The sequence below is a fragment of the Mytilus californianus genome, unplaced genomic scaffold (genome assembly GCF_021869535.1).
Source record: "Mytilus californianus isolate M0D057914Y unplaced genomic scaffold, xbMytCali1.0.p SCAF_9, whole genome shotgun sequence".
Taxonomy (NCBI): Eukaryota; Metazoa; Mollusca; class Bivalvia; order Mytilida; family Mytilidae; genus Mytilus; species Mytilus californianus.
This window is the reverse complement of record NW_026262745.1, coordinates 6755159-6816106: the sequence shown is the minus strand read 5'-3', so window position 1 is coordinate 6816106 and position 60948 is coordinate 6755159. Positions and strand designations below refer to the sequence as shown.

The 60948-nt window shown below is 31.9% G+C and overlaps 2 protein-coding genes across 2 annotated transcripts in view; both read right to left on the bottom strand.

The window, feature by feature from the left end:
- Nucleotides 1-1410: 1410 nt before the first annotated feature.
- Nucleotides 1411-53567, bottom strand: LOC127714954 (transcription initiation factor TFIID subunit 1-like). Its single transcript, XM_052220975.1, has 42 exons — nucleotides 53435-53567; nucleotides 50403-50509; nucleotides 49311-49422; nucleotides 47839-47934; nucleotides 43583-43797; nucleotides 42203-42362; nucleotides 41643-41842; nucleotides 37850-38029; nucleotides 37458-37671; nucleotides 35843-35956; nucleotides 34360-34460; nucleotides 33412-33534; nucleotides 31692-31760; nucleotides 31274-31393; nucleotides 30648-30821; nucleotides 30169-30342; nucleotides 29491-29681; nucleotides 28651-28765; nucleotides 27484-27625; nucleotides 22893-23023; nucleotides 22356-22436; nucleotides 20760-21029; nucleotides 19969-20053; nucleotides 18707-18806; nucleotides 17700-17823; nucleotides 17254-17373; nucleotides 16275-16411; nucleotides 15553-15718; nucleotides 14690-14892; nucleotides 12997-13105; nucleotides 12299-12397; nucleotides 11797-11889; nucleotides 11175-11259; nucleotides 10690-10757; nucleotides 9942-10061; nucleotides 9412-9504; nucleotides 8078-8230; nucleotides 7299-7422; nucleotides 6653-6771; nucleotides 4948-5031; nucleotides 3401-3491; nucleotides 1411-2343 (listed from the first exon to the last, which is right to left on the bottom strand). Exons 2-42 carry the CDS (start codon nucleotides 50499-50501, stop codon nucleotides 2045-2047), a joined length of 5553 nt encoding a protein of 1850 aa, XP_052076935.1. The 5' UTR covers nucleotides 50502-50509; nucleotides 53435-53567; the 3' UTR covers nucleotides 1411-2044.
- A 7057-nt stretch (nucleotides 53568-60624) lies between these two features.
- Nucleotides 60625-60948, bottom strand: part of LOC127716564 (girdin-like) — a 17612-nt gene continuing 17288 nt past the window's right edge. Inside the window, exon 7 of the mRNA XM_052222785.1 lies at nucleotides 60625-60948. This exon is cut by the window's right edge and continues 526 nt beyond it. The gene's annotated coding sequence lies outside the window, so the exon portion shown is untranslated.

The window sequence follows — 60948 nt, the reverse complement described above, 5'->3', positions numbered from 1 at the left end:
ACAGTTTATTACATTTAATCCTTGGCAGAGTCCCTGTTTAATTTTACTTTCCTGACAGCATTATCGGATGTTAAATGATACTCTCAGATAAAGTTCATATATACATTTTCTGTCATTTTAACTTACACAAATGTGTCCTATTCTTTCTAGGTGGTTCTTTCGGGACACCCCAGCTTCATCCATCAATAGAAACTGGCCTCCACAATATAGCCAATAGCTTTTGAACTGTAGTATTCAGGTTGAAACATGTCAAGTGGCTTTGAAATAATTGTTGGTTTTGAATTTGCCATTTTGGAAAAAGTTCAACATCAAAGTTCATTTATTAAAGTTGTCAATTCATCTTAATAAAATTACACTGAGTGAGTAATAGGACTTTGACTTTTTTTTTAGTATTCTATCATTAACACCTTGAGAATGCAACTCCTCTGAGACTATTCGAAAGACATCTCTCATACTTTTGGTACTATTGTTTGCCATCTTGTCAAGTTGACAATTTATTACCACCAATTTTACAGGAGTTATGGTAGTTTGACAATCTGTTGCAGTATTGTAACAACACCACCTTTTGAACTTCTATGAGACCATTTTAAAGAAACCTCTTATATTTGGTAGGATTGGTTGCCATCATGTGTAGTTGATCATATTATATCATCACTTTGATCCAACCATATTTCTTTCCATATTTTGACTATCCTACCACCAAAACACATAGTGACACACACTAATTCCTCATATATACAGCACATGGAGTATTTTTCTACAGCATAGCAATCTTGTTGAATTTATGTTGAAAATATTAAGATAAAGGTTTTTACTACAGGTATCACACTAACTAAGCATTATCTGTGAAAATGAGGTCAAGGTCAGATGAAACATGCCAAATGGACATGCAGAACATGTTTAACCCCGCCACATTCTTTATGTGCCTGTCCGAAGTCAGGAGCCTGTTGTTCAGTGGTTGTCGTTGGTTCATGTTGGTCATATTTGTTTTTAGTAAATTGTTTTGTTATAAATTAGGCCGTTAGTTTTCTCAATTGAATTATTTCATATTTTTCATGTCGGGGCCTTTTATAGCAGACTATACAGTATGGGTTTTTCTCATTATTGAAGGCCGTACAGTTGCCTATAATTGCTTACATCCACTTCATTTGAACTTTGGTGGATAGTTGTCTCATTGGCAATCATACCACATCTCCTTCTTTTTATATGTACACCTAACAATTATTCCATACACAAAATATAGAAACATAGTTGACCTACTGCTTATAGTATGAGTATCTGAGAATCCGACCTAACCATGAAAACCCTCCCAACATGTATAAAATAAATCCTAAATTCCTACACTGAGAATAGCCTACATCCTTCAGTGATTGGTTTTAACCATGTTCATAAATAACCAGTAAAAGAAGCCAAGACTTTTGTAATTTTCATCATGATAATGAATATTTTACAATGGTTTATGTTTTTAAATTAAGCAATTTATCATAATTTACATATAAGAACTGGAGACAGTTTGCTACAAAAATACACATTGTCTTACACTGGTCAAACATAATATAGCACTCTGTATTGTTTTTCTATACATACATGTAATTGATAAGATATTTACAATCTTTCCATGAAAAATGATAATGATCAGAACCTGAAAAATTACAGCATCCTTCTTTACTGATAATTTCCAGCTTAAAACTTCATTCATTTACACAAATTCACTTGAATCTTGATCTTTATATCCAGTTCATTTACAAATTCACACAAATCTTGATTTTAATGTCCTGAATAATATACAAATTCACTGACATCTTGATCTTTATATCCAGTTCATTTACAAATTCACACAAATCTTGATTTTAATGTCCTGGATTATATACAGATTCACTGACATCTTGATCTTTATACTTGCAAGCAGCTCAATTTTTGCAAAAAATACACTAAACATCTTATACAACCTCACTAGTCACTAAACATATCCTTCAATATAATATTTTTATCAATGTTCTATCATTCATAGTACCATTTTCTTACAATGAATACTTTACTAAAATCATTTCAAAAACTCATCAATGTCAAATCCTTCATTATCATCACCATCTGCTTGATTGTCATCCTCATCAGAATCTGACACCTGTAGATCCTCATTTATATCCCCTTGTTGTAACTGATGTTGTGCCTCAGTAGCCAAGGCACTGTGCATGAAAAAGTCTGAGGGATCAAAACTGTTCTCATCTTCATCCTGAATACCTGGCATATGGAAATCTCCTCCTTGCTCAAAATATTGCTGTTCTGAATAGAATTGTTGATTTTCACCACTTATATCCATTTTCTCTTCACCATCACTCTCACCTAAACAGAAATAAGAATAAAAATGAAAGCAACTTCAATGCTCTCTTTTTAAGTATTGAAAAGGAATATATATACATGCAAAATGGTTAAAAAGTTTCTAACTTTTGTAGATCTTTTTCTAGCAGAATTTTGTTATTCAAATGAAGCATAATCCTTTAAGGTAACTGAGATTGAATTGTCTCCCTTTGTATACATATTTGAAAAAGTAAGAAAATTCAGCCTTGATATCAATACACAGGTTGTATGTTCATTTTCATTTCATTGTACTGAATGGTATTCAATTACTTCAACAAGCACATGGTACTGATAAAATACTAACATTATTTCTTATCATCTGCTGAAAAATTATCTCTTATTCCTTTACTTCAAATCATTGAGTGTAATATTTTACAATTGTTTATTTACAGACAAACTATATGCAAGTATATTTAATTAAAATTGAATTTGTCTGTTTCACTTCAAAATTTCACTAAGTTATTTTTTTTCATTTAAGGGCAAATTACTTCTGAATAGTTCATGGTAATATTAATTAAAATACTGTGGATTCACAATTATTCGTTGAATACCGATTTTCGTGGATTTTGTAGGTAATTCAAAATTATAAGTTCAACAAAGAACAAATTTTCTATAGGCTTGTATGCAGACTTTGGCAATACCAAGAAATCAAATATCCAAGAAAATACACAATTTTTCCTCAATCCATGAAAATTGGTACCCACTAAAAAAAAAAGATTCCACAGTAGTCATTTACACATCAATCAATGATTTGATTATATGACTTTAATTCAGAAGTCTGTCCCTTCAAAAATCTGGACTGGTGACATATTTGATAATAAAATCAGATCAAAATCATAAACATCAGGAGAGAACACGGGATCAAATAATTGACTTAGACAACAAGCTTACAGACTATAGTAACAATAGTCCTGATGGCATTCATAGTTTTAAACATGGAAATTAAATGCCATAAATTTTAGTTTTTGATGTTGGTGGGTTTGAACCCCAAATATCCCTTTAAATTCTGATGAAAAAAAAAATAAATGTTAATATACTCTACCTGAGAGATTTTCATCTTCAGAATGATCAGGAGTGATCTGTAAGTCTTTGGCTAAAGACTCATTTTCTGCACTAGAACTTTGTCTATGGTCCTGCAATATAATGTTTTATTATTGTACATTCTGGAATGTTTGTGTGCATTTATTATTGAGGATCAAATTGTGAGAATTATTATTACAATTTCAGGAAATGCTGCATACAATTAATGCTATCAAAATTCATAAAATAATTTTTTTATTTTTGCCATACTTATCCCATCACATAATAAAAACCTTGAAAAATTTCTGCATTAACAGCAATCTAATCTGTGTCAACTAAATGTCATACAAACATAATTTTAATTCTTGGATTCTATAAAATTATTGAATCCAATATAAATAGTTGTGTGTTCAAAACTTTTTTTTATATGAATGAACATTTTTTCCATGCATACAACAGAAAGACAATAGTCAGGAGATGAATGACAGCATTAATAAGAAGATTTTGTCATTATTTTAAGTATATTGTAGAGGTAAACTTATACATGTATTAACTGTAGACAGAACAGCAGAAGTCTGCTCCTTTAATATGAAAATAAGATGTGATAGAGCTTACTATCCACTAAACAACAAAGGATGAGAAATTGAAAACTTTAACAATTACAGGTCACGGATGAGTTTAAATAATGATTAAATCATCAAAACCTTAAAGTAAGCTAATAAACTGCTTTGCTGAGCGCAGCTGGATACGTCTGCAGAGGTCCAACCCTGAACAGTTGGGGCAAAAATGGACACAATATTCAAGCTTGATACAGGTCTGAATTTGGATTGTAATTAAATATTTGACATATTATAGGTTTCTGAATAAATGTAGTCAAAGAACTTGAAATTGGTTATATGAATTGAATTTTTATTCAATTAAAGATTTCTTGCTGTTGTGCAATACTTAGTAAATCTGTTGTCAGACTATAAACAAATAAAGTTCAATTTCTTCTCAATGTCATATTTGAAATTTATGTTAGTTATTGTCCAAAAACTGGAAAATCCCCCTTTTTTTATGAATAAAAACCTGTAACTCGGAAACGTATAATCTAAAATTTATATAAATCAAAAGGGAGCTCATGTCAATAGATATAAACAATTCATCAAAATTTCTTGCATGTTGGTGAAAGCATTCTTGAGTTATTGTCGGAAAACTGGAAAATCCCCCCTTTTTTAATGAATAAAACCCCAAAACTCGGAAACGTTAAATCTGAAATTTATGAAAAACGAAATGGAGCTCACTTCAATAGATATAAACAATTCACCAAAGTTTCATGCATATTGGATAAAGCTTTTTTCAGTTAATGTCCGACATGTTGACAACGGACAGACGGACAGACGGTCAACGGTATACCATAATACGTCCCGTAAACAGGCGTATAAAAAATGATGTCTAATTTTTATTTTTTGGGTCAAATTGATGACTTGTTTTCTATCATCCCCTATCCAAGTTTTAATGTGTAAAACATTGATATTCATGATACTATTACTATAATTCAGATACCATTACTATAGCCATGGCACTCACTTCTGACATGTAACTTCTACTTCTATGACTTGATTCCATTTCATCTCCTTCTACATCAACAAACTCAGAATCATATTCTTCATGCTGAAATACAACACAAATATTTGGAAAACCATTATTTACAAATAGGAAAGAATAAATGATCTAACATATAACAGGCATTACACCAATATGAATGCAGATTTGAATTGCAACCTATAATGTGAAAGTTCCTTTATGTTGGGATTATAATTTGTATTGTTTGTTGGGAAAAAAATGTGGATTTGACTCAAGGGTCCAGAAACGGTCATATTTGCCAGTCATGTCCTAAACTGAAAGCGTTTGTCCTAAATGGTTGATTGGGATTTAGGACAATTTTTTTTTTAACAGAAATAATTTCGGTCATTTCATTGAGATCGGTTTTCTTTATCGCCATTTTGCACTTATTTTTGTTTCTGGTAATAAAACTGCCACTCCAGTATAGTATGATAATCTTGAGGGCCCTCCTAATAACAATATTAATGACTCCGGGAAATTTTGGCTGATTATCACTAATCACTTTTTACCTGTGTTTTTAATTCACACCCGACAGTGATCACAAGCTCATGCAGAACTAATATTATAAAGAAATTAAAATTTAATGACAACTTTCTTAATTATTTAATTACTTTCAGCAGACACTCATCAATTTTGATTCAAAAATTAAAACTTAATAATTGAATTTACATAGAAAAACTAATCTTTCATGAGTTAAATATGTGCTTTATTTACTATGTAATACGCATGCGTGAAATTGTCTTCACCAGATAAGACACTTAATCGTAAAAAGCAAAATGATTTCATGCCAAATTAAACGAGTGCAACAATTATCTGTTATATTCAAACCACTTTAAAGGTAATAAATTAAAAAATCCGGTGATTTCCTGTCAATTTGATAAACAGAACGAATCTTGGAAATGAATCCGGAATTATTCGTACTTTAATATTGTCGCAAAACTTCCGTTTTTAATTTCGTCTTCAAAATCGAAAGAAACGTTAGCGATGTCTGACAAATTTACCATTTTGAGTCATTAAAATCATTTCAATTTTAAACAGTTGCATTCCATAAACTGTTCTTGAACTTTTTAAAGAAAAACGGTAAGAGAATTCATGAAGTAAATGCGATGAAACAGTCAATACAAGTTTGTTGATGCTATGAATCCAGTGTTATTTCGACAATTTGAAAAGGGCCCCAACTTTTTTAAAGTCATCCCAAAATGACCGAAATTGTGTGAAAAAATTTCCGGATCCTTGATTTGACTGATTGATTGATTGATTGTTTTCTGTTTATTAAACATCCAGTGGCAAAAATTTCATGCAAAATGGATGTAATGAGTTGAAGGGTTGAAATTTCGACTGCCACTGGACGAGTAGGTTTAGATGGATTAGACAGTAATTTTGCCTTGCAATAAGCCACCTACAGACCCCTTAAAGGGTTGTTACAAGGGTCCTTTTACATGCAAAGAGCTTAGCACACTCCCTCTCTCTATGAAGCATCACATTTAATGTCCCCATTTTGACTGGATGTATCGGTGTATTTATATATCCTACACAGCCAAATAAATGCCTTCTTTGTCATGGCTTTTACTGCTAGTTGGGTGAAGTGATGGCAATAGCTCATGTTGTCTCACAGCCAGGTGAGCTAAAACTGTGGTATTGCCCTCACTATAAAGTGACAATTTCTTACATGTGGACCTGTGGTATTGCCCTCACTGAGTGACCATCTCTTCATATATTCTGCTTCTGACATGTCCTCTGCTATTGTTATATTCTCTCTAATACTGTTATCATCTATACTTTCATTATCTGAAAAAAGTTTAGATTTCAAAAAAGGTTCATCACAGAAATATAGGATTGTATTTGTCAACCTGTTCCAATGAGAAATCCTGTCATGACATAACATAGCATGCTAAAAGTGTTTGCCATGCTTTATGCTCTGAAAATCATTCAATTCATGTATAATTTTCTACTGTTTACTGTAATAATTTTCCCAGTTGCCTGTTTGACTTATTTAAGAACATCATAGCTTGATGTATATTCATGACAATTTTATTATTGGTCAACTTTCATTATAGCTATTGCTAACGTAAAATTATGTTCTGCAAAAGTTTGGAAATGGAGGTTTTTATTTGCACCTGACAAGAAGGATATATTTTACTGATTGTGAAAAGCTAATTTCATCACACTTCTGGCAAGGGATTGAACTAAATGTAAATATGTGTATTACAAAACACATTATTGATATTTCCAGATCAAAATAAAACTAAGTTTGCAGATATAGCTTTTGAAAACTTAAAAGTTACTTATCCTCTACATTTCCTATAAATACCTACCCATCAAGCTATCCTCCTGGTTTACTGAGGTACCAGTCATGATACTATCAATGTCTGCAGCATCATAGGCAGCCTCTTGGGCAGCCTGTATGTCTCCCTCCATCTGAGACAAACTTTCATCATTCTAAAATTATACAAATTAACCATTTCAAAACCTTGTTTTCTGAAAAAAATATATGTTATTCTTGCAACAAAAATTTTTTTAAAACTGTGTAGTTAACAACCACAAATTGTCATTTTTGTTTAAACTAACAATATTGATTGATTGATTGATTGGTGTTTAACGCCACTTTAAACACTATTGTGCTATTTCGTGGCGGTCAGTTTTTATTGGTGGAGGAAGCCGGAGTGCCCTAAGAGGATCACCGACCTTCGGTAGGATAACTGACAATCCTATTCAGATTAAGATTTAGAGTCGAGCGCACCTGCCACGTGCAGGATTTGAACTCACCACCTCAGTGTTGACTGGCTAGTGATACAGTAGTTCGACTACTTAGACCACTCGGCCACCGAGGCCCCTTAACTAACAATACAGGCATATATAAAGATCTTGCAAACACATTGGCGTTGTTTGTTGTTATCAATGTACATGATTCAATACCCTTAATATTCATAAATCAGATGAATCTGTTATTTTACTTTTAAATCCTAGCTTATCTACTTCTCCTTTAAATATGATTACATTCTTAATATTTTTGTTATTAATAGACATCTAACATAGCAATAGCTGTTGCAGTTATAGCACTGTCTGTTTACTATTCTATACAAATCTTACTTACATCTGAGAGTGCCCTTTTACAGACATCTAGCATAGTATGAGCTGTTTTGGTTATTGCACTGTCTACCCCATTGTACTGTTTACTGTTCTGTACAATTAATTCCACATCGTCTATAAAGGTGTCTCGAGAATGGTACTTATTACCCTGCACTTTCTATAATGATCAAATAAAAACATATCAAAGTCGTGAAAGTGTTCACACAGCATAACATGCATTCCTTTTTTTGACTTTTTGGAAGTTACTTTATACTATTATAAATGTTACTTGCTTGGCACAGTACATCTATTAAATAAAGAAATAAATGCAACCTTTTTAATTAATAACAAAGAAACTCTCATTTAAATGTAAATGATTTTAATATCTGAAGTAAAATTATATACAATGTAGACAAAAATTGCAGTAATAAATTTTATATTATATATTAAGTTTGAAGGAAATAAGTTCATTTGGTCTCTGATTGACAGTTGTCTTATTGGCAATCGTACCAAATCTTCTGATTTTTATATTTATTTAAAGTCTTCAAGATAAATACGCTGGATGTTGAAGATATACATGTACAATAATAAATAAAGGCAATTAATTCTGAGTTTTCATCAACTCAGCACAATAGCAGTTATCAAAATGTCATTCAATATGAGGTTCTTCTTTCGCTTTGGAGACAAAGCCATGTTCTAATTGTAATAGAACATGGGCTGCACATGATTGACGTCACAACTGCAATTGCAACATCATTTGTATTTTGAAGAATGCCAGATATCAAAATGGACATTTGTGTTGGTGTTGCTTGCTAGGAAAATAAAATTGTTCTAAAAATAAGTTCACATCTATCTGTTCATTTTTTTTTATCATGAAATGGTTGATTTTCTATAATGTTTCAGCTCTTCAAATCAAAATGGCTGCCTTTCGAACGTGTATTTATAGGTCTGCTTCCAAGTACAAAAGTTCTTAATTTTCATATTAGAATCAAAATAATTCTATTACGCCATGGTCTATACTCATTTTAACATGGGTAGGCATTATAATTTGTTAACATTTTAAAGCTCACTAACGCTTGGTATAAAGATATTGACAAATATAATGCCTACTCAAGTTAAAATGAGCAAAGAGCATGGCATGAAAGAATTAATGTGCTATAAAATTTTCCAATAAAAGTACATTTATGTAGTCCAATCTTACACACTTTAACAGACTTGTTGGACCTGACTTACTAAATAAATTCCGATAAGGACTGGTGAAAATCTAGGGTATTTTAAAATGTACTTAATTGAGAAAAATTTGCCACAAGGTCCAGTAAACCCTACATATATTTGAACAACTCTGTTTAACATACTCACTTTCATCAGTGTCTGTAGATCCATTGGCTGTTTAATCACCTCATAGTAATCCTTGATGAACTTCTTATTCACAGGATTATGGAATGGCCAAGACTGTATAAAAAAATATCATTAGCATTTTAAATTTGATATGACAATGCAATAGATTGGCCGAAACTGTGAGAAAGGAAATAACATATTGTGGATTCATTTATTTTCGTGGGTACCAATTTTCGTGGATTAAGGAAAACTTGCATGTTCGTGGATATTTAATTTCGTGGTTTTGTCGAAGTCTGCATACACGCCTAAAGGAAATTTGTCATTCGTTTAACTTTTAATTTCGTGGTTCCCCTATACCAACGAAACCCACAAAAATTGGTATCCAACAAATAATAATGAATCCACAGTATTAGATTTATTTGCTCTTAAATGGTCTCAATACTATGGTACAACTATTTTTGAAGTGGAAAACTTTTATTTCCATACATTTAAAACAAAATCATTTATTTGAGCTATTACATTAAAGACAAGGACAACAACATGTAACTTACATTTTCCACAGCTTTCATCTGGGCTACAATACTCTCTAAGATAAAGGAGAATGCCACTTGATCATTATCATCTAACAAAGGATTAATGGCTTTCTCCAGTCTCATCAACTTATCTTCTTTCTGTAAATGAATCATTTGTAAAGACAGTTAAAGTTAATAACAATGGGGGGTCAAAGGCATTGCCTGTTTTATAGCTTTCCAATTCCATTTTTTTTTTTTTTTTGTATTGTTGCAGTAAGGATAGTTTTATAATTCGAGTCTTTTCCTGACACTTTTTAGATATAAAATATGGTCACATATCCAGTCAGGAGCTCTTTTCACAAAAAATCTTACAACAAAAACTGATCGTAAGTTATACTCAAATGTTCATGACTTACAAGTGTTTTTACTCGTAAGATTTTTTGTGAAAAGAGTCGCACATGTTTCAAGGTCACCAGGTCTTTTTGTATGTGGAGCAAAATTTTAATGCAGCACCCTTGAATTGCTTTTATTCATGACTACCACTTACAATTAACTTGCAATTTAGGAAAACTGAAAATCAACTGCAGAGTTCTCAATCCTGGAAAGGATACTCGTTTAAAACAAATACTTACTCATATAAGGCTGACTTTCATAGAATATGCTGAAACCAATGTTCCCACAAATACTCAAATTTACATTAATAGCTTTAAATACATAGATAAAATATCTCTATGGATAAAAATATTATCTGTACATTAGATATTTACATCATTATAAAAATACATACCTCAGCAAATCTTTTCAGACATAAATCAAGTATACACTGGGCAGTTAGTGTCAAGGCACTCTTTGGACCTAAAAATTAAAATTAAAATATACCATTACAGCAAAATTGCCTCAACTTCTTTCAATACTTTTTTTCGAACTGCATATTTCAATTTACTAACTGACATAATCAATGAACCATGAAAATGAGGTCAAGGACAATGGTCATATGACAGACAGAAACTGTGTAACATCTGGTATCTGCATACAAGGTATGAAGCATCAAGGTCTTCTACCTTCTGCAACATAAAATTTTATACTATTAAAAAGTGCCACTGCTAGATAGTAATCCTTGTGTCTCGAAATTCTGCAACTTTCAATGCAGGCGAGACATTAATCTTCTATCTACCATCAGTATAATTCCATTTAGTCTTTTTGTACTTTGAAAAGATAATTCATAGAATTAAATTCTGAAAACCCAGAATAAATTTAAAAAAAGTAGCATACCATTATATAGTCTACAGTTCTCCACAATTTGATTGACGTCCACCAAAAACTGCTCTCTGGAGTGGTATTTCCTATTTCTAAGGTTCTGAAAATAAGAATACATTAAATATAAGAAAACATTTCTTTTTTGTTATATACATTTGAGGGCATTAAAAGCAATAAAGAACATTATGATATGAATTGATTGATTTAGTATAATCACAAAATGTAGTGCATTTAAACCAGTTTTCCTTACAACCTCAACCCTCTTTCTATCTAGACTATATGTAATAAAAGTATAACAAAAAAGTCTGCTTAGTGAATCCACAGGAACCAACAACATTACAAGATTTTTAGAGCAGAGTCAAATTAGATAGTTAACCAGCCATGGAGAAAATCATAATGAAACACAGTAGAATTTTACTATTCTTCACTAGAGATTTGAATATCTATGTCACTGTAAAAATCTGCATAATTTGACATATTCATATGAATTACACAGAATATAGGGCAACATTTAAAATAGTCTGTCAAATATTAAAATGCTAGGAATTCATTTAATTCAATAATGCTACATATTCCTTTCTTATTTTGTTCATCATTTCTTAGTAAATCTCTGACACACTATGAATGATAAACTTACGTCTCTAATAGTCTGCATGTCCATAGGAATTTTCACAAATTTGTAATAATCAGGAACCTCCTTAGTACTGACTGGAAACAGGAAAGGTTGGGTCTGAAATAATCATATAATGGTCAGACTCATCAAAGTGTAACAATTTCTCTTCAGGAAATCTTAAATCTTAAAACTAGCATTAGAATATAAAATCTTTTAATAGAATAGCTTTGTTGATGGTCCCTAACATTTACTTTTTTCTATTAACAGAAATTAATATGTAAGAAACGATTGACTGAATCACATTTCTTCTTTTTTTTTTAGTAAGAGTAAACTATGATTAATATGAAAGTTTCAGATCTACACCAACTACACACATACAATGTTTAAATAGGTAAAAAAGAAGAAGCCACAAGCTATACTATATTTCATAATAAAATAGATTGAAGATAACACAATTATACAGTGTCTCATTGGCACTCATACCACATCTTCTTATTTATAAGTAAGCCATCTACTCTGTCCTTACATTAGGCATTTCTCTCATCTCATTGAGAATATGTTCATAGATTGTTGACATGGTGATGACAGGGTCAGTTCTCCTTCTGTTGGATGTCTGTTTAGGTCTCTGGTAAAAGAATGAATATACATTTAGTTTGTAAGTCTCACATCACTTACTCTAGTTAAATTGATAAAAAAACAAGAATGTGTCCATAGTACATGGATGCCCCACTCCCAGTATCATTTTCTATGTTCAGTGGACCATGAAATTGGGGTCAAAACTCTAATTTGGCATTTAAATTAGAAAGATCATATCATAGGGAACATGTGTACTAAGTTTCAAGTTGATTGGACTTCAACTTCATCAAAAACTACCTTGACCAAAAACTTTAACCTGAAGCTGGACAGACTGACAGACGGACGAACGGACGCAGAGACCGAAAAACATAATACCCCTAAGTAAAAATAATTCCAGTATATATTTCAGAGACATTGGCTACTTTGAGCCATCTTGTTGCTATTAACATTCTACTACTACACAGTAGAAACTACATTTATATTCTTTTTCACATAATTGTCAGTTGTCATAAATGAACATATCATTTCTTTTAATTTACACTCAAGACATTGAAGAATCTAATTTCTTTGAAATCAAATTTCAATTTATCTATTTGTTTTTCTCATAAAATCTGCAAATTTTCAGTACATATATTAAGGATGAAATACCTTGAGATAATCATTCTGTATAATTGTACTAAGTCTTTTCTTCTTGTCAGACTTGACAGCTTGTTTGGGGAATTTCAACACTAAAGCTTTTCTCTTCACTTCCTCAGCACTATAGACAACAGAGAAGCATTTAGTTATTAATCAACTTTGTAAATTTTAATTGTTTAGAAGACTTATACTTTTTATTAAATAAAAATAAATGTGGATAGTGTCCACATGTGGACACAGATGATGCCCCCCTTGCATAGCATAATAGTTATAAAGGGACATAACTGAAGAACGGTAAAAGTGACGCTACCCAAATTTGAACTTGATCTGAGTTTTGTGGTAATAAGCATTGTGTGTATGTCTCATAACATTTGGTTGAGGCTAACTTAAGTAGAGAACAGAAACTATTTGTAAACACGCATAACTTTAGAACAGTTGTGTATAAGTTTTATAACAATTGGTTGAGACAAACTAAAGTTAGAGAACGGAAATGAAAAATTCAGCAATTTTTATGTTTATAAAGGGACATAACTCAAGAATGGCAAAAGTGTTCTCACCAAATTTCGTACTTAATCTGTATTATGTAGTAATAAGCATTGTGTATAAGTTTCATAACATTTGGTTGAGGCAAACTAAAGTTAGAAAACTGAAACAAAAAATTTGTACTTGATCTTAGTTTTGTGGTCATGAATATTGTGTATAGGTTTCATAATGTTTGGTTGGGGCAAACTTAAGTTACAGAATGGAAACTAAAAATTTTGCAATCTTTCGATTTATAAAGGGGCATAACTCAATAATGGTTAAAGTGACACTACCCAAATTTAACTTGATCTGTGTTTTATCAGTGGAAGTCAAAATTAAACATTGCATTGTATAAAGCATTGATTGATTCAACTATAATCATGGACAAAGGAAGATAACTCCAATTTTAAAAATTACTTGATATTTAGAAGGAAATAAAAATTTTGCAATTTTTCCATTTATAAAGGGGCATAACTCTAGAACGGTTAAAGTGACGCCACCAAAATTCAAACTTGATCTGTGTTTTGTGGTAATAAGCATTGTGTATAAGTTTCATAACATTTGGTTGAGGCAAACTTAAGTTAGAGAATGGCAACTAAACATTTTGCAATTTTTCCATTTATAAAGGGGCATAACTCTAGAATGGTTGAAGTGACACCACCAAAATTCAAACTTGATCTGTGTTTTGTGGTAATAAGCATTGTGTATAAGTTTCATAACATTTGGTTGAGGGAAACTGAAGTTAGAGAACGGAAACCAATTTTGGGACGTACGTACGTACGTACAGACGAACAAGGGTAAAACTTAATGCCTCCACCGCTACAGCGCGGGCATAAAAATAAAACCAGCATACAACATTAAATTACAGTTCATAAAAAGTGGTGATGCATTCTTTTCTACTTGCATCGTCTTACAACTTCACATTTGGCAATCATACCACATCTTCTCATTTTCATATAGCTTATCTTTCCACTTAATTTGTGTTCCTGAACTTCTGAATGGAAATATAATTCACATTCCCCTAAATTTTGTTCACATCAAAATAAAAGAATTTCATTATCTAGCATTGTGTAAATGTGGAGAATTTTGCTGTCTGAGTTTATGATACTTAGATAACTTGAAAGATTATATGGAATAATTTTTCTGCAAGGAGACATGAAACAATTTTTTGGCCTTTACTTACTGTTGTATGAGATTCTTGGACAACTTGAGCTTGGTACCCTCCACTTTAATGAGATCATCCTCAGGTAAGATCTGTTGTTCCTCCTCAATCTGCTCATCTGTCATGGCTACCTGTACAGGAGGTAGATTACCACTCTTGCTGTACAAAGGACATTCCTTATTAGTCCTCATGTGTCCAACTTGACCACATGCTCCACATTTTAACTGAGAAAAAGATCATTCAGTCAATAAATGCACATTTACTTAACAATTATGATCATCTTCACACTAACTACAGTCAGCAAACTATAGTACCATTAATTCTATTTTTAAATTTTTCAAGGTTGTTATTGTCAAAGACTAGTTTGTTTGATATTTGTCAAAAAATACCAAATATTGAACTTGTTGGAGATAAGGCAACTTTTCCATGAACACTTTCTTTAGGAATGGGATCACCATATGCATTGTGAACTACTAATTGAATTTGTCAACCCGATTGTAATCATTGATCGCGTTCATTATAGAAAAAGTGTTCATCAGTGATTCTGCTTAGTTTGGGAAAATTTTGACATGTCCAATTCCACAAGTGCATTGCAAGTTCTAATATCGGAATGTGACTATTCCTTGCCATGGGCAATTGGACAAACTTTCATGTGGTCAGGGAAATTAGCAAGGACCACATATACAGACTACTAAGTTTTGGGCTTGGCACCTAAATTTTAGCTGAAAATGTCAATAATGCCATATTGTGGCAGGTTTAGGTTTAGATGAAAAATATTAGTCTTTTTCCTTGTTGTATTTTATCCATAAAACTCACATTCACATTATTTTCTTGTGAGATTGGAAAATAGAACATAAAAAGTCTTTATAACAGATATTATTTACCTTTGTGTTCATAGGAGTCTCTATTTTTTTCTTCTTTTTAGCTGATGGTGGATTAAACTTATCTCTTTCTTCATTTCTCTTTATTCTCCTCAATCTTTCTTGCAACCGTCTCTTTTCTCTTCTCATTTCTTCCTTCAGCTGGTCATCCATTGCAGCAACTTGTTTACTGAAATCAATTATATTTCAAGATGATAATTTATTTCTAAAGTAATGGTCTACATAAAATCTTTAAAATCCACTGAAAGATACAAGGCAATTCATTCCTACCCAAATTCAAATATTGTGTCATCTTTTGTCACTAGCTTGATATATATTACATATTCTGTCAAATCATGTTTCAAGTAAAAATGAACAAATCAAGACAACTTTTTATTGAAAAAAAATAGAAAATTCAACCAAGTAAAATGCATCTTATAAAATCAATTTTTAGTATTTGTTTGTTAAATTGCTGTCTCATTGACCTTTACTCCATATCTGCTTTACTCATATTGACAAAGATTTATTGTAGATTTTCCAATTAAAAACATTCTTCTGGGAAAGTTTTGTCATATAAAGTTGGGTGTTAGCAATACTCAGAAAATATTTCATACAGGCATTGTTCATTCACAGACTGACTAACTGAATGATTTATTCTTGATTAGTGTCTAGTGGCAAACAATTTATGCATATTCAGGACTTAGGATGACACAATCATAACAATGATATATTTACTAATTACTTACATAAAATTAGGATCTTTTTTCTCTCTGATTTTGCAGTAGGTATCAATGATAACAGGCTTAGTGACCCATTCTGTCCTGATGAACACTTTACCATCGTCTGTTTTAAATGTTCTTGTAATCTTCAATTTCTTACCACCCTAATTTACAATAAATATATATTTACAATATAAAAAAAACAGTATTTTTGAGTTTGAAAAGTGCAAAAATAGAAGTAAAAATTGAAAATTTCTTGGACAGTGAAAAACTTGTATAACTGAGTTATCGAATACCACTGCATATATTTTTATAGTAACAGTGAAGTATACTGTAAATACAGTAGTTATTGTGTGAATTTAGACGAGATTTATTGTTGAAAATTCAGGAAATGATGCATACAAATAAGGCTATCAAAATTTTAAATGCCAGCTTTTATTTTTGTGACACAAACATATATGTCGTCGTAATTTTCACAATAAAAAATACATCACAAAAATTTCTGAATTTACAGTACTTAATGTAAAATGTAAAACCACACTTCATAATTTTTATCACAAAATGACTAGAAGTTCCCAATAAATCTTATCTGATCATAATAATACTTTTATCTTGTGAAGAGAAGTAAATCTCATCAATTTCTAAATTATATAGAACAAGAACATCATCCACCACTCACACTATTTCAGTGAACCCTGAAATCAGGGTCAAAACCCTAATTTGCATTATAATTTAAAATGTTTATATGACAATGAACATGTGTACTAAATTTCATGTTGATATTACCACAGCTTCATGGTCATCTACCTAAACCAAAAACCTACCTGATAGGGTTTCAATGGACAAAAAGACAAATGGGTGCCCAGAACAGAGAACATAATCCCCACCACAACTACCTTATGCAGGGCATAAAAACAGAATGCATGAGCTAATGAACAATCACAGAAGGAGACAGATAAAAATGAACAAGTTAATCCTAATCTCCATTCAAATAAGAAAAACTTACAATAGATGGGGCTGAATCACTATCATCTTTCCTTTTTTTCCCTTTGTCTTTAGGATCATCCCCTCCACATAACATCTTGTGTAATTCTTTTCTCTCTTGTTCTTCTCTTTCATGACTTAACTATAAAATAACAAGTATAAATCAGTTTTAATTCAAGTATATTAATCTTTGTTTCTTTAATAGAGAATAACAACCATCCAGAATTCTTCTGTTGAATGGCTGTAAAGCATTCATTGAATACATTTTAGAAAACATACTCAGTTGTAGAATAAATATAAGAATGGATAGACAAACATAGATTGCCTTTTGTTTTAAATCATGGTCTGAGATACAAAGAATCAACATATTAGCCTTTTGTTTTAAATCATGGTCTGAGATACAAAGAATGAACCAACATTGGTACCAACAGTGATAACTTCAAAGTAAACAATAAGAATGGAACCTACCTGAGAGCTAGTTTTCTTGTTTGACAGCATACTCTCTAGATTTTTACCCATTTCTTCAAAATCTGATTCATCAGCAGAACTTGAATCTTCATCGGTCGAGAGAACCTCAGTGGAGGCAAGTACCCTGTAACATAGAAAAATATAATGATCAGTCTTATCAGTCTTTTTCTCAACAAGCAAATGTGAAATTTTTACATAAAAATACAGCCTCTTTGTGACTCATTGATTTAGTTACTGCTTATTATATATTTTGGATAAAAATCTGTAAGAAGGTTATACCATAGCGTAAACCATAAAAATATAATTCACAGCTAATATTAAGTGGATATATATGAGATTAAAATATGATTGCTGTTTATTGTAAACCAACTAGTTTTCGTGAAGGATTTAAATGTATTTTTGTGAGTAGAAAAATAATGTGTAAATTGTCGGGAATATGTAAAATTAAGACCTTTCCTTATCTTATTTCATCCCAAAAATTAGAAATATATTGCCTCCACAACAGCTAGAAAGACCTAACACGAACTAATGTATTTATGAAAATAAGTAGGTTCGCAGTACACTAATCAAAGGTTGAACCTCTGACAGAATACATATTTCATTAGATCATTGTAATGAAATGCTGTTGTATTTATCAATTTCATTCTTACTTGTAATCAAAGCCATGTGGACCAATTTTCTACACCAAAGTACAATTCAGGTTACTCTCTGGATATCCCTAAACTTACTATCTGAATACTACACAAAAGAACAGTTTAACCTCTGATACCCAAGTTCTTATTTTCTGTAGAACAAAAACAAGTATAACATTCCTTCTAAATATCCTTATCTTTATTTTCTGTATACTATACAAAATTTCTAAGATACCACTGAAAATCTTTGAACTTCTTTTTTGTGTACAACATAAACAGAGCCAGTGTTCCTTCTAGATACCTATGATACTTATTTTCTGTAAATGGGACCTGATTTCCACTGCAATAAACCAAAGCAAAAAATATCATACAAACCTGTTTTGTACATCAAATATCCTCTGACATTCCTCTTTATATCTCTCTTGGTGTTCTGCTACAGAGAACCTGTTACCTCTTGCAAACTTTCCCATACCACCTGTTATGACAATAGTTTTCTTAGTATTGAATATGTATTGAGTATATTACATGTTTATCATTTGTATAAGTAGAACTTCACATGAATTTCTTTATCTTGTGTGTAAATTGCTGAATATGATTTAGTAAGAACTTTGAGGAAAACCAAAACTTTTGGTACACATGCTATTCAAAATATTTCAGAGCAAAGAAGTTACTTCTTTTGCATTCTGTTCATTTCCTTTTTTCAGGACAGCACTTATTTTTAAATTTATGAATTTCATGACAATTAATGTTCCAGCTTTTTTAGACAATGCAGACATGAGACAGGTTTGGCTTGTGTTTACAACTCTTTAAGTGTAATTGTCCTGTTTGTTTTCTTAGGCTTTCAAAACTTTTGGCAATACATCATAATATTATTCCTGAACAGATCTTCCAAACACTTCAATAAATGAGCATGCTTTTTTCTTTATAAAGAGTCAATTATTTAATTAATCAATTAACACATATCTGATTAAATTTAATACATTAAGGAAGCACAAAAAGTAAGATGTTAACATGCTTATTTCAAAATACAACTCAGTGGCAGTAGGTGCAAAACAGGAGTAAAAATACAATAAAATTGAGAATGGAAATGGGGAATGTGTCAAAGAGACAACAACCCAACCAAAGAGCAGAAAATAGCCAAAGGCCACCAATGGGTCTTCAACACAGTGATAAAATCCCGCACCCGGAGGTGGGCTTCAGCTGGCCCCTAAACAAAATGTGTACTAGTTCAATGAAAATGGACGTCACACCAAACTCCAAAACATATAAATTAGCTAAAATTAAAAAACATACAAGACTAACAAAGGCCCGAGGCTCCTGACTTATAAACATGTTTATACATAGCAAAAGAATCAAGTAGAACATGATTATCGTATAAAACATTTGCATATATTCCTTCTATGTAACATAATACTTTGACAGTGAACAGAGTATAACCAATGTAGATCTTTAAAAATCAATTTCATGAGGTCAACACTATCAGCAATATAATGAATATATAACACACAGAGTATCAGAAAAAATACGATTACATCAACAAACCTTCTACTTTATGTGTGAAAATAGACAAGATTTTACCTTTAATTTCCTTACCAGTCAGTTCCGTGTACATAGTTTTCATTACCTAAATATTTTACCTTTTATATCCTGACCAGCTTTAGCTTGTTCTGTTGACATAGTTCTCACGACATCTATAACTTCCCATCGAGATAACTTCTTCATCTAAAATATAGAAATACAACTCTCATTGTCTCAAACACGGTTGACTTGAAATTTCAGATTATTCAAAATTTTCTTGGCTCCCTAAGATTTTCTATATAAATATATGTATTTCCACTACCATATCCATCTGGATTTATTTTAGCCTTACCAAGCTAAGCAAGAGTTGTGTTCCTTGTTCATTCAAACCTCCATTTTCATTTGAGTTGAACTACGGGTATCTCGAAATATTTCTCAGGTCTGACTGACTTCGAGATAACAAGAGTCGCCTGCATACTTGAAAAGCTAAGAATAATATGAATAAAAACAAAATATTTTCAAATTATGTATGACACATGAAAAAGGTTTTAGGACGGGTAAATTTCAGAATTTAGAGTTATAACTCTTTGGTGTGGTCAAGCTTCTGTAAACTGGGTTTAGGACAGGATGAAATCAAATCTTGTATAAAAGGTGAATGTATAAACAAGTTCAAAAACTATAAATAATGCTTTCGCAACTTCTAACACAGAAATATGCATTTTGCCTCCATCCAGGAAAAGAAAAAGCACTGCATTATTACGGAACATATATTGGTATGGATATCAGTAATAAGGTATTCTTAAAACTGAACTGATCAGAAAACTTACAGGAGAACATAACCTTCCTTATTTTCTTAATTTTTTTGCATTAATGTGTACAGTATGAAATAAATTTTTGTTTGTTTAAATACCTCAGATTCAGGAACACCAAACTTCCTCAGCAGTTGTTTAGCATCTTTTAGGGGTAGTTTTCTGAGATCAGCATCTGTTCCTGTAACAGTCCTTTTTACAGGAGTATTATCCTTCCCCTCATCTCTGGGCTGAGGCTTGTTGGGCACCTTAACATATGAAAATCCTTCCCCACACCCTGTTGGGTCTGCTGGTCCAGAAAGGTCCAGGAGACATTTCCCCTTCATTGCACCTATATAAGCTCTAGTTGTATTCCATGGAGCTGTTTTCACCTTAATACAAATTTAATGCAAATCATGTAGATCCAAATAATAACAATAATGAAATCATAGTTATGTTTACTGTTAATTGTGAGATATTTAGTCAAAGCCATAAAAAATGCAAAACTATTATTTTTTTTTGATGAGCAGGCTTTTATAGCTTACTATACAGTATGGATTTTGCTCATTGTTGAAGGCAGTATGGTGATCTATAATTGCTTACATTCCCATCATTTGATCTCTTGTTGATGGTTGACTCATTGATAATCATACCACATCTCCTTATCTTTATATTGAAGAGATGAAACTCTGTTTCTTTTAAAAATATGTGATGTTACAAGTTTATGCAACAAGAATACAGCTTCAAATATGAATTAATAATTAGATTTTTTATGGTTCTTCAAACGAGAGGGTATTTCTCAGCTACAATATCTCATTAAAGGGTGATAGGCCTAAGATGAAATGTAGCCGAGAAACATCTTTTGAGTTTGAAAGACTATTGATAATCTGTTTATCACTATTTTCCTAGGCAACGTCAATGACATATGCTCATGATGTCATATATTCTCTTTCTACACGACTGAGAAAACCCATATCACACAAATAGCATGATATGAAAAATTATCACAAAAAAAGACCAAAGCAAAATTTTAGAAAATAGGGATAAACTGTATTATTATACAAAAGATGTGAAAATGGGGAACTGTGAGTGATTAAGGTACTAGGGTGTATTCTAACTGAAATAAGCAAGTCTCAGGTAGCCATTTATGATGAAAATGGTGGTGAATGAATGGATGCTTAATGTCAATCGACAAATACTACATGCAAATATTCAGGATATCATGTAATTGTCATTAACATACACTGCTTCGTTCTAGACCTACACACCGAGTTGGATTTTTCACATATTAGCTTACAAAGCAAAAACATGCAAGAAGACATGATACCATACCAAGTAAAATTATTTTTACTCCAGCTTGAGCAGTCTTTGCTCATCATCTGTAACTCAGTCTGATTTTGGAGAAACAGCATATATCGTTTTTGAGCATTTTCCTTCAACTGGCCAGGGACTAAAGACACAGCCTCCCTCTTTAAATGTGAACATTCTACCATTAAACCACCAATATGGTACAATAAAGGACTAACCAGTTGCATTTAAAATGATTAATACACATGAGGATTGGGCCTTTATTTTTGCAGAAATTCTGAACTCTGGAATTGATGAATATTTTTTCGGGATCCTTGAAAGAATGCATTATTTTTTCATGAATTCAGGATGACACCCCATGATCTGTTTTATGCTATAAGCTGAATAAAGAAGACTTATGAGTAACATACCTCATCATCTAACTTCATCTGTGTATCTTCATCATCATTCTCATCAACAGCAAACAATGATTTCTCACCATAACCAGCATCCTGTTGTAACATGCAGACATTTATATTGATAATTCACAGTGACAAAAATGCAAAATAAGATAAATTCAACTTTTATGGGCATTATATAAAATACTACAAACTAAATACTGATAAAAAGTATTGGTTTTACTTCCTAGTGATAGCAGAAAGAAGTGCTTTCTACAATGTGGTTTGCACCAATAATGCTTTAATCTGTGGTTTCATTCTAATGTTTGAATCAATTAAATGTCTAGATCTGGGGAAATTTTATGATTGTTTTTTTTCCTCCACTTTTGTGGTTTTGTTTGTCAGAAGTCTTCTGGAATGTCTCTATCTTTGAGTTTCTGAATAGAAAAGTCAACTGTGAAAGATGTAGGTGCAAAATGTAATTTGTTAGACAGAATTTATAATTTTGAATTTGTCCTCATCTTTTTTTAATCAATCAAACTTATTAACATACAAAACTCTGTGACTGACCTTTAACCTCTGTTCAGCAGACAACATACTATAGTAAGCACAGCATTGTTCGGGAGATACCATGGCTCTCATTTCATCCTCTGTAGGTAATCGGAAATCTGGCTTCAAAACCCACCAATTAGAGTCCATACCTTAAATAAGCAACAAAACTTAAAATATGACAATAACCTAGTATATCAAAGTCAGGTATCTTGTATGAATACATCATGTAAGATAACTATCTTAACATGGGCAGGAAATATGACCATATCTGGTTAAATGGTACGGTTATATTGATACATGTAATCAACAATGCTTTTTTAAACTGACAATTTCTTTTTTATAGGTACCTACACAAAGTTCTAGCAACTTGTAAAGATGTTGGCTATATGCTATTGAAATATGTTTCAAGGAAATAAATGAAGAAGTTTGAAATGTTTCATAAAATATTTCAAATTACTTTAGTAACTATAGACTATCTGTGTATAGAGGAGGTCTATCAAAAACATAACAGCAAAGTAATATGTTTTTTATTGGATCTGAATGCCAAAAAACTAAACATGATAGAATCTGTATATAGACAACTCCTTTATACCTTAAATTCATGTGATGATATCTTATAAATGACAATTCATATATGAATTATACAACAATACATTATTTCAAACTCTTAAGGTTATTAAGACATCTACCAAATATTTCTATGCAAGCTGTAACATTATTCATCTTATCTTATTATATATTTAGTAGAAAATACAAGTAAATTGTATGTGTAATACAATCACTGGCAATTGCTCTGTATCAGCAATTCCTGATATCAGTCATGATTGCAAAGGATTTCATCAAACCCCTACTCTGTATGACGTCATGTCATGTAAGACATCTCCTGTACATATATAGGAACAAGTATATAAAATGAATTTTTCAATATCACACACCATATCAACCCTCAACCAATATAATCCATTGAGGAGAGCTCCTTGGCTTATATTGGTGTCTCAGAATGATATAGGTAATATTTAAAAATCCATATAACATTTCCAATTTATTGTAATGTCATCTTTGATAGCAGACACCATGCCTAATACTGACTTGTGTTAGGTAATAACCACAAGAAATATTTATTTATAGTCTGTGAGTTCACATATCAAATGAAAGTCAAGATTTTATCCCGATAAATGTAGGATGCCTCCCTCCCACAATTGTTTCTTGGAGGAATGAACTCTACAGAGCAGTAAATATAATTGTAAGAATTAATGGTTAAAAGTCTAGTATTATGATATATGGAATTTGGTGTCGATGGCAGGTTTTATATGTTTATAAATTTATTAACAAGTTTTCAAGACTAATGTCATTTAAGAGTGTAACATATTGTATAGAAACTTTTCTATTGTTGAAGACCCAACTTCACCTCTAGATGTATTTGTTTTTTGTGTATTATTAGGTTGCTGTCTCATTGAGGTAAACCCATATCTTTTTAATCAAAGAAGGCTTTAATAACATTTCTAATTTCTAAGGTCCTTGTAACTTTTTTTAATCTAAAAGCTTCCTTTTTTGTTATTTTTCTTAAACCATTTTTTTTTTTACTTGATTTATTGATGTAATATTTTCTGTTATGCACAGTAGGATGTTGTAAATAGGTGCAGTAAACCTGTTTTAGGAAGAAGAAAAAAAGATATTTTATAAAGGTTTTTATTGTCACAGTGACAGGTTCATATTTGCTTGAATCTCAAAACAGCACCCATCTTTCTTTTGCTCAAAATGAACCAGAAGCTATTAGAGGACCAGTTAAGATTCATGATCCATATATATATGTATATGCCATATTTACAAAATTTACCCATGCATAAAAAGTTTATAAACAATCATTACAATAATATTTTTTTTAATAAAATTTGCCATGCTTTCGCACAAAACTAAAAAAAAGATTATCATTCTATCTGCTCTCAATAAAATGTGGGGGAAAAATCCTAGCCCTTTTAGCATTGAGAATGGTGCTAATATTTGGCTGTAAATCATGGGTAGAAAAAGCCTTGATAATAATAGCATCAATAAGATATATATACCAAGCCCTTGTTTGCAGAATGATTTTGAAAGGAGCATTATGTGTTAAGGGCTTATTTGGCTAATAAAAGAATTAAAATCTGTACCAAAAAAATCAGAAATTTTGCAGTAGACTGTTTGATAGACATGTGTGTGCCAGGTCTAAATTGTAAAGTCTTTCAAATTTTCTTTTCCGATCTCTTATTAAAATGTAAATGTTTTTGTTAGTCCTGGTCACCATTTTTACAAAGTCATATACATTGTGTAGAAAGCCATTATTTAGCATGTGAAAATGCAAAATTATATCTAATTCTTCACTCTATTCAAAATTGAATTAATTTTATTTTATAAATGAATGGAATGATAAAGTCAGGTCACTTTAGTTCAGAAATGTCAATTGTTATCGGGGCCTCGGTAGCCGAGTGGTCTCAGTAGTTACTACTGTACTACACTAGCCAGTCAACACTATGGTTGTGAGTTTCGAACCCCGCTCGTGCGGGTGCACTCGACTCCAATCTTAATTGACTAGGATTGTCAGTTTTCCTATCGAAGGTCGTGGTTTTCTCCAGGCACTCCGCCTTCCTCCACCAATAAAAACTGGCCGCCACGAAATAGTCCAAAAGCAGTGCTTAAAAGTGGCGTTAAAACACCAAAAATCAAATCAAAATCTAATCAATTGTTATCTCACTGTGACATCATTCACATGTGATAAATGTAACTATTTTACATATTTTGGGGGGTAAAATTCAACATGAGCAACAGCCTTACCAGAAAAGATATTTTCCTTTCATAATCATGATAATAATCATGTTTGTATATGACATCTTGTAGCAATAATAAGTATTTTAGGTAAAGCATTTATTCATATCTAAATATTAACAGAAAGATAAAAGATTTAGACAATCTAAGCAGTCTGGTAAGTTTGTCTTAAATGCATAAATTTGAATGCCTTAAACAAACATGTAGGATACATTGAAATGTATTGCTGCTTTCTGAGATATGTCATAGTAATTGATGTAAAAATCTAAAGGACACTTTTTCTTAATTTTTTCTAAAAACTTTATGATTTAAGTAATCGAAGGGCCAAAAAACCCTTATCATACTTTCTCCTTCTTCATGCAGAACCAATAAAAAAAATAATTCTAAAATATTTTAGAATTGAAAAATTATAAACTAGAGGCTCTAAAGAGCCTGTGTCACTCAACTGCATCTTCAACAATGGCCACTTTTTAGTACAAATCATCATAAAAGGGGAATAACTCTATCAAGAGTTAACTGACAATTTCAGTCATGTTGACATGTTTGTAAATCTTATCCTGCTGATAATTTTTCCTTTTTAAAGTTTCTATTTATCTATTATAGTTTTCAAGATAATAGGCAAAAAATGCATAAAAATGTACAAAAATTTCATTTAAGGGCAAAAACTTAAATAACGAGTCAACTGAAGATTTTTATCTATTATAATTTTTGAGATAATAGGCAAACATTTTTAAAAATGGTAAAATTTGTCATTTAAGGGCAATAACTCCTATAAGAAGTTGTCTGCCAGTTTTGACTTTCATAGACAATAGGTAGACCTCAACATACTGAACATTTTTGCCCCTGTCAGATTTTCTCTATTTATAACGGTTTTCTATTTAAAATAATAGGCAAAACTTGCATTTTACCCCTATGTTCTATTTTTAGCCGTGTTTGCCAACTTGGTTGACAGCTGAGGTCATCGGACACATTTTTAAAACTAGACACCCTAATAGTAAATGTGGCCAAGTTTGGTTAAATTTGACACAGTAGTTTTAGAGGAGAAGATTTTTGTAAAAGTTAATGGACACTGTCGATGACAACGACGACGGACGCCAAGAGATGAGAAAAGTTCACTTGGCCTTTCGGCCATGTGAGCTAATAAAAAATAATATTGTAACAAAAATATACAAGTAATATAATAATGAATTGAGAAACAAAAATTCTATAAAAATATTCTACCTGCAGTTGCTAAACAAACAAATCAACAACCATTTCATCTATTTTGTAACACAATGTATAACATATACTAAAATTGGAATCAATTCCTGACTATTTTTATCAGTAGGTATTTCTATATTAAGATAATTATGTAGAGCTCTTTTTGTATTTGTACACATATATATTTCTGACTAATACAAATGACTTTATTCAGTTGATGATTAAGTTTTTCCTCATTTTGAAAAGTATTTCTTATTTAAGGATTTTCCCCAAAACTATCAATCTTTTTCAATTTTTCAAGATATACATTTTTTTCTGATGCAATTGCAATGATGGTCTTACTGTTTAAATGACCAGTCAACATTTTCAAATGAGATTGTAGACTTTAAAAGGACAAGTAGCTACTTTTTCTACATTGGTCTGTACACCATAACATAGTTCTTCATAAGAATTAGTATTCATGTTTTTGCACCATCCATTCAAACAGGGTAATTTGAAAACAAAAATTAATACTATCAAAGACTAGCAACATTTGAAAGGACTGGTGTATGTAGGTAGAATGGTTTACTATATGCTGACAGTTGCACATTATTAAAGCCTGCATAATCACCTGTTCTTTTAAAGTCTGCACATAACTTGAGTCGTTTTCTAATACTACTTTCTGAATGTGACGGGAAAGCCTTTTTGATATCATCCATCTTAATCCTTCTAGGATTATCCTTACTCTTCCAAAACAATCTATATATAAACACCTATAAATAGATACAGAACATCAAATATAGTCTATATATAAACACCTATAAATAGATACAGAACATCAAATATAGTCTATATATAAACACCTATAAATACTGCCAATTAAAGTGTTCCTGGGCTATTCAAGAAATAAAATAACAGTGAAGGGGACTTACCATGCATAACAATATATATGATTCATATTATTCCACTGTATGTACATATTGATAGTTTAATCAATATTTGATTGGTTGAGATCATTCCACATAACATTGAACAAAACTTCATATTCCCCTCTGAGCATCGGGACTTCCTAGTGCTACGTTACAGGTGGTTAATGTAAGTAACATTTTGAACATTTTTAAATTGCGATAGTAAAGTCACTATCATGTTCAAAATTATTTCAGACATAAAATCAAAACAAAAATAATAGCTAATTATGTTTTGATTGGTACTGTTTTTCAATGTTTTAAATTATGTCGTGTTTAGTTAGCAAAATAAGCAGTTAAGAAAAATGTATGTAAATTAATGTTTTATGTTCAGGTACTTAGAGTCAACAAAGTAATGGCAGTGGAATAAAACATTCATTTCCCTTGGCTTAGGGAGATATGAAGATTTCTTCAACCACAAAAAGTCATATTTCCCTTGGGCAAGGCCCTCTGGAAATATGACTTTTTTTGGGTGGACAAATCTTCATATCTCCATCAGGCATAGGAAATAAATGAATAGAGTCCTACAGGTAAGACCATTAAAAACCCCCAAAACTCTTCAATTATTAATTAGGCGAACAACAAAAATCATTTATGAAACCATCCCGAGTAAAAATTCAATGTATGACCTACCAATTCTTATCAAAATGTACTTTCAAGACTTGAAGATCTGATTAAAAGCTGGTTTCAAACATGAAATCCTGAATATTACTTTATGACTCATTTATATCATGATCTAAACACAGATATAAATAAGATAAATGTTTTCTACTGTAAATAAATGATTAAATGATTATTAAGTAACAAGGAATCTGAAATGATATGTTTCTCACTTGTAAGAAGTCTCTTATAAAGTTATTGGCTCTTTTTGAGTTTGGTCCTGGAACTTCAGTCATTGGACATTCTTGGCCAATACTGTAAATTGTGTTGACTTCACGGATATTGTACCTAAAAATAAATGCACATGTTAACTGAATCATGTATAATCTATGCTTTAATTGTGTTGGCATCTTATTGTTAGCGTTTGGTGTTTTGATCATATTCAACACACATACAGTACTTTTACTTTTCAAGGTTTTGTCTGCAATTTACACTCTACTGTTACATGTACATGTTAAGCCTATTACTCATGTTCATCCATTTGTTAAGAATTTTGTGTCACTTTAAAGTTTTGTATAAGAGTTTTATCTACTGAAATGTTTACAAAGAATGACATTTGATATGAGGTATATAATTATTGTCATCATAGGCATCTTGCAGTTACTTTCTGGATGTCTTTGTATATACTGTAAATTCAGAAATTATTGCGTGCATTTATTATTGCGATTTTGTCATTTTAGACTAAAATTCAATTTTAATTTTTGCGATATTGAGAAAAATCCTGTTTAATTAATATAAAAAATTTCAAAATGTGAGTTTAAATTATTGCGATTATAACCCTGTCGCATTTGTCGCAATAATTTCTGAATTTACAGTATTACACCAATCTGAATTTGAACTTTTCTATCAGAATTTCATTTGATATTGTCTTATGAGATTCTATCCCCTATCCAGGTTTGATATATGCAATGCAATTTTTTACCAGTGGTGCTAATAAAGATATCTATTTAGTAGATGGCAAGATTCTTGATAAACAAACCACTGTTTTAATTCATTTGAACTGTAGTATTTACCCCTGTCTATTCCTAATGATAAGAAAATCTGTCTGAGGGATATCATGTTCATATATTGGTGCTCTGAACATATTGTTTTCAAATGCCTGTAGACTTTGTCCTGGTACCAGAGAACCAAGGAATGGTGAAGTGTGGGCATAGGCCAACTCTCCAAACTTAAATACTGGGGGATTTGAATCCTTGCCTGGTTTCTGAAAAAAAGATAATTGATCAAATGATGTGTATAAAAGGTAAACAGAATAACTACAGTTCTTTCATTGTGTATAGTTTAATCTGAAAATTAATCTAAACTGGTATATCACTTGTTTCATTCTAATCACCATTTTAATATATTATTATTTAATTTCATGGATGATCGAAAAAGATATGTCTATTAAAGTGAACAAATAGTTTAATAAAATTCTCACTATTTCTAACAATTTAAGGTTCTACAATAACCACTACTTGATGATGTTGACTTAACGATACACATATTAAACCTAAATCTATTACATAAAATACATGGTGCATTTTGATTTCTTTAGGCTTTTAATATCTATATTGTATAGTTATTGTCAATGAATTAAAGGAGAAAACATAAATATCAAAACCAAAACAGACATCCTAAGGTCATAATGTGTTTTTATCATTTAAATTTCACCTTGAGACAATTCAATATAATCCTTCATTTAAACCAACCCTTTTATAATAGTTTTTAATCTTGGTTGCCATGCCAACTTGGTTGATGAGAGGAGGATGTTCCTCGGAATATTCTGCTAAAAATAAATCTCCATCCATTCCTGTGAGGTCTTGTGGTGTTCTCATGAAAAATATGTCACCTCCACCAAAGGCTTGTCTTTCCTGGTCTCGCAACTAGGATTTAATGAATACATTGCAATTAGTTTTTTGAAGACATTGATGATATAGTTATTTTAATTAATGAACTGAAAAAAATGACCGAAAAGGACTTCTAAGAAGCATAAATAACTTTTTAAAATTTTAATTATTCTGTTCAATAGAGAAGTTCCACCTTTCTGTCGTATTTTTTTCAGGAAAGTATTGCATTCTTCTAGTGAAAGTGGATTTTTTCTGTGTTTTATTTCTTCAAGTAGTAATAAAAAATGTAGTTTTGTCAATTTGAATGTAAGATATTAAAACAATTTTAAGTGACTACTCACCCTTGCTTTGCGTTTGATCTGTTTAAGTAATGGTGTAACATAATGCGGTCCTTTTGTGCTGACAGGACCATGGGAGTATTTCTTCAATGGATGACGATGAAACTGTCGTAGCTTGATAGGTCCCATATGTGTTGGGAAAAATGGCTGACGTAATTCCAGGCCAGGAGTTGAATGCTAGAAATCAATTAATTTTAAATAAATACAAAAATAGACATGAATAAAGATAGCATTTTATCAAATTTTCCCTCAATTATTCGAGTAATATTTACAATTTTTACTATAAAATTTCAGTTAATCCATCTATAAATGAAATTTTCCAATACAAAACATGAACTCACTGTGTTGACATCTAAAAATAAATATTAACAAGCTCACTATTTTCCTCAAATTTTGGTATTCTAAATAAAAAAGGCAAACTATCCGACTTAAATGATTACCAAGAATGAAATTTACAACTCTCACAGCAATGAAACTCTCCTTAAACAGATGAGTGTACCTGCATTTGTTTCTCTGTACTTGTCAATAACTATGATAAATAGAAAATCAAGGATAACAGTCGGAAAATTTTAACTGAACTTTAAATTTCTATATCATAAACAACTGCCAACTTATATACAAACATTTACCTGAATAAGACTAGATCCTATGGTACCTTTCAATGCAGATTCTAATAGTTTAGGATTGTAATACTCATCGTTGGACAGATTAAATGGATCTTTTACTGGCATATTTGGAGTTGTCTGGTCCTGAGGAGTAAAATATTCATCATAATAAGGTATACATTATATATAAAATGGCAACATAATGCTATTGACAAAAGAGTATAATATTTTGACATTCAACTCAATCATTTAGAATTTTTTTTTTAACTATGCCAATTTTAGTGATGCATTAAACAGATCCAGTCACTATATGTAATTACATTCCACCCACTGTATTTTCATTATCAGAGTATCAAACATATATTTTCTCTCACAAAAAGAATTCCCCAGCTGCAGAAGCTAACACCAGGAAATAATTCAAATTCAAAAGAAAACCAATTACCTCATCATCTTCTTCATCATCTTTAATAAGTCCTGCCTTTCCTAGAAGTAACTTAGATTTCTTTATTTCCTGAAGGAAAAAAAAAACCAATTTATTCAATAACATATATTCTATATTTGTTCAATGTAACTACTGTAAATTCAGAAATTATTGCGTGCATTTATTATTGTGTTTTTTGAAGACTTGACAAAAGTGCCAGATTGACTATTGTGATTTCAGGAGAAGCTTCATACAAATGTATGTATCACATATCATAATGCGAGTTCTTATTATTGTGAAAACTCACCCAGTCACATTTTTCACATTTATAAAAACCATTGCAATGATTTATGAATTTACAGTATATCTAACTAAAATTGTTACAGTAAAATTGAGAATGGAAATGGGGAATATGTCAAAGAGACAACAACCCAACCAAAGAGCAGACAACAGCCGACGGTCACCAATGGGTCTTCAATGCAGCGAGAAAATCTCGCACCTGGAGGTGGTCCTCAGCTGGCCCCTAAATAAAATTGTGTGTAATTTGAACTGATGGCAAGTTGGTATGTTTAAAAACTGCATTTTAATTTTTGGTTGGCAGCATGCTTACACAAAATGTAGAAAAATGTCATCAAATAATTTAGCATTATTGGAGAATTTCTATGATTGCAATAACAAGTGAAACTGTGAGCTACTGCTCACTGATCATACCCCGCCACAATTTTCAACTACTTGGATGTTATGTGTAAAACAATGTAAGTGTTCGGTAAACAGGAAGTTGTTGAGTGATGAATCTGAAAACACATCACACAGTATAGCTGACTTATATAAACCCTGAAACCAAATTTCAGAAATCTTTATGATGTAGTTCCTGAGAAAGATGCGACGAAAAATATTCATGGGATGGACGGACAGAGGTAAAACTGTAAACCCCTACTTTTTAAAAGTGGGGGTATAATAAATACAGTTATTGAAAATACACAACTAGAATTTTTGTCTAAATTAATTTTTCTTATAAAGTATTAAAAGACATTTTAGAAACAGTATGAGAATATGCAAGTAACAAATGTTTCACAAATATCATAATTGGAATGACACAGCCTTACAATGAACACTCTCAGCTTAAAAAGAGTATAAATTTAGTGAACTCAGTGTCTTTTCAGCAGAATTTGTCATTCACAAAGTAGCAGATGAAAAATTCAAAGAGCTAGGGAATACAAGGCATGTATTTGGCCTCAAGTTCTTCATATTCATTGTTTCTAGTATTTTAACAGATTATTGTCATTATTATGTTTATAAAAGTGCAAGATTCATAGAAGAATCCATATATTTTGTTGAACTGTTGGTTACTTGCTGAATTTAATGGGCATGATTTACAATAGTATTGTAACTGTTCAAAATCTGATGAAAATACTGGTTTTACATAGCTTTTCATTGTACTGAATGCCATTCAATACTTGCTCCTCAACATACCCATACCACAACTTGTATTGAAATATTGAAGTGTTGACAAAAATATCATTGTGGAGGCAAGCCTTGAATGAATGACAATGGATAAACAATTGCATTGTCAACAACATGATGTCAGATGACAAAATAACAGTAACAAAACATATTTTTCTAAAATTTCAACTTCTTAAAAGGAATATGCTAAAATGGAAAATTACTTTGTGGAAATCATAAAATGAGACTAAAACTGGCATTTATCATTGTGACCTCAGTGTAAGTTTGATATCTTTACCTTTTCTTTCTTTAATGGTTCCTCTTTAGCATTAGGATCTCTGTCTTCAGGTATCTCTAATATAATATTATCATCATTAGGATCTAGTGTTAGGATCTTAGGTTTGGGAATCTTATCCATGTTCTGAAAATATAATATGTTGTTTTAAAGTATCTTCTTGAAAATGATCACTTAAAATGATTTACTTTTTCTAGTGTACATAACAAATATAAAGATCAACACGATATTTCTTAAACTTTTTTACTATACAACCATTTCAAGAATATTTGGATTACTTGTTCAACATTTGAACAATTTATAAAAGCTGTCATGTTCATATAATGTACTGTTAATTCAGAAATTATTGCGAGATTTTTATTAATGCGAATAATGCGACTAAGTAATATCACAATAATAAGAACTCGCATTCTGATATCTGTAAAATATATCTGTATGCATATTTTCCTGAAATCACAATAATTAATCTAGCATTTTTTTCTATTCTTCAAAAATCCCAATAATAAATTTAAATGTATGCAATAATTTCTGAATCTACAGTACATGTTGATATAAGCATTTTCAATAAAACTGGATATTCCTCAGTGGTTTCCTAGTAGAATACTGGCTTCATAAAAATTAAAGTTTTCCATTCTGACAGCTTATTTTTTCAAATAGACAGGATTCAGGTGAATCTTTTATTTAAGTTAGTTCCATTCAAATTCAGAATCCAGATTTTCTTTTGTTTTATTTTGTAAGAATTTTAGCCAAACGGATGTAATTCTGAGATGAAATATGCCCAAAAAAGGTTTTCCTCAAAATATCAGAGACCTATTATTTATTTTCTTTTCATGAAAGCATTTCAATATGAGCATCAAATATATGATTATCCTGTATATTACCTCAGCATCAAATATATCATTATCCTGTATATTACCTTAGCATCAGATATATCATTATCCTGTATATTACCTGAGCATCCCATATGATGTCATCTTCCCATCTGCCATAAATAAGTTCATAGTTCTCTATTGGAAATATAGAAAACCATTCTTGATTTTTATCCTCTGATTCTGAAATTAATACTTTAAACTATATTGAATATCATGAATATTGCACCTAATGCAAGGATCCAGAAAATTTTCACACAATTTCTGTCATTTTGAGATGACTTAAAGTTGAGGCTCTTTTTTCAAACTGTCAAAATTATTCACACTAGATTCATAGCATGAATGAACTTGTATTGACTGTTTCGTTGCATTTACTTCATGAATTTTCTTCCCTTTTTTTGCTAAAAATGTTCAAGAACAATTTATGGAATGCAACTGTTTAAAATTTAAATGATTTTAATGACTCAAAATGTTAAATTTCTCAGGAATCACTTATGCTTCTTTCGATTCAGAAGACGAAATAAACACTGGAAGTTTAACGTTAATACTAAAATACAAGTAATTCCAGATACATTTCCAGGATTTGTTCTGTTTATCAAATTGACAGGAAATCACTACTTTTTCTATTCTACTACCTTAAGAAGTGTTTGAATATAACAGATAATAGTTGCACTTGTTCAATTAAGCATGAAATCATTTTCCATTTTACAATTAAGTGACTAATCTGGTGAAGACAATTTCATGCCTTCATATTACATAGTAAATAAAGCACACATTTAGACTCATGAAAAATTACTTTTTTCTACGTATATTAAATCAAGTTTTAATTTTTAAATCAGAATTGATGATTGTCTTTGGCGAAAATAATTAAATAATGAAGAATGTTGTCGTGGAATTTTAAATTCTTTGTAATATTAGTTCTGAGCTTGTGTCAGGTGTGAATTAAAAACACAGGTAAAAAGTGATTACAATCATCAGCCAATATTTCCTGGAGGTGTTAATATGGTTATTAGGAAGGCCCTCAGGATTATCATACTATACTGGTGTGGCAGTTTTATTACAGAATTACAGAATTTATTTAAGGATTTCAAAACAAATACAAGTGCAAAATGGCAATCAGGAAACCTGATTTCAATGAAATGACCAAATTTATTCTCGTAAAAAAAAAAATATGACTTTTTGAAATTTAGACTTTTTAATGTTACTTAAAATGCAAAATATTATAATAACTTTTTAGAATACTCTACCAAAAAGTAAGATAACAACAAAAAAATACGATTCATTTCAGGTGACTGCTAATGCTGTGTAGACACACAGGACGGACGGACGGACATGCATACGGACAAGGGTAAAACTTAATGCCCCCTCAGCTACGGCGGGGGCATAAAAATTGCTGCAAAAATATGGGGTAGGAGAAAGCTGTATGAAATTCCTAAAAGGCCAACTGGTTTAAATTGTATAAATATACGTTACAATATTATATCAATGTGGGTGGATAACCTCAAGGTCAACAGGTTTGAAATTTTACACATGCATCACTATTCATATTACATAATTAAACATACCTTTCTGTCCATGGTGAAACATCGGAGATATCCCTGGAATGGTTTTAGAATAACCAGGATTTAACTGTGGAAATTTAGGAACCATGCCTGTATATCCTATCTCTCCCGGTTTACCTGTAAATATATTCTATCTTAATACTGTGAAATTACTTTTATTCTTGGTTTGATTGAATGTTGATTGTTGGTTGCTTAACGTCCAGGGGCAAATATGTCAAGGATGTTCAGGACGAGAACAAAATAAAAATAAATACAGTAGGTAGGTCCTGTAATAGAGGCCATCCAGGATGAAGGTCGGGGAAATTAGGACTGCCACTTGAAAATGAGAGTAAATTGGATTGGAACAGAAATTTTGCCTTGCAAAAGACCACATACGAACCATCAAATAATTATTGCAAGGGTTTTTAATATGTAGAAAGCGTGGATGCTCTCTTTACATGAGGCATCAGATTTAATGTCCACATTCTGACCGAATATGGTCGCTTACTGTACATCCTGCACAGCCAAACGTACGCCGACTTTGGCAAGAGTTTTACTGCCAGTCAGAAGAAGACCTATAGTGACCATATTTCTATTTCCCCATCATCCTTGGGGGTTTCATGGTTTGAGCAAAAGTTACCTGTATTCTGAAAAAAAATGAGTAAAGAATTTGAAGCCATCAGTACGAAAATTGTTTAATAATGATTTGGGGAACATTGCAAAACAAGGTGTTCCTTTTCACTTACTTGTTCTTCTTTCATTGACATTACTGCAAACATTCATCATTTTTTTAATCAAATAATTTCTATTGACAATAAGCTGATTCATCTATGCTTATGAAAGAAATTGCAAAGTAAACATTTTAATTTTTGCACATGTGTAATAAGAAGTGATGACACTAATTAACCTGTGATCAAATTACCAAAAGATTAACGATCATCAAAGAGGTTCCTTGGGCCATAAACGTGTCACTTAAAGAAAACGGTTAAATAAAAAATGCTACAAATAGTACTTTCACAGTAATACAAAGTACAAAACCCTGTGTCTAGTGTGAGACTGCTGCTGCCAGTGTAAGAGTGTTACTTTATCTGCTTTAATATTAAATCTATTTATCAGTAAATTACAGAAAATTTAACAAGAAAAAAAATTAATTGCTCAGGGTGCAGAAATTCTTGTCCAAGGATTGTAAAATTCCATGAAGGTTTGACAAATTTATTCAAGTTATAAAAAACATTAACAGTTTGTAATGTTGACTACAATCAGAACCAAACTATGTCCATTAATTGGAGAAAAAACAGAGAATAGAATGGGGTGTAACAATAAAAAAATTTTTGCTCCAGATGAAACCGCTTGATTGTAAAGAAGCAAAATGTGCAAGTTTCTTGGAATTTCTGGGTTCGGTCGTTCAGGTTCAGCTATTTGAAATTTTAAAATTTATTCAATGTAAAGCTTTGCTTTATTCTTTTATCTTGAAAAAGAGGTAAAACTGAAACATTTGTTGTCATATTTTATACATGTCCTGAATAAACATGTTAAATTTGCCACAGGACATTCAGCATCCAGAAACCATCACTATTTCATAAACATTTTCGATATATAACATTATTTTACTAATATTGCTTGCACTTTATAACCCTACCCTGCTGTGTGAATTGTGTAGCGGTTCTGAACGTTGTACTAGGTATCCATCCTGCAGACATTGCCTTCTGTTTGGATGAATTTAGAATTTTTTGTTTGACTTCCTCTCCATTCCATATGATGTCATCTTCCCAGTGCAACTGGGTCACCATCAGGTAAGCTTCATCCTCAAATGCATCATCTGATGGAATATCTTCTTGGTCAGACTGAGATTTCTAAAAAAAATAAAAAATTGGTTTCAGCAGGAAACTAACCAATAAACTATCATATTTAACTTTGACTCTATTCTAAAGTGTTTGTAAAAGATATCTTATAAATTCTATGAGATATCTTATAAAGTTTATTAGATATCTTGAAGTTAGATAAAATAGCAAAACGGCCTGCCATATATACCTGTTTAAGTCTGAATCCATAATCAAAGTTATCTCCAGTTTCATCGACTCCTAACATATCATACCAATAAGCAGCAGGTCCATACCTCCAGGGAGCTACCTCTGCCTTCTCCTCAACCTCACCTGTCACTAACTGTTGTCCAGAGGTAGTCTTTGTCTCTATAGGCTTCATTAACTTCTCCTGTAGAATAAACAGTCTTGATACTTCCTTTCATATAAATATTATATTATTTACAGAAATTATGCATGTGTTTACACTTAACAGTGACTAATATAACATATTCTCAAAGTCAGGTAGAAGGTTTAGGAATCTGAACATGTTATTTAGACTTATAAAGGTACATTTTAAAATGGCATATCTAATACAAATAACTTAAACAAAAACATATGCAACATTATAAACAATATTTCACACATTTTTTTATCTGTAATTGAAATGGCTAAAGGTTTAAAATTTTGAAGACAAGCCATAGTTGCATTAGCAAAGTAATGTCCATACCATTGTGGTAATGTAGGCATTAGGTATTAACATATTCTTTATATAAGAAACTATCAGAAGCATGCCAATGACAATATTTTTACAATTCTTGGTATAAATATGATGTATGATTCAGATGTAAGTACATATGTATACACAGTCAAAAGTTTTCCCCAAAGTTCATTATATTTATTGACACTTTGACTCAGATCTTTGCCTGTGATGTATCTTGAAATCACAATGGGTCTTTTCTGCCCAAGAACAATTGTCCTAAATAGACAGGTTAAAATCTCAGGCAAGGCTTTGGAACCAAAATATGAACACCTAGCCACATAGACAGATGAATTCCACCATATCACTGGTGTTCAACAAACTGCAACTTGTCTACAAATATGCTTCCTGCTAAAATACAATAAACATCTATTTCTTTAGGTAGAACAAAACTTCTATCATAACTAATTTAAATAAAATGCTCTGCGGGGCACAGCTTGATACAACCACAGAGGTCAAACCCTGAGCAGTGGGGACAAGTATGGACACTTCATTCAAGCTTGATGCAGCTCTCAATTTGGATTGTGATTAAATATTTGACATAGCATAGGTTTCTGACATAGAATGAATGTGGTCAAAGAAATGAAAAATTTGAAATTGGACTTTTACCTATTATGGTCCATTATCCAAAATCTTAATACATGGTTAGATTCAGCATATCCAAGTACACCAAGAATTTAATAATATTTAATCCATTATAGTTAATGGACAATATTAGCTAAGTTTTTAAAGGGGTTCGCTTCATAAAAAAAGTAAATATATAAACAGCATTCTGAAAATTAATTCATACAGAATAACAAACAAAGCTTCCATGAAGTTCTTCAAAAAATTTACCAAAAAATGGAAAAAACAGTTTCCAAAATACTATTTATCATTAATACAAAGTCTTTAAAAAAATCTATAAACTTACCTTTAACTATTTTTCAAAATATCAAATAATGAACAGTTAATTTCAAATTATATCTACACATAATTTCTTCTCTAAAATTAGAATGTGATGCTGTACCTATTTTTAACTCTTAATCTACTTACAATTTCTATTTATTGTGTAATTTAGCTTTGAATTTTGATTGTGATTAAATATTTGACATAGCATAGGTTTCTGACCCAGAATGAATGTGGTCTAAGAACATAAAAATTTGAAATTGGACATTTAGCTATTATGGTCCAATATCCAAAATCTAAATACATGGTTAGATTTAGCACATCAAAGAACCCCATATATTCAGTTTTTGTTGAAATCAAATTAAAAAGTTTAATTTAGGACCCTTTGGGCCTCAACGTGGACTAATTTGATAACAGGACCCAGAATCTAAATACACAGTAAAATTCAAAAATCAAAGAACCCCATATATTCAATTTTTGTTGAAATCAAATTAAAAAGTTTAATTTAAGACCCTTTGGACCTCAATGTGGACCAACTTGAAAACTGGGCCCGAAATAAAAAATCTAAATACAAATTTAGATTCAGCATATCAAAGAACCCCAATAATTCCATTTTTGATGAAATCAAACAGAGTTTAATTTTGGACCTTTTGGACCTCAATGTAGACCAATTTAAAAATGGGGCCCACAATCCAAAATCTAATTACACGCTTATATTCAGTATATTAAAGAACCCCAAGAAGTCAAAACATTGAATTAAACCCCTTTGAAATTGGTCAAGAAATAAACAATTTATACAAAGTATTAGAAAAGTATTGTTTTTGGCCCATTTTTCCTAAAACGTTTGGGCAATAACCCTCAAAATCAAACCCAGCCTTCCTTTTTTGGTATGGAATCGTGTGGTACAATTTCATAGAGATCCATAGACTTATACTCAAGTTATTGTCTGAAAACCAAAAAATATCCTAGTTTTTTGGCCCCTAATTCCTTAACAGTATAGGCCATAACCCCCAAAATCAGTCCCAACCTTCCTTTTGTGGTATGGAACCTTATTGTACAATTTCATAGTGATCCATACACTTATACACAAGTTACTGTCCTGAACAAGGATCCGGAAATTTTTCCAGACAATTTCAATCATTTTGAGATGTTTGAAAAGTTGGTGCCCCTTTTCAAATTGTCGATATCAACTTGACTATATTCATAGCATCAACGAACATGACGAACTTGTATTGCTGTTTCATCGCATTTACTAAGTAAATGTCTTACCATTACCATGAAGGACAGTTTAGGGAAGGCAACAGTCTAAAATTGAAATGATTTTAATTACTCAAAATGGTTAATTTCTCTGACATTGCTTACGTTTCTTTCGATTTGACAAAAGTTAAAACCAGAAGTTTGCGATATTTTAAAGTACTAATAATTCCAGATTCATTTCCGGGATTTGTTTTGTTTATCAAATTGACAGGAAATCACCAGCTTTTTATGGCTTTTTTATTTTATTACCTTTAAAAGTGTTTGAATATAACAGATAATAGTTGCACTCGTTTAATTTAGCATGAAATTAATTTGCATTTTACGATTAAATATTAAATTTGCTGAATACAATTTCACGCATGCGTATTACATAGTAAATAAAGCACATGTGTTACTCATGAAAAAATACTTTTTTCTACGTAAATTTAGATTTAATTTTTAAATCAGAATTGATGACTGTCTTTGATGAAAAGTAAATAAATAATGAATACACTTGTCAGGGAACTTTAATGTTTTAAAGATATTATTCTGAGCTTGTGATCACTGTTAAGTGTGAATTAAAACCACAGGTAAAAAGTGATTAGCGATCATTAGCCAATGTTTCCCGGAGGCATTGATATAGATATTAGGAGGGCCCTCAGGATTATCAAACTACTGTAGTGGCAGTTTTATTACAGGAAAGGGATTATAAACAAAAACAAGTGATCACAAGTGCAAAATGGCAATTAAGTAATCTGATTTCAAACATTGAGTCAATGAAAAGACCGAAATTACTTCTGTAAAAAAATAAAATTTGTCCTAAATCCCAATTACTCGTTTAGGACAAATAGTTTCATCTTATGACATGACTGGCAAATATGACCGTTTCCGGACAAGAAAAATGCTTGTTTTTGGCCCTTAATTCCTAAACAGTTAGGACAAAAACCTCCTAAATCAAACCTAACCTTCCTTTTGTAATAAGGAACCTTGTGGTACAATTTCAAAGAGATCCATACACTTATACTCAAGTTATTGTCTGGAAACCAAATGCCTTTGGACGACGACAATGTCATACCATTATACGACCACAAAAATTTTGCAGTCGTATAAAAATCAAGAAATAAAAAAAAAAACCAAACCAAACCTCATCATCAGACATAATCTCTTCAGGCCTGGCAGGTCGACCTAGGCTAAGTTGGAATGTATCCTCAATTTCTTCCTCTGACCAGTCCTCTTCTTCACTCTGTGAAGATTTATCATCTATACCACTGTCCTGGTTCTCTAGACCATGCATGATTCTCTGGGCTGCTGTCATATGAGATAAATCCTTCTTGTCTTCATCAACTACATAATACAGATGATATGTTTGTGAAGTAACATCATGCAAGACTACTGTTAATTCAGAAATTATTGTGTTTTTTTTAAGAAAGGACAAAAATGTGAGATCTTATATTGCCATTTCAGAAATATATATATATCAGATATCAGAATGCAAGTTCTTATTATTGTGATTCTCATCCAGTCGCATATATTTCATTGATAAATTTCTTGAAATGTTCACGGATAGGATATATAGAATGTTGTGCTCAATGCACAATGTTTTCTTTTATCTCAAAAGTCTGGAAACTATCATGCCAGTCACATAAGGGTTTTGTTTGCATGGATGCAATCTTAACCCTAAAAACTAATACATATTATATATACCATCAGCATCATAAACATTCTCAAGTTTTTCCTCCTTATATTCCTCTTTCCTTCCATCAGGATGTTTATCATCCTTTCCATCTTCTGTTTTCTTCTTCTTTTTCTTTTTATAAAGATGTGGTACATGTACCGGCTTAAAAAGTCTAGAAAATCTCAATACCTGAAATAGCACCAAAAAATATATTTAATGTTACCTTAGCAATAAATACAGTTTAATATATCTTATTACCGAAGCAATTTAAGGAAACATGATATCTTTAGATGGCCAGTCTTTTTTAATCAGACATATCACCACATATGTTATGTATTTTCATTGTCATATTTAGTTCAAATAATAATCATAGCTTGGAAGTCTATTTTAATTTTTGCTGTGACGGCTTCCTGCAACAGATCTATAAAAATCCAAATAAAAATTCATCAGCAAACATTATGATTATCTGAAGTCATATAAACATGGCTGTCAATCAGTGTTCTGCAATGGCTTCATATTGTGGAAATTTTAAATCCAATTTTATGTCAAACATTTAACATGTTATCATGCATGCGATGGAAAATTGTAACATACTCAAAATATTCCAATATATCCTCAATTAGAGAAGAAAAGACAGTACAGAAAACCCTTAAAACAAGCAGATTTTATGTCTCATAGAATAAAATGAACAGTTTTGTTTACATGTCTTGGTCAGTGAAACTGACATTAAGTTTGACAAAATGATACATATAAACATCAAAGGGTCTTGAAATGTACATTTCTAAAACATAAGTTACCATATATTTTTTGTACAATTGATGCAATTATTTTTGAACATATGAATCAAGTCTTTTTTTCTATGTTTAAAAAAGATTCTTTATACCTATAACAGGGTTTCCCCGGGTCAATTTTCTTTCTTTGCCACCTCTTTCACCAAGACAAATATTTTTTTCTATGTCAAATAATAAAAAATGTTCGCCACAATGTTATTTTTTACACAAAATTTGAAAAAGGTGATTGCCAGCGGAAACCCTGCTAAAACAAAAATACCCACAGAGACTTGAGACTTAGCATTCAATCTTAGTCCAAAGACCAAAGAAAATGACACACTCTCTTACCTTACTAGCTACCATCTGTAGATTGCATAGGATATGTAATAAGCAATGAAATAAGCATATATTATGACCTCTTAAAAAAATAAATGCAAAGTTTTTCATTATTTTTTTTCAATTTTAGACAAAGCTGTTAAATTTCAGCTGTGATCACGGGAACAGCATGGATTTCAATACCTATTAAACTATACAACTCTTAAGATGAAATTCAAATTAAATTGACTGAACTGACAAGCTCTTGACTTTTGCTATCTCAGAATAGTGACTTTTGCACTTGTACCTATATCTGTATCTCACCTGGCCTGGTCTGAATTCTGGGAACAGTTCAGTAACATCTACATTGGATAACTCTGGTGGTCTAAGTGAAGCAAGTGGTGTATGATATTTGTTGGCAGAGCTTTTATCAGGGGTAGTAACTCCAGCCTCATCTTCTGCCTTGGGAGTTTTTGGCAGCCATGATGGAGGTGGCATAAGTCTAGAATCTTTATCTTCATATTCACCAGTATCATTTCCTATAAAAAGAACATTTCTGTAGAATTACAGCATTGTTTGATGGTTAAATTCAACTTACATCAAATGTTAGCTGCAAATAACTTTTGGGGTTTTACTGGGTAATACTGGGCAATCTGAAGTACTGGCGAGAGTCTTTTTAATATTTTATATTAAAGAAATCAGAAAATTAAATGATGATTTGTATCGATCTGATGAGTTAAGCCATTTTCAACTGATTTTTATAGTTTGTTCTTATGTTGTGCTGTAACACCACTGTCCCAGGTTAGGGGAGGGTTGAGCGCTCACAAACATGTTTAACCATGCCATATTCTTTATGTGCCTGTCCCAAGTCAGGAGCCTGTAATTCAGTGGTTGTCTTTGGTTCATGTCTATCATATTTGTATTTCGTAAATTGTTTTGTTATAAATTAGGATGTAAGTTTCTTCTATTTAATTGTTTCATATTTTTCATGTCGGGGCCTTTAATAGCCGACTATACAGTATGGTTTTTTCTCATTGTTGAAGGCCGTACGGTTTCCTATAATTGCTTACATCCACTTCATTTGAACTTGAGTGGATAGTTGTCTCATTGGCAATCATACCACATCTCCTTGTTCTTATATTTATTGATTTGATCAGTCTGTAATTATGATAAGTATTTATCTTTCAACATTAAACTTAATGTTGTTCTGAACTACATGCAATTATAATATATCTGTCCAAACCCTCATAGGTAATGAACATGATTTAAAACACTTCAGCAGTAGTAATACATGTAACAATAATAAAAATTGTTTATTCTTGAATATACCAGTATTCTCTTTTGTAAAGATATAATTATAAAGACTACACAGGCACAGGTATGCTCATTTTTTTTTTTATAATGGAACTACTAAGCATTAAGCAATTAATAAATCTTGCTTTTATAGATCTTTTATTGCAAAATCCTTTAAAAACACAATGGCTGTGTACAAGGTTTTTTGTCAGTACATTGTATATAAACAGTTACTTCCCTTGAAAACTCTGTTTCACAGGTATTTACCAATTACAAGTTATGGTAGCGATTAAATTAAAATCTAATTACTAACCATTTTAGAAATTCTAAAGGATTTCAATTTCCAAGGTTATAGATAATACTGTATACATATATATATAAGCCTAATTTTACAAATAAAATTTAACACCTTTCCTCTTAAAATCTTTATATTGTATCGTAAAGGGGGAAAAATTTTAGTGTGCAAGAGATCAACTAAAAATTAGAGTGCTTTTCGCCTGCTAACTTTCATAAAATTGAATGATTTTTTTAGAGTCAAAGACTCGATAATGTATCTAATTTATGATGTTCCTGGACTTTGAAGGATGTTTTTATTGGTGTGACATGTTAGTTGTACTGTCTATCATTTTTGTTTTTTTTCAATCCTTGTTATTGTGATATTGGATGAAAAAAGCATGCCTACATTACTACTGTAACATAATGATTGTCTTTAAACATATATTACTCTAAAACGTGTACTGACTTACTTGGACAAAATGTATTATTACCACCCAATATATATTATATATTTCAGCAGCATTTTGTTCATTTGTTCGTTGATCCAATTTTTGGTGTTGAATGCCACTTTCAACATATTTGGTTATTATCGCCAGTTTTTTTTTATTGATGGAGGGAGCCAGAGTGCCTGGAGAGAAACATGACCTTCAGCAGGAAAACAGGAAATCCTTGATAAAGATAAGAATCAAATGAACCTGCCTCATGCTGCATTTGAACTTACAGCCTCAGTGTTAACAGGCTTGTGATACAGAAGAACTACTTAGACCTCTCGACCACAGAGGCTCCTTTAGGCTATTGAAATTTTACTTCATTTTCAAAAGACAATATGAATAAATGGATAAGAGGGTTATTCATCAATGAGACAGCAACCCAATGACACAGGAAAATAAAATGCTCCGCTGGGCCCAGCATGATACGACTGCAGAGATCGAACCCTGAACAGTTGGGGCAAGTATGGACACAACATTCAAGCTTGATACAGCACTGAATTTGGATTGTGATTAAATATTTGACACAGCATAGGTTTCTGACACAGAATGAATGTGGTCTAAGAACTTAAAATTTTTAATTTACCTATTCAAACCATATCATTATCATTTGCTTTTATATATAAATCAGAAATAACCAATTTAAAATGAAAAAATTTAAAGAAAAAAAAAAGGAAAAAAAAAATCCCCTCCCCCCAATTTTTTGAACCCCCTTATGATTCATCACCCCCAAACTCAATCCCAGCCTTCCCTTTGTGATATGGAACCTTGTAGTACAATTTTAGAAAGACCCATACACTTACACACAAGTTATTGTCATGAAACTAGCAAAAATGCTTGTTTTTTGCCCCTTTTTTGGCCCCTTATTCCTAAAATTTGGAGGCAATTACCCCCAAAATCAATCCCAGCATTCCTTTTGTGATATTGAACCTTGTGGTACAATGTCAGAGAGAGCCATGCACTAACACACAAGTTATTGTCTGGAAACTAGAAAAATGCTTGTTTTTTGGCCCCTTATTCCTAAACGTTTTGGGCAATTACCCCCAAACTCAAACCCAGCTTTCCCTTTGAGATATGAAACCTTGTAGTACAATTTCATAAAGATCCATACACTTACACACAAGTTATTGTCCTGAAACTAGAAAAATGCTTGATTTTTTGCCCCTTTTTTGCCCCTAATTCCTAAAATTTGAGGCAATTACCCCCAAAATCAATCCCAGCCTTCCCTTTGTGGTATGGTACCTTGCAGTACAATTTCAGAGAGATCCATACACTTGAACACAAGTTATTGTCTGGAAACTAGAAAAATGCTTATTTTTGGCCCCTTATTCCTAAACGTTTTGGGCAATTACCCCCAAACTCAATTCCAGCTTTCCCTTTGTGATATGGAACCTTGTAGTACAATTTTAGAAAGATCCATACACTTACACACAAGTTATTGTCATGAAACTAGCAAAAATGCTTGTTTTTTGCCTCTTTTTTGGCCCCTTATTCCTAAAATTTGGAGGCAATTACCCCCTAAAATCAATCCCAGCATTCCTTTTGTGATATGGAACCTTGTGGTACAATGTCAGAGAGAGCCATGCACTAACACACAAGTTATTGTCTGGAAACTAGAAAAATGCTTGTTTTTTGGGCCCTTTTTGGCCCCAAAATCCTAAACATTTAAGGCAATTACCCCCAAACTCAAACCCAGCTTTTCCTTTGAGATATGGAACCTTGTAGTACAATTTCATAAAGATCCATACACTTACACACAAGTTATTGTCCTGAAACTAGAAAAATGCTTGATTTTTTGCCCCTAATTCCTAAAATTTGAGGCAATTACCCCCAAAATCAATCCCAGCCTTCCCATTGTGGTATGGTACCTTGCAGTACAATTTCAGAGAGATCCATACACTTGAACACAAGTTATTGTCTGGAAACTACAAAATGCTTATTTTTGGCCCCTTTTTGGCCCCTTATTCCTAAACGTTTTGGGCAACTACCCCCAAACTCAATTCCAGCTTTCCCTTTGTGATATGGAACCTTGTAGTACAATTTTAGAAAGATTCATACACTTACACACAAGTTATTGTCATGAAACTAGCAAAAATGCTTGTTTTTTTACCCTTTTTTGGCCCCTTATTCCTAAAATTTGGAGGCAATTACCCCCAAAATCAATCCCAGCATTCCTTTTGTGATATGGAACCTTGTGGTACAATGTCAGAGAGAGCCATGCACTAACACACAAGTTATGTCTGGAAGTTACAAAAATGCTTATTTTTGGCCCCTAATTCCTGAACTGTTGGTACCATAACCCCCAAAATCAATCCCAACCTTCCTTTTATGGTATTGAACCTTATGGTAAAATTTCATAGAGATCCATTCACTTAAACTCAAGTTAGAGTGCGAAAACCAATGTGTCTTATGACAACGACGAAGACAACGTCATACCAATATACAACCACAAAATTTTTTTGCGGTCGTATAAAAACCACCATCTTCCAGGGAACATACAATACATAAAGACATTATACAAACCAACAAATGCAAACGATCGTTGTTCTTCATCCTCTTCTACTGTCTCATTTATATCTGAGTAGTCAACTGCTGTAGATGCTTTGTTACTATAGTTATCTAAAAATATATAATTTACAACTTTGTATCAAACTTATGTTTAAAAGTTGTGCAAAATGACTCAAAAGGCTGATACAATGTTGAGTCAACATAACTTTTTAATGTAGAGACCCTTATAACAAAAATACTATAGGGATTGCTGCAGTAATTTAAAATAACGAAACAAGTTTCGGTACTAAGCACTTTTTTATTTTCTATGTTATCACTGGTTTGTTTAATGTTAGGCAGGTGTTTCCTGTAAAAAGATAACATCTGCTTCTGTTGATATGATCTGTAGTGTAATGGTTCATTGTATATTCAAAACAAATGTGGTAACAAAATATACAATTATTATTCATGTTACAAAAACATAGGTCTGTCTCATTAGTAATTATACATTGTTATACCTAAATGATATTTTCTTATACTGTATAATTGTTTATATTGCTATTTGGAAAATGATTTCTAAAATAGTTCATTAAAAGTGATTGTTGCAAGACAGTGTCTTACTGGCAAGGATTTTCTGACAGTGCTTTAACACATTTGATTGGCTATAAACATGATAAACATGCTTCATTGTACAAGGTTGTATAGTTTGTATAATAAGAGGAAAAATCGAAATCAGAGACTGGTCATTATGTTAATCAATTCAAGGAATATAGAATTTTATAAGTGTTGAACTAATCAATAGAAAAAGAATGAATATCATTTTCTGCTATTTTGTCAAGCACACAGACAATTTAGAAAAATACTTTTTAGATATCATTATGCATGGCTAGATTTTCAAACAAAAATTATTCATTACAAGAAGTTCAAACAGAAAAAGTCATTTATAATTCAATGTGGGTTTTTTTGCATGAATGTATGAAACTGAGTACATTTATATTTAATTGTTCTATTGCTTTTTTTAATAAACAAAGTCTTCATAACAATAATGTGTTAGACCTCAAGGCTCTTCTTTTAAATATAATAAACATATTGCAATAAAACTTTTTTTAACATCACATAGAGTTCTGTGGACAGCCTGCATGTATTTCATCAGCTAATAACATCATGTATGCCTGTAGCACACAAATGCTTTTCTTTCTTGAAAAAAAGGTTTGACAAGTAGGTTCATGTTTTTTTATTTCTTTAAATTAGGTGTTTCTGTCAAAATTGGTGTCAGATATGATGACCTTGTTATATTGTTCAAACTTTGAAACATTTAGAGCTATTCAAATAAGGTTGGCACTTATCATTTGTTACTAATGTTCACCACATATCTCTTATATAAAATACACTAAGATAATTGTACTTAATCATGTTAATAGATAGAAACAGATTTTTGATATAGATGAACCATTAAGTTGCAATATACTAAGGATACAATACAATACAAGCTAAGAATGAATAATCACCTCCTCCATCAAGTGAATCACTTCTGTCTCCATCTTCAGAATCAGTGATCTCTTTGACCATAGACCCAATACCACCAAGAAGTTCAAGGGAACCAAGATGTCTCTTTGATTCCTAAAACGAAAAAAAAAAAAGGATTTATAAAACAATGATATCATGGATGTTGTAATAAATTACACATGCAATTATTACCAAAAATGTGCAGTGAGGTGTCTTTAATAAACACTAGAAATAAATGGGGAATGTGTCCATGGGACACAGAAGATGCCCCTGCTTGCATAAAACATTATAAAGGGATATAACTTAAGAAAGGTAAAGCAACGTTACCCAAATTTGTACTGGATCTGAGTTTTGTGAAATAAGCATTGTGTATAACTTTCATAACATTTGGTTGCAATTGAGGCAAACTAAAGTTAGAGAACGGAAACGAAAAATTCAGCAATTTTTCCATTTGTAAAGGTGCATAACTCTAGAACAGTAAAAGTGATGCTGTCAAAATTCAAACTTGATCTGTGTTTTGTGGTAATAAGTATTGTGCATAACTTTCATAACATTTGGTTAAGGCAAACTAAAGTTAGAGAACGAAACGAAAAATTCAGCAATTTTTCCATTTGTAAAGGGGCATAACGATAAAAGTGACACCACCAAAATTCAAATTTGATCTGTGTTTTGTGGTAATAAGCATTGTCTATAAGTTTCATAACATTTGGTTGAGGCAAAAAAAAAAAGTTAAGAGAATGGAAACCAATTTTTGGACATACGGACGTACAGACGAAAGGGTAAAACTTAATGCCTCCTCCTCTACGGAGGGGGCATAGAAAGAGTGACATTACACTTCAATGTACATGTTCATGTGTCCTGTGATACAGCTAGTAATGCCACTAGTAATGCCACTAGAAATTTTTTTGTTTATAGGACATGCAGCAATTAAAAAAAATATATAATGTTCAATATCAACTATTCTCTTGTTAATTTTGTTTTTTTACACTGTTATATCCTATTTGCTTCGCACAGACAGAAACACTACATGCCCTGCTGCATTACTCAGGAGGCATAAAAATGCATTGAACATGTTGAATGCATTTAAATCTTACCTCATCTAGAAAATCTTCATCAAGCTCTCCTTTGGTGTCTATGTTTCCAAACAGAAACCCAGTGAGAGAAATGGACTTGTCCTCCTCATCATCATCCATGATGGAGGCTGTCAAATATCAATTTAATAACACATAAATCACAGACAGCCGGATAAGAAAAAAATGACATCCTGTTTTGGAAAACTGAAATATTGCTATTATATTGGTTATGGAAACAATAAAAAAAAAAACACACAAAAAACCTAAAACAATCAATTTTCAAGTTAGTCCTCTTTTACATGCTTAATCCATGCCAGCACATTCTTTGAAAGAGATTTCCTGTTACCAACTTATTGTCTTTACCCTTTTAACCCCAATAATTTTAATGGTATGCAATGAAGATCAATCAAACAAAATAGATTCATTATTGGATTTCAATTGATAATAGCGACATAATTTTCTTTTCTATTTTTAGTTTACCCTTAAAATCATTTATTTGAGTGATATAGATGCCCAAACAGTGACAAAAATAAAACGTTACACAATTAACATATTTAGATTTGTAGCAAACAAAACAGTATGCGACACTTCCAAAGAGAATTAAAAAAATACCAAAGTAAAAGAACATACTGTGGATTTATAAATGATAATCATTTGTGGAGTACAAAATGTACTAATTTTCATGGATTTCTTGGACATACATTTGTAGATCAACCACAAATTCAAATTTCATATAGGTATGGAGATTGTTTCGTAAAAGCTTTCAATGCTTGTTGCCAACTTCTGTTAGCTAAATTATTTGATGTATTCTTAATGTAAATTTCACTTCAACATAAGACAGTCATAAGTGGAATCTTCCTGTGAACCATGATTATAAATTCAAGGTCAGATGAACCCTGCCAGACAGATGTGTACATGTTACAATCATTCAAATCACCAAATATAGTTGACCTAATTCTTACAGTATCTGATAAACAGACAAAACCTTGAATACTTAATATTGAACAACGAACCATGAAAAAAGAGGTAAAAAATTTACAAGCCAACAGAATGTAGGAATGGTATGCCTTTGTGACTTTTGTGGACTTCATCTGACCAATTTCCACAGTGTGACGTTTTTCGTTCGTGTGTTTTTGTTACAAACTCTTCCTCTGCATTTACAAAAGTTTCAGTCAATGAAATTTTTTCACATTATACAAATCTCTAGACTTAGTACATTAATATATCAATTCCACTGAACCAGGTGAGCATTTGAACAATAAATGTCTCCTTCAGTTATGCTCTAGGTAGAAATATTTGAAAATTCAAAACACTTAGTAGCCAATGCCAAATTCATAAGTATTTGTCGTAATTTGAATTGCCAGAAACATTGTGGTTTTATAAGATTTTATCTGACCGATTAGAACAAAAATTGGATATAAAAATACAATAAATATACATTTAATATATGTATCAGGAAAGCCAAGAAAACTATAGATCTTTTTTTTAATTTGACTTTGGGTGCGAATGGGAATCATGGAAAAACTACTTTGATTTAAATATGTCGTCTTTCTATTGTTTATATTAATCAATACAATACAAGTGTTACCTGATATCAAAGATTTTACCCAAATTAAAAACTCCAGAAAAGTGGTTAACTTTGTGAATACTAATGTATTTAAATTCCTATATCTGAGTGATGCTAGACTTTTAAGTTGTACTGGTTTGTCTGTAGTCAGTGTAATTTTTGAGGTGTAAACACAACAGTTTTTTGTTATGAACCTTAAAAGTATCTTTATAATTAATTTAAGTCTTGACTTTCTGCTTTAAATTTTGCTACCTGCTCTATTATGTATGCTTTTCTTTGCTATATGTTAATAATCAGTCAGAGCTCTGACATAAACAAGTCAGAATTTTGTGACTTGTGAAAGTCAGAATATTTGGTGTCATGAGTTACCTCCCATCATTTTGAAGCAAAAACTGACTTCTACAAGTCAGATGTAATATTATGCAATTTTTTCCTCAAAACAAATATTAAAAAAATTTGACTTCTATAAGTCAGAAATACACCTAAAATGAGCATATCCACAAGTACAATGACAATGTTAAAAATGCCTTCCACAAACACATTTTTATCAACAAAAAATATGAACAAGACCCTAAAAAAATGAAACATATGAAATTAACAATTTAATACAAGTATATATTTGTGATAAATTGTAAAATATATTCTGTATAAACATGATAAACAATAGATTTTGGTATTGTTATGCATCATACAAATATTCATGGTAACTTACTGATAAGGTTTGCTACAAACCTTACATAATGAAAATTCACAATTCACTGAACAGAATTTGACCTGAATAAGTCGGGCATCTTCTGACTTTATTAAGTCTAAAAATGCTATTACCCCTTTGTAAAAATGCATAATCTGACTTGCACAAGTCTTTACAATTCTGACTTGTTTATGTCAGAGCTCTGACTGACAATAGTGCTTTCTGCTTGTTATGTATTTTGAAATCTTGCCATAACCTTATTGCTTTATTTAAATTTTTACCTATGTGCTTATGTCACATTTTAAAGTGCTTCTGACACATTATATGTTTACACTTAATCTGATGCTTATGTGTGTTTATCTTATTAAAAAATAACTGTGCTACCATTTCAATGCTGATGTGTTTCCGTCTTATTTGAAACCTTGTTGTACTGTGATGCTTTGTATATATGTTATAGTTGGTTGTATGAGCTTTCTTAAACTCATGTTTATTGTTGTTTGTAAATATTTGCCAACTCTAAATAAAATTTACATACTGATAATTTCTTTCACTTGTTCAAAGTCTCCTTGTACTCTATGATTAGAGTTTGTTTTAGGTAAGGTTAGATTTTAGGGTTAGGGCTAGTGTTAGGTTAAGGTATGTTTAATATAGCTCTTTACATTTAAGACTCCTAAAGTAGGTGAAGCCCTATAAGGCTATATAATTTTTCAAAGTTTGTTGGTATAAGATGTCAAGAAACTACAGAACATGTAGAAGGTAATGATAATACCATTCGTATCTTAAAGACAATCTTACTTTCCCCGTTTCAAAAAGTTACATCACTGATGTTTTAAATCTGTAAATGTGCCTGCCAGCGTTTAAATTTGGCTAGTTATATTAGCAAACAGCGATATCTGAAAGTATAGTGGAATATTGACGGAAGACGATAGCGCCATCTGTGAGACGATAAAATCTAAAACCAACTTCGGAAAAAGAATGACTGAAATCCGTGTTATAATTTTCGCGTAATTTTTCAAGAGGATTTTTTTTTTAGAACAACCGATAAAGGTTATGCCAGAGACAAGAGTTCTGCGCATGGAATTCCATATCATTTTTTATTTTAGTACCACTGGGTCGGTACCACAGCTTGTGAGCTTCTTAAATTTAACACCGTAGTGTGGGGTTCGTAGTATGGTAACATTCATCGTCACTATTTGATTAATGATGTTGTAACAATGTTTCAATGACATGAATGATAAAAAAATGATTAAAAAACTTAACATTTCATATAAAAAACTTTTTTTTATGTCAACTCGAAGGGTCATCATACCTTAAAAAATGTAAAATCTTCCCGCAAAGTTCATCCTCTTCATTACCCAGAACGTTCGCGTATGTTCGGACCATAAAGTACATACGCATACGGTCATGACCATACGCTTATGGTCCAAAATACTCATATGGTTTTATGGTTCAAAACACACACATATATATATAAAACTACTAAAATAGCAATATGGGATAGCACTTTTATCAAATCCCACAAGTGCAACAATACTACCGCAATAAACCCTATTACTGTGAAAAAAATTAAGAAAAAAGCTTTTGATCATTTTATGAAATCTAGTATCCGTATTGTAAAAGCGTTTAGTAATGAACATATTACGTACATTAAAATCTAAGAGGGTACTGGAAATATTTGCATAGCGAACGAACTGAGAAATGCACACTGCATAAAAATGAACCACCGGAACAACACTATCAAGGAAATTTACAATACGAAAGGACAAGTCATCCCATTTGTCATAAATCATGGTATAAAGAAAATTCCGATATCAAAAGTATTAAAAAAAATGAAAATAATACTTTATAAATTTTATGCGTTCGAAGCGCTTTGCGGGTTTTATCTAAATCATGAACGCTCAAAGACCCGAAACTTGTGTAAGAGCTTGCCGTGTAAGAGCTTTAAGAAAAAAAAAAAAAAAAAACAACCCTAAAATAATAGCCAAATCCGTGGCCAACTTTGCCTGAAGGAGTTGGAACCTTAGTTTCATAATAATTTCTGAATATATCAATGGAGAATTTAAGAAAGATTTGTTATAAATCATGTCAGTACCAATGGACTGACTTCTGAGATAAACTTTATGCGTCCGAAGTCCAATATTTCTGGATGTACCTTGATCAGGAACACTCAAAGTCAAAATTTGAAAGTCACGGATACAAAAGGTACGAAACTTGTGAAGACCTATATCATTATATCTCATTGCAGACTAAGTCTTTTTAAGAACTCTTTATCTCCTAGTATCAGACAAGTAGCAAATCACAGCTTGTTCATATAGGGTTGCAGGAAAATATTCAATCTAAATATTAACAAAATCAAAATCGTTTGTCATTCCTACTCGAGTGTGACATAAATTTAGATGTAACTAAACCGATTTTTGCCACTGTGAATGAGAAATCATTCTGCAGAGCATTTACTTACGTCTTGTATTATAATCGATACTACCCAACAAAAAGACAAAGAAACAAACTCATTTCTGAATAATGAGACTGAATTCAATATTAGAAATACTAGATTTTAGAGTTCTGAATAAACCTTATGAAAATTAATGTATTTATTTGGTTGTCCAGAATTATTTTAATCTTACAGAAAGATTTGTCGAATACTACATTTTCTAACATCTATACACCTCACGAATCGGAATAACAATCAAAATCGACACTGACTTTTCTAGTTTTTTTATGATCGTTTCTTGTTAAAAGATGATTAATTGTAATTTCAATTTGTATTCAACTTAGTCTCAGTACGTGAGAAGAACAAACACCTGAGACTGTGTAAAGATTTTCGCTCACTGAACAACACGAGCATGAAAGATGTTTATGATTTGCCTCACACAGAAGATATTTGAAATTGTTTGGCAAGAAACCGATAAAAATCTAGATATGATCAGAAACCAATATTTGAAGAACAGAAGGAGAGGACACAGCATGTACAGCTGGTCCTCTTGTATTACTAGTATATATGGCTATTACCGATTGTCATTCGGTCTCACCAACTACCCGGCAACTTACCAACGGTTGATGTAAGACTGTCTACATGATTTTGACATGTACATATGTTGCATATTCATCGAGTAGGAACATCTTCAACGTTTTGAACAAGTTGAAAAAATCATAGAGGTAAATTGAAGAAAATGCATTAAACGAATTCAAGACCAGACAAAAGTGTTTTTTTTTTCAACAATGAGTCAACTGTGCGGGCCACATTCTTTCTTAGAAAGGCGATGAGCAGATCCAGCACAAAATACCGTTTTCGTAATTGCATACTTCAATAACATCAGAAGTTTGGAGATTTATTTGATTCACCATATATTTCCGGAGATTTGTCCATCACTTCAGTCAGAAAACCAGACCGTTAACAGATTTAATGCCAACTCATAAACCCAGGAAAGAAAAGAGGAAAAAGATACAACAGAAATCTTGGACATTGGCGAAAAGCAGGAAACTGCATTAAACGAACTCAAGAACAGACTTGGATCAGGCCATCAGAAGTCAATAGTTGCATACAGACGCTAGCAGTATATAATAAGAAGCAGTACTCAATCAGGAACATGCAGGTCAACAACAGGTCATTGCGCATGCCAGTCGAAGATTGAATAAGGTTGGGAGACTTTACCCAGCCCACAAGAATTGAATTCTTGGCTTTGCAATAGGCAGTTAAGGAAACACATCATGCTTGAATCTATTGACATCTAATCGTGTATATACAGATAACAACTCGCTCACATATGTTTTAACCACTGCAAAGCTAGATTCGACAAGACACAGGTGATTATCAACGTTAGCTGCATTCAAGATCGACATTCTGTATCGTTCAGGAAAATACAACTCTGATGCAGATGCACTGTCACAATTACATAAACTAGATGAGGAAACAGTATATACTAGTATACACAATTATGAGCCTGGTATTTTTCGATGCGTTTTTATACCCAAAGAACCCATATGGACCATTTTAGGAGTTATATCAGAACCGTATGTTGTTAAATTAACAGTCACACATAATGTATACAGCCAGCATTGAAATGCATATGCAGATAGAAAACATTATTGACTGGGCACAGTTACAGCAGTCAGATTCCGAAATTCGACCATGGTTTAAATTTGTAAAGTCTGGTATGAAACCGATAAAAACATCTACCACCTAGTCCAGTGCAAAGACACTTTGATCAGCTAACGATTATAGATGATGTAGTTTACTGAGAGATAACCATAAATGACGGATATATCAGACATTTAGTTTAACCAGCAACTCATGTCCCTATGGTGAGATGGGTTATCCTGGTCGTGATCACACAAGTTCCTTAGTGTGCGATATATATAACTAGTCATCCATATCCAAAGACATAGACAAGTGGATACATCATTGCGAGATAAACAGAACAAAGGAACCACACCAAGTTCCTTTAGTGAATATGACTTCGTAGCAACCAATGGAATTGTTATTTCTTGATTTCCAAACATTGGGACCATCAAAAAGGAGGGATACAAAATATACAAATGTACTAGCGATAACATTCACTATACACCCAAGCAAAGCCTACATGAAAACAAAAAATAGAACAACAGCGGAAGCACTATTTAACAGACTTGTGGTCCTTCAAGGAATACATAGCAGACAACACGAAGACCAAAGTGATAATTTTAAAAGCAAAAAGCTATGCCAGATACTTGTAAAAAAAGAAATATAGGACCAGGACATATCACCTTATGAAAAACAAAATCACAGAGCGATTCAGCAAAACCCTCTTATGATTAGTCGGTACACAACAACCACATCAGAAGTTAAGCTGGAAGGCGCATGTCGCACTGTAAGTCCACGCCTATAATTGCACTACACATACTTTTTGATTTTGGGCAGATCATATAAGTTTATATTTCAGGCCCCACACAAGCCCAACTCCAAGCATGGTAGGAACTGAGACAGCGTTAAAGCAATGCTTATGAACTTGTACCAAAGGCAGCTACATGGAAGGATTAAGCAGAAGGCGGATCGTGATTGGGAAGACCAGAGTTGCAAGATTAGAGAAAGGCGTTTTTGTGTAAATAGTGATGGTTCCATGCGTGACCCATGTATCACATATATGGCAAGTATAGTGTGTTATATTATTTAAAGTTTTTTTAGTTTTCTTGTCAATTTTGTGACTGTATATTATTTATATGTCATTTTCTACAAACCGCATAATATTGTTTTTTTATAGCTATGTCGGAACACTGTCAGTGAAATTGGTAGTGATAATAGCTTTGACTACATGTGCTTATTTATGTTTACTCTATAGCACTCCAGTATGAAACTTTAGATGTTTTCATTTGATTATTAGAGAGAGATCATATGTTTAGTAATAATAAAGATTGGAATTATAATTGATTTATTGTCCTTGTCTATATTTATATTTTATTTGTTATGTGCTTTGTGTGATATTGAGCGGGGCACGGTAAGTCCCCATACAAAATTAATCACTTGATAAACGAAGACGAAATATCTGTTGGAGTATATCTATATCATACTATTTGTTAAAGTCAAACAACGACAACATCGCGCGCGGTCTGCTTGTTTATCCAGTACAAAGACAAACCCTATCCGATTTTATTGAATTTAATTTTTTTTATGATATAACTATTTCTTTATTACAAGAACCGTCGATTGTAAATTATATACGTATAACGTGAATTAAAACTGATATTATGTATATTAAGGCGACAGTAGTTTACCGATGTTCAAATCTCGTAAATCGATTAAGAGGAGACAAAATAAGATAAAGAACAACAACTGAAGGGAATTTCAGTAACTTTAAAAGAAGCGAGATCGGGTGCGTCGACATGGTAAGCGTCTCCTGCTGTGATTGTATCGCCCACTATGCGAATTCACACTCAGTAAAAATTTCACAATCGGGAATAGTACAAAATCGATAAAATTACAGATTAGACAACTATACTGGTATCGAAAGATCTAAGACCGCGAAAAAATGTCGCTAGTGAGTGGAGACACCGACACCATATCAACCAATTCGCGATGGTTACTGTTAAACTTATGTAGTGTCGATATCAGTCGTTCATCTCACAAGTCTGTGTGAGCAGTTTTTGTGTAGAGCACACCCCAGTAAATGAAGTCCGAATAGTGTGAACATGCACGAGCGTTATACATTAACATAGATATGTAAACGCCTTACGATGGAGCAGATGGTATGTTACTGCTGAGAAATGAAATGTTGAAATGATCGCGATTGTCATAGATTCTAGTTTGTAGATGTCCTTCTGTGTCAATATCGAGGACAATATCAAGATTTCAAGCAGACCTTCTACTTACGGTAGTATTGCTTTATCTCAAGTTCACTACGATATATGAGAAGTAAGCACTCATTGAAATGTGGGTGATTGACAGACAAAACATCTTTAATATATCAGAAAGTGAAATAAAAGAACTTTGCGAGATGCTTTTTCTGTTTGTCCTTGTGAAGTTAATGTATGAAATCTGCTTCATCCGAGTACAAAATCAAGTCGGCCAGTAGTGGTGCACAATTAGTTCTCGACTGTCTGCTGAAATATCAATCCATTAAACTCAACTTATATTTTGTCGATCAAAAAGTCCAGCATTTTGTTGAGATCATCTTGGATGCATTTTTTGTGGGAATCAGTGTGATTCTTCACAAAGTAAGATTTTTCATGACATTTAAGATATATGGGTTACAAAAAGAGTCTAATGAATATACGGTATCAAAAACAAAAGAATTTTGAGAATCTATAATCTTAAGGATATTATTTACTTTTGTTATGGTTTTTCTCCCATTTCCCAGATGTTGTACACATTAATCCGGAGGCAAAATATTTTTGATCAAACTGATCATCTACTCACTAAACGGAGTATTTTTAAACAATCGTATATGTACTACCAAATATATTAACCATCGCTGTTCAGAACAAAATGACTGATAAAGTTCAAAATTGGTTTACCAGTGCTGGTGTGCAGAAAGAGTAAGCAGCTCCTACCGTAACAGTGACACCCTCATGTTACTCATGATAAGTAGAAATCTAGCGGCGAAGTCACATTCGGTGATGTAAAAAACGAAGAATGTGGCTACCACAAATGAAACATATCTGTGGCGATCTCGGACAAAAGTATATCATGACTGTGAATCAAATTATAATTGCGTCCGTAAGCTTGCGTAGTGGTAACTATAAACTCCTCTTTAAGAACCCTTTGTTAAATAACTTTCTTGTTTTCAGGAAACTCCTTTGTTTAAGACACCATGATAAGAAAAAGAAAGTCGTGAAACACCGTATTAAGTAGGCGATATAAACTCTATTTACAGGTGCTTCTAGAATGTTCCTAATTATATATTGATTGTTCATAATGGGAAAGTTGAGATCATGGTGTAAAAGTTCGTTCTCATCGACCCCGCTTGTCAATTTAATACTTAATTAAAATATAAACAAACCTTACTGCATATGACATACTAGAACCATAAATTTCGTGTTCAATGTTTCTGATTCAAATAACATTTTCACTAAAGTTCAATACACATAAGCCGTAATAGTTCCCTGCTAACACAAGACAGGAACCAGAAGATGGGCGTTAGTAGAATCGAGGCCAATGCTTTAAAGAAGAGAAAGTTGCATTACTCTTTTATCTCAGAACGCGACTTGTCACTTTTATTGTTAAGTTAACCATAGGATGACCTTATAATTGCGAGAGGCCAAGTTATATCTTATAGATCTTCCCCTAAAACCTAAATTTTATAATTGTTAGTCACTTTGTATCCGAGAGTTGAAAGTGGGTGTAAAACTTAGAGCTGAAAAGGTCAGTACCAAATTTGAAGCCATGGAATCAAACAATGGGAACTTCACGAATTCCAAGCTGAGTGATGCAAGGTTCGTTGACCGGGTGCACTCTGCAGCCATCGTCCATCATAGGATTACAAACGAGTAGAAAAAAAAGTACTATAAAACACTCAAGTTTTTAATTGTTTTATTTCAAGACAAAACATCAAAAAGATGTGTAGCACGGGACAACACTTATCACACATAGCCATTGTTAAAACATATATAGTAATTCCTTTACCAGAAAATACTCTCAAGCCATGAAGTCAATCCATCCGTCAATGTATGGCAAGATTTTGATTTCAAACATTCCACCCACTCTTGTACATTTGCGATGCATTTACCCGTTTGCTACATAATGACGGTGAAGTTATGATTGCAAATTGTAGAAAATAATTTCATAATAAAATATATATGTTATGATATGACATACAACCATTTTGAACCGCATCAAT

Bases quoted from the DNA above. Each gene is read 5' to 3' on its own strand.
- LOC127714954 (XM_052220975.1), bottom strand. From the start codon at position 50,501: ATGGATGATGATGAGGAGGACAAGTCCATTTCTCTCACTGGGTTTCTG. The intron at 38,030-41,642 runs GTTTGGTTTGGT...TTTATTCTACAG, and splicing joins AGATTATGTCTGATGATGAG to GAGAAGTTAATGAAGCCTAT. The intron at 11,890-12,298 runs GTAAGGACAGAG...TGATTATTTCAG, and splicing joins AGATGAGAGAAATGCCTAAT to ACCCAACCTTTCCTGTTTCC.